Here is a 72089-nt window from a genome sequence, read left to right as displayed (position 1 = left end):
AGTAAGTAATTATGAATTTGAGAAATACATGTGTTAAAGTTTGTGATTCCCGTAGCATGCACGTATGGTGAACCATTATGTGATGAAATCGGAGCATGATTTATTTATTGATTGTCTTCCTTATGAGTGGCGGTCGGGGACAAGTGATGGTCTTTTCCTACCAATCTACCCCCTAGGAGCATGCGCGTAGTACTTTGTTTCAATAACTAATAGATTTTTGCAAAAAGTATGTGAGTTCTTTATGACTAATGTTGACTCCATGGATTATACACACTCTCACCCTTCCACCATTGCTAGCCTCTCTTGTGCCGCGCAACTTTCACCGGTACCATAAACCCACCATATACCTTCCTCAAAACAGCCACCATACCTACCTATTATGGCATTTCCAGAGCCATTCCAAGATATATTGCCATGCAACTTTCCACCATTCCATTTATTATGACACGTTCCATCATTGTCATATTGCTTTGCGTGATCATGTAGTTGACATCGTATTTGTGGCAAAGCCACCGTTCATAACTCTTTCATACATGTCACTCTTGATTCATTGCACATCCTGGTAAACTGTCGGAGGCATTCATATAGAGTCATACTTTGTTCTAAGTATTGAGTTGTAAGTAAATAAAAGTGTGATGATCTTCATTATTAGAGCATTGTCCCATGTGAGGACGGGATGATGGAGACTATGATTCCCCCACAAGTCGGGATGAGACTCCGGACGAAAAACAAAAACAAAAAAAAGAGGCCAAAAAAAGAGAGAGCTCGAAAAAACAAAAAAAATGAGAGAAAAAGAGAGAAGGGGCAATGCTACCATCCTTTTACCACACTTGTGCTTCAAAGTAGCACCATGATCTTCATGATAGAGAGTCTCCTATGTTGTCACTTTCATATACTAGTAGGATTTTTTCATTTTAGAACTTGGCTTGTATATTCCAATGATGGGCTTCCTCAAATTGCCCTAGGTCTTCATGAGCAATCAAGTTGGATGCACACCCACTTAGTTTCTTTTTGAGTTTTCATAAACTTATAGCTCTAGTGTATCCATTGCATGGCAATCCCTACTCACTCACATTGATATCTATTGATGGGCATCTCCATAGCCCGTTGATATGCCTAGTTGATGTGAGACTATCTCCTTCTTCTTCTCTTCTCCGCAACCACCTTCTATTCCACCTATAGTGCTATGTCCATGGCTCACGCTCATGTATTGCGTGAAAGTTGAAAATGTTTGAGAACATCAAAAGTATGAAACAATTTCTTGGCTTGTCATCGGGGTTATGCATGATTTGAATATTTTGTGTGATGAACATGGAGCATAGCCTAACTATATGATTTTGTAGGGATAGCTTTCAATGGCCATGTTATTTTGAGAAGACATGATTGCTTTATTAGTATGCTTGAAGTATTATTGTTTTTATGTCAATATTAAACTTTTGTTTTGAATCTTATGGATCTGAAAATTCATGCCACAATAAAGAAAAATTACATGGATGAATATGTTTCTATCATTTACCTACTCGAGGACGAGCAAGAATTAAGCTTGGGGATGCTTGATACGTCTCCAACGTATCTATAATTTTTGATTGTTCCATGCTATTATATTATCAATCTTGGATGTTTCATATGCATTTATATGATTTTTGGGACTAATCTTTTAACCTAGAGCCCAATGCTAGTTTCTTTTTTTCCTTGTTTTTGAGTTTCGCAGAAAAGGAATATCAAACAGAGTCCAAATGAGCTGAAAATTTACAGTGATTTTTTATGGACCAGAAGAAGCCCCCGAAGCAAAAGAGTTGGGCCAGAAGAGACACGAGGCCTCCACAAGAGTGGAGGGCGTTCCCTACCCCCTAGGGCGCGCCCCCCGTCTTTGTGGTTGACTCATGGACCCCACTGACTTGTTCTTGACGCCAAAAATTCCTATAAATATAGAAACCCCCAGAAATAAACCTAGATCAGGAGTTCCGCCACCGCAAGCCTCTGTAGCCACGAAACACCAATCAGGTGCCCGTTCCGACACCCTTCCGAAGGGGGAAATCATCACCGGTGGCCATCTTCATCATCCCTGCGGTCTCCATGATGAGGAGGGAGTAGTTCACCCTCGGGGATGAGGGTATGTACCAGTAGCTATATCTTTGATCTCTCTCTATCATATTCTTGATTTGGCATGATCTTGATGTACCGCGAGCTTTGCTGTTATAGTTGGATCGTATGATGTTTCTCCCCCTCTACCTTCCTGTAATGGATTGAGTTTTCCCTTTGAAGTTATCTTATCGGGTTGAGTCTTTAAGGATTTGAGAACACTTGATGTATGTCTTGCACGTGTTTATCTATGGTGACAATGGGATATTCACGTGATCTACTTGATGTATGTTTTGGTGATCAACTTGCAGGTTCTGTGACCTTGTGAACTTATGCATAGGGGTTGGCACACATTTTCGTCTTGACTCTCCGGTAGAAACTTTGGGGCACTCTTTGAAGTTCTTTGTGTTGGTTAGAATAGATGAATCCGAGATTGTGTGATGCATATCGTATAATCAAACCTAAGGATACTTGTGGTGACATTGGAGTATCTAGGTGACATTAGGGTTTGGTTGATGTGTGTCTTAAGGTGTTATTTTAGTACGAACTCTAGGGCTATTTGTGACACTTATAGGAATAGCCCAATAGATCGATTAGAAAGAATAACTTTGAGGTGGTTTCGTACCCTACAATAATCTCTTTGTTTATTCTCCGCTATTAGTGACTTTGGAGTGACTTTATGTTGCATGTTGAGGGATTGTTATATGATCTAATTATGTTATCATTGTTGAGAGAACTTGCACTAGTGAAAGTATGAACCCTAGGCCTCGTTTCCAAGCATTGCAATACCATTTTCGCTCACTTTTGTTACTTGCTACCTTGCTGTTTTTATATTTTACGATTACAAAACCTATATCTACCATTCATATTATGCTTGTATCACCATTTCTTCGTCGAACTAGTGCACCTATGCAATTTACCATTGTATTGGGTGTGTTGGGGACAGAAGGTACTCTTTTTTATTTGGTTGCAGGGTTATTTGAGAGAGACCATCTTCATCCTACGCCTCCCACGGATTGATAAACCTTAGGTCATCAACTTGAGGGAAATTTGCTACTTTCCTACAAAACTCTACACTTGGAGGCCCAACAACGTCTACCAGGATAAAGTTGTGTGGTAGACATCAGTCCGCTCCAGTCCACTCCATTCCCTTTGTCCCCTCCTCTTCCAATCTGATATATATCTTCCAACGGCGGTGGCGCGAGCTCCGGCAGCAAGTCCAATGTGGATGCGCTTGCTCTCTACATCGCACTATGCCAATTGATACTTCTTGAGCTTACAACGTAGATATAAGTATTTCCCGTAGTTAAGAACCAAGGTATCAATCCAGTAGGAGATACAAGAAAGTCCCCAGTCTATGCACCTGCAAAAACAATTAATGTAGCGACCAGACCTCAAACAGTCTGATCTCTGTGCTCCAGTGTTATCCCTGGATCAGTAATGCTGACACCACACAGTACTCGGAGGATTTATAACAAAGTAGCAATCACACACTTATTACATCGAGTGTCTCAAAAGAGAACTTATTACAATAAATATGGCTTAAGGCCATCTAATAACGATAACAGCGGAAGGCTTGGAAGATAAGTGAGTCCATCAACTCCAACGGCATCACTGAGTATAGAACCACGACCTAAAAACTCCTTAATCATCGTCTGAAAAGTCTGCAACATTAACGTTGCAGCCCGAAACGGGTCAGCACAGGGAATATGCTGGCAATGTAACACATAGAGAGTAATGGAATGAAACAGCTATACTATATGCATATTTGGCTGGTGGAAAGCTCTATGGTTACAGTTTTTGCGTAAAGCCAATTTTTCCCTACTTCAAAGGAATAAATTTATTTAACTATCATGGTAGTTGTTAAACATTGAGAATGGTTGACAGCATTCTCAATCCCAATTAAGCATCATCATTAAACATAACCCAACAAAATTAATTTAGAGTAACATGTTGAGATTCACATGAAAATCCAGGTACTAGATACTCAAGATGTCCATAACCGGGGACACGGCTAACCATGATTAGTTTATTACACTCTGCAGAGGTTTGCGCACTTTTCCCCACAAGACTCGATCGCCTCCGTTTGGTTTCTCGCACTACATGGTGTTTGAGAAGACGGATGACCGAGACATAGTCTTTCAGAAGCGCTAGCACCTTACGATCGGGTAGACCGTACCACCTACATCCCCTACATCTGCTAGTCTACCACTGTAAGAGTTCGCACAACTTAGTCAACTATGCTAGAGCCCATAATAGCTTGTGGCTGCACATGGAAGTTTCTAGTATGAATAGTCTCATGATCCCTTTGAGCCTGGGTGGCGGTCCAAAAGAAAACAGGCAAGTCCTGGAATACCCAGGTGCCTCAATCCACCCAGATGTGTGTTTAAGTTGCCACCTTAGATAAACCATTAATTAACAATCTCACATCTGTCATGGATTTCACTCACCCAATCCACGTCTACTAGCATAGCATGGCATGATAAGCAAACGTAGAAGTAACTCCCAAAGGTTTGAAAAATAAACTGGTAATAGGTACTACCTCATCTACTTCCCATCCCACAATTTAATTAGATCCTAATCATGAAATGTGAGAGGTTTGATCTAATGCAATAAAACTGGGTAGTAGAAAAGGTATGATCAAAGTGTTACTTTCCTTGCTGATGATCCGGGAAACCTAGCGATTCGAAGTAACAGGCAGCGTCATCCGGATACTCTATCGCAAACAAACAAACGAGCATGCAATAAGTACTCATCCAATGCACAGGTAAAACTCAAATAAGAGATCTAACCAGAAGGTTCAACTTAAGAACTCCGGTTGGCAAAAAGAATCAAATCGAACGAAGCAACGAAAGTCAAACGGCGAAAGAAAACAACTTCGTTCTAGTAATCTGGATCTAGGGAAAATTTTACAGTAGCAAAATCTTGTTTAAGTTGGTTAAACGGATAGAGGGTTTCGAGACGAAACTCTAGGCGCTTGAATCGCCTGATTCCGATAAACGAGCGAAAAGTTATACTAAAACGAAAATCGGATCAGGAATCGTGATCAGAAAAATCTCGGATTTAATCCGAGAAAAAGGAAAACGACGAAATCTGGCAAAAAAAATAAACCAGAAAACCGACCTATTAAAAAAACCGAAACTAATAAACCGGCAAAAACCGACGAAAACCGATCATTTTTTTTAAAAGACGGCATGGAAAACGAGGCGGCGGCGAACCTCGGCGGCGGCGACGGCGTCCGGCGGGCGGCGCGGCGGCGGCGTCGGGTGGCGGCGCAGGGTGCCGGGGCGGCGGCGCGGCGGCGGTGGCGCGTGGCGGCGGTGGCGGCGCGGGGATCGAGGGCGGGCGGGGCTGGCGGCTAGGGTTTCCTCCCGGGGGGGTTGGGCCGGCTTATATTGCCTAGTCGGGCCAGAGTCCTAGTCGGACACGGCCCGCTAGGTCGGTTCGTTTTTTTTAAATTATTCCACTCGGAAGAAAAATATAAAGAAATACTAAACGGACTCCAAAAATTCCGAAATAAATTTTCACGGGCTTCTAAAATCAAGCCTCACAAGGTGAACATTTATTTGGGACCTAAATGCAATTTTGAAAAACGCACTTTTTTCCCAAATTCAAATAAAACACCAAAAACTCCGGAATAAAATCCTATTTGATTTTATTATTAAATCCTCAACATTTCTTTATTTTGGGAAAGTCATTTTATTCCCTCTCTCATATTTTTGTAATAGAAATAATTGATGATAAAATAAATAAAATCAAATGATCCTATTCTCAAAATTTGAGAAGACTCAAATATGAAAATAACGAAATCCCCAACTCTCTCCGTGGGTCATTGAGTTGCGTAGAATTTCTAGGATCAACCAAAATGCAAATAAAATATGATATGCATTGATGATCTAATGTATAACATTCCAAATTGAAAATTTGGGATGTTACAAACCTACCCCCCTTAAGATGAATCTCGCCCTCGAGATTCGGGTTGGCTAGAAAATAGGTGAGGGTGGTCCTTGAACAAATCTTCCTCTCGCTCCCAGGTGGCTTCATCCTCTGAGTGGTGGCTCCACTGAACTTTGCAAAACTTGATAACCTTGCTGCGAGTAACTCGGTTGGCAAACTCGAGAATCTTGACTGGCTTCTCCTCATAGGTCAAATCGTTATCCAACTGAATAGTTTCCAAAGGCACCGTATCTCTCAACGGTATGTCAGCCATCTCCGCATGACACTTCTTCAGCTGAGAAACGTGGAACACATCATGAACTCCTGACAATCCTTCGGGCAATTCCATCTTGTAGGCCACTTCCCCCATACGTTCCAAAACTCGATATGGTCCTACAAATCATGGTGCTAACTTCCCTTTAACTCCAAAACGCTTTGTTCCCCGAAGTGGAGATACTCGAAGATAAGCTCTATCTCCAACTTCGTAAACTGTCTCCTTGCGTTTAGAATCTGCATAACTTTTCTGTCTGGACTGAGCTACCTTGAGCCTATCACGAATCAATTTCACCTTCTGTTCAGACTCCTTAATCAAGTCAGGTCCAAACAACTGGCGGTCTCCAACTTCGTCTCATGACAACGGTGTCCTACACCTCCTTCCGTACAAGGCTTCGCAAGGGGCCATCTTTAAACTGGTTTGGTAACTGTTGTTGTAAGAGAACTCTGCATATGGCAAATTGTCGTCCCAACTAGATCCATAATCTAGCGCACATGCTCTTAGCATATCCTCCAAAATCTGATTTACCCTCTCGGTCTGTCCATCTGTCTGTGGATGAAAAGCTGTACTGAATTCTAGCCTGGTACCCAAAGTTTCGTGCAACTGCTTCCAGAACTTTGAGGTAAACTGGGTTCCTCTATCTGATACGATACTCCTTGGAACTCCATGCAGACATACGATCCTGGTCATGTATATCTGTGCCAACTTAGCACTGGTGTAAGTGGTCTTTACTGGGATGAAATGAGCTACTTTCGTCAATCGATCAACTACAACCCAAATTGAGTCATAGCCTGAACGAGTCCTGGGCAATCCCGTGATAAAATCCATGCCTAGCTTATCCCACTTCCATTCGGGTATCGACAATGGTTGTAACAATCCCGCTGGCTTCTGATGCTCTGCCTTTACTCTCTGACATACATCACAAACGGCTACATACTCCGCTATATCCTTCTTCATTCCAGTCCACCAGAAAATATCCTTCAAATCCAGATACATCTTGGTATTTCCTGGAGGAATTGAATATGGTGAATCGTGTGCCTCTTGCAAAATCAACTTCCTGATCTCCGGGTCATTGGGCACATAAACGCGGTCTTCAAACCATAGGGTGTCGTGCTCATCCTCATGAAATCCTTTAGCTTTTCCTTTGCTTAGTTTCTCCTTTATAGCAGCAATCTCTTTGTCAGCTTTCTAAGCTTCTCTGATTCTATCAATCAAAGTTGACTGAATCTCCAATGCTGCTACGTAGCCTCTCGGAACTATTTCCAAACATAGTTCACGAAGATTTTCTGCTAACTCCTTGGGTATTTCTCCCGTCATTAATGTATTGACATGGCTCTTGCGGCTTAATGCGTCAGCTACTACATTAGCCTTTCTGGGGTGATAATGCAATTTCATATCATAATCTTTGATAAGCTCCAACCATCTCCTTTGTCTGAGATTCAATTCCTTCTGGGTGAAAATGTACTTCAAACTTTTATGATCCGTGTACACCTCACAATGATTACCAATGAGAAAATGTCTCCATGTTTTCAAGGCATGCACTACGGCTGCTAACTCCAAATCATGCGTAGCATAATTCAACTCATGGGGCTTCAGTTGTCTTGAGGCATATGAAACAACTCTCCCTTCCTGCATAAGCACTGCTCCAAGTCCTCGACGTGAAGCGTCGTAGTACACCTCATAATCTTTGGTCTGGTCTGGCAAAATCAACACTGGTGAGGTAACCAAACGTTTCTTCAACTCCTGGAAACTAGCCTCACACTCCTCTATCCATATGAACTTGGTATCCTTCTTTAATAACTCTGTCATAGGCTTCGCAATCTTTGAGAAATTCTCAATAAATCTCTGGTAGTATCCTGCGAGTCCAAGAAAACTCCAGATCTCTGCAACTGTTGTTGGGGCTTCCCACTTGGTCACGGTTTCAACTTTAGCGGGATCTACTGCTATACCTTCACCAGATATAACATGTCCGAGGAATCCTACTTCCTTCAACCAAAACTCACATTTGCTGAACTTGGCATATAATTGATGTTCTCTGAGCTTTCCAAGTACCAAACGCAAATGCTCCTTATGCTCCTCTTCATTCTTCGAATAAACTAGGATATCATCAATGAACACTACGACGAACTTATCCAAAAACTCCATAAACACTTTGTTCATCATGTTCATAAAATAGGTAGGTGCGTTAGTCAGACCAAATGACATAACGGTATACTCATACAGCCCATACCTGCTGGTAAAAGCTGTATTCGGAATATCCTGTTCTCGAATCTTCAACTGGTGGTATCCTAATCGCAGGTCGATCTTGGAAAATACCTTAGCTCCTTGCAATCGATCAAACAGATCGTTGATCATTGGTAATGGGTACTTGTTCTTGATCGTTACTTCATTCAATCCTCGATAATCAACAACCATCCTTAACGATCCATCCTTCTTCTCCACTAGAAGTACTGTCGATCCCCAAGGCGAAGAACATGGGCGGATATATCCCTTATCCAGTAACTCCTTAATCTGCTTCTTAATTTCCACCAAATCCTTTGCTGGCATCCTATATGGTCTCTTTGATATTGGCCCTATGCCTGGCAATAGCTCAATCAAGAACTCACTATCTCTATCCGGTGGCATGCCTGGCAACTCTTCTGGAAATACATCAGGGAAATCCCTTACCACTGGTACTTCCTCCTGCACAACTCCTGTTAGGCAATTTACCTGGGTCCTCTTTGGCACATGTCGGGATACATACTTGATCCTTCTCCCTTCTGGGGTGGTAAGAAAAATTGACTTACTAGCACATTCAATATTCCCTTCATACTTTTATAACCAATCCATGCCTAATATCACATCCAATCCTTGAGATTCCAATACTATTAGGTCTGAGGGAAAAACATAGTTACCAATCCTTAATGGTAACCGATCACACCATAGACTAGCCATATACTCTGCTCCGGGCGAGGTTACTAACATGGGTGACCTAAGGGCTTGGGTTGGTAGGTTATACTTATCCACAAATCCCCTTGAGATGTATGAATGCGATGCACCAGTATCAAAAAGAATGAGTGTAGTAAATGACTTAACCAAAAACTTACCTATTACTGCATCGGGCTGAGCTTCAACCTCCTCCACGCTAACGTTGTTCACCTGTCCCCTATTGAAAGGGTTCGGCTTCTTCCCAGAACTTCCATTGCCATTTTGGCCTTCAGGACATTCATTGGCAAAATGTCCGGTCTTCGAACACTTATAGCAAGTGACTTGGCTCAAGTCCTTCTTGGCTGGGGTTGAGGGGTTGGTGCGGTTCTGGCCGTTGCTTCCTCCATTGCCATTACCATTTTTGGTGCCATTGTGATTGTGCGAGCTACCTCCTCCATGGGTATGCTAAAAATGTCCTCCCGGTCTAGGGGTAAAACATGGCTTCTGCTGAGCTCCTGAATTGTACTTTCCTTGTCCATATTTCCTCTTGCGATTTTCAATTTGCTACTGCTTCCCTTCCAGAAACGTAGAAGTAAACGTAGAAGTAACTCCCAAAGGTTTGAAAAATAAACTGGTAATAGGTACTACCTCATCTACTTCCCATCCCACAATTTAATTAGATCCTAATCATGAAATGTGAGAGGTTTGATCTAATGCAATAAAACTGGGTAGTAGAAAAGGTATGATCAAAGTGTTACTTTCCTTGCTGATGATCCGGGAAACCTAGCGATTCGAAGTAACAGGCAGCGCCATCCGGATACTCTATCGCAAACAAACAAACGAGCATGCAATAAGTACTCATCTAATGCACAGGTAAAACTCAAATAAGAGATCTAACCAGAAGGTTCAACTTAAGAACTCCGGTTGGCAAAAAGAATCAAATCGAACGAAGCAACGAAAGTCAAACGGCGAAAGAAAACAACTTCGTTCTAGTAATCTGGATCTAGGGAAAATTTTACAGTAGCAAAATCTTGTTTAAGTTGGTTAAACGGATAGAGGGTTTCGAGACGAAACTCTAGGCGCTTGAATCGCCTGATTCCGATAAACGAGCGAAAAGTTATACTAAAACGAAAATCGGATCAGGAATCGTGATCAGAAAAATCTCGGATTTAATCCGAGAAAAAGGAAAACAACGAAAGCTGGCAAAAAAAATAAACCAGAAAACCGACCTATTAAAAAAACCGAAACTAATAAACCGGCAAAAACCGACGAAAACCGATCATTTTTTTTTAAAAGACGGCATGGAAAACGAGGCGGCGGCGAACCTCGGCGGCGGCGACGGCGTCCGGCGGGCGGCGCGGCGGCGGCGTCGGGTGGCGGCGCAGGGTGCCGGGGCGGCGGCGCGGCGGCGGTGGCGCGTGGCGGCGGCGGCGGCGCGGGGATCGAGGGCGGGCGGGGCTGGCGGCTAGGGTTTCCTCCCGGGGGGGTTGGGCCGGCTTATATTGCCTAGTCGGGCCAGAGTCCTAGTCGGACACGGCCCGCTAGGTCGGTTCGTTTTTTTTAAATTATTCCACTCGGAAGAAAAATATAAAGAAATACTAAACGGACTCCAAAAATTCCGAAATAAATTTTCACGGGCTTCTAAAATCAAGCCTCACAAGGTGAACATTTATTTGGGACCTAAATGCAATTTTGAAAAACACACTTTTTTCCCAAATTCAAATAAAACACCAAAAACTCCGGAATAAAATCCTATTTGATTTTATTATTAAATCCTCAACATTTCTTTATTTTGGGAAAGTCATTTTATTCCCTCTCTCATATTTTTGTAATAGAAATAATTGATTATAAAATAAATAAAATCAAATGATCCTATTCTCAAAATTTGAGAAGACTCAAATATGAAAATAACGAAATCCCCAACTCTCTCCGTGGGTCATTGAGTTGTGTAGAATTTCTAGGATCAACCAAAATGCAAATAAAATATGATATGCATTGATGATCTAATGTATAACATTCCAAATTGAAAATTTGGGATGTTACAATCAAACACTTGCACCCAACGCGATAAAGGGGTTGTCAATCCCTTCACAATCACTTGGAAAGGTTTGATCTGATAGAGATACATATAAAATATTACTAAAATGTAAAACAAAATAAAAGTAAATAAATTGCAGCAAGGTATTTTTGGTATATAGATATGAAAATATATGATGGAAAATAGACTCGGGAGCCATAGGTTTCACTAGAGGCTTCTCTCTTGAAGGATAATAATACGGTGGGTGAACAAATCACTGTAGAGCAATTGATAGAAAAGCGCCAAGTTATGATGATATCCATGGCAATGATTATGAATATAGGCATCATGTTCGTGCCACGTAGACCGACTCCCGCATGCATCTACTACTATTACTACACACATCGACCGCTATCCAGCATGCATCTAGAGTATTAAGTTCATAAGAACGGAGTAACGCCTTAATTAAGATGACATGATGTAGAGGGATAAACTCAAGAAATATGATGAAAACCCCATGTTTTAACCCTTGATGGCAAAAATACAAATACGTGCCTCGCTACCCCTACTTTGTCACTGGGTGAGGACACCGCAATATTGAACCCAAAACCAAGCACCTCTCCCATTGCAAGAAAAACCAATATAGTCGGCCAAACCAAACCGATAATTCGAAGAGAAATACAAAGATATCAAATCATGCATATAAGAATTCAGAGGAGATTAAAATAATATTCATAGATAAACTTATCATAAATCCACAATTCATCGGATCTCGACAAACACACCACAAAAGAAGGTTACATCGAATAGATCTTCAAGAACATCGAGGAGAACATGCTATTGAGGATCAAAGAGAGAGAATAAGCCATCTAGCTACCAGCTATGGACCCGTAGGTCTGTGGTAAACTACTCATGCTTCATCGGAAGGGCAATAGAGTTGATGTAGAAGCCCTTTGTGATCAAATCCCCCTCCAGCAGGATGCCGGAAAAGGCCCCAAGATGGGATCTCACGGGAATAGAAGGTTACGACAGTGGAAAAGTATTTTGGTGGATGCTTCTGTCAGTTTGGGAATATTTCTGAATTTATAGGCCAAACATTAGGGTTGGAGGACTCCCGTGGGGCCCACAAGCAAGGGGCCGCGCCCCCAGCACTGAGGGCTTGTGGAGCCCTCGGGACTCTTTTGACTTCCTCTCCAAGTCCTAGTGTGTCTTCTGGTCCAAGAAAGATCATCGTAAAGTTTTATTCCATTTGGACTCCATTTGATATTCCTTTTCTGTGAAACTCAAAAACAAGGAAAAACAGAAACTGGCACTGGGCTCTGGGTTAATAAGTTAGTCCCAAGAATAATATAAAATAGCATATTAATGCATATAAAACATCCAAAACAGATAATATAATAGCATGGAACAATCAAAAATTATAGATACGTTGTAGACATATCACCAATTGCGGCTGGAAACGGGGCGGTAGGAGTGGCGGTAGGAGCGTTCCGACGCGTCGTCTCCCTTCGCCCAACCTCGTAGTGTGGGAAATGTTGCCAGCCCCCCGCTCGGTGCGCAACACCAACAACAGTTCTGCTCCACTTCAGGTACGCCGCCCCACTCCTTCGTTCCCACCTCTGGAGGACATCCATGGACACTGTTCGGTGCTCGTGCCCTTGTCGGTGTTAGATTGGTCGAGGATGCCCAGGTCGGAGGTGTGGGCCACACAGTGCGAGTGGTAACACATGAGGGAGAGGGTGGCGACGGGGGAGGCGTGACGCAAGAAAGCTTGTCGGTTGATCTCGAGGACGTCCTCCTCGCATCAGTCTTCCGTCGCTCCCTAGCGACCGCGGAGTCGGATGCGTGATGACTCCAGTGTAAGAATGCCAAATTTCTCTAACTCACCATTAAGCTGTCATAGCGAGGCAACGATGCAGTGACACGCCGAGGAGACGGAGTGCTTGCTTTGAAGGATGGCCGGGCAGATCTCCTCAGACAATGCCTCGTTCTTCAGCAACGGATCTAGCTCCAATGACGACGAACTTCCGAAGGCCGACGCCTACATCGAGTGCCAAAGCAGTACCGCCAACCACAAGGGGAAGGGACCAGCAAGGAAATGGCAATATTCTCCTCCCTTCTCTGTTTAGTCTAGTTTTTCTTATGTTTAAATACTGCTTGGTCAATGCAAGTTGCTTATTTTGGTTGTCCGGTGACCACTTATCTATGAATTATGCCCAATTAAAGTCGTTTGTTTCTAGTTCATTGATCTAGTAGGTTAATTTTATACATTGCATGTGTTGCATGGATATGAGGGACTATATATAAGGTACACGACTGCGGACGCAACAAAATGAAGGCGCGTCGGCGGGCGTTTGAGGAGCTGGATCAGGTGTATGCAGCGGTAGATGCTCTTAGGGGCTACTAGAGCCAATCGCGCGTCTTGTTCTGCCTCTTGTCCTTATGGTGCTATTTTCTCTCTCTTGATCGTTCCTTACTTTTGGGTTTAATCAATGGACTAGAAGGGTCGGGGGCGCTTTACTTCGCCATTAGTGTTGTTGGGTTTTCATATAAATAATACTCCCTCTATTTTAAAATATAGGATGTATTAGTTTTTTGAAAAGTCAAACCTGTTTAGGTTTGACCAAATTTGTAAAGAAATATATCAATATCCATATATCAAATCAGTATGATTAGATTCGGCATGAAATGAATTTTTATATTTTATTTATTTGGTATTGTGGATGTTGATATTTTGGCCTCTAAACTTAGTCAAAGTTAAAGAAATTTGTCTTTTAAAAGAACTAATACACCTTACATTTTGAAACCGAGGGGGTACTTTTATTTGGCGGGTACGGGTAGAGGATACGATGCAGTGCCTTTATATAATGTGGCATTTTGGTGGGCCTTTTCGTGGTGTGATTTCGTGTTTTCCGTTAAACAAACTAATACAGAGCATTCTTCGGTCATCCCCATGGACCAACCTTCTCCTACTCAAGTGCCAAGGGGACTGATGACACAAGCACATGCAAGAGCTCCCGAGACCGAGATGAAATCTCTCCTTAGTGACATTTCGTATGGCGCATGTGAGACATGGCTACTACCTAAAGCCGAAATGCTATGTGTGATTAGGTACTGATTGCTTGTATCTGTGTTGGTATTTCCCTGAAGAGGAGAGGATGATGCATCATAGTAAAGGTGAATATTTCCCTTAGTTATGAAACCAAGGTTATCAATCCAGTAGGAGAACCAAGAAACACTATCTAAATGGCACCTGCAGATAAACAACCACAACTTGCAGCCCAACGCGTAAGAGGGGTTGTCAATCTCTCCTTGGTATTGAGATAGATTAAATTGTATGAGATTTGATAAATAGATCTAACTAAAACACAAAATAAAATAAGTAAAGAAAAGTGCATCATGCTATTTTTGGTTTTAAATGATAGGAAATAGACCCGAGGGCCATATATTTCACTACACACTTCTCTCGAGAAAATAGCATATGGTGGGTAAACAAATTCTATTGGGCAATTGACAGAAAAGCAAATAATTATGATGATATGTCAGGGTACACAAACTTGTGCACGGACAGCAGACCTCTGGTCTAGCAAAACTCGACATGCGAGACAAGACCAAGCAGAAGAGATAGCTCTTAGAGAAATCAAAGGGCGCATCAAGAAGACCAAGTCAAGCCAAATGAACAAGATATCACTAAGGAAAAACCTCCCTTGCCGGGCAGGCGAGTCCGACGAGGTCATTGTTTGCCCCGAAGACAAATCTCAAGACTGCCCCAGGGTAGATTACCCCGCCAAGGCTCCACTGCTCGGTGCAGTGTCGAGCCCCCAAGTGATTAAGTGGCTGTTATTTGGCATGTGGCAGCCAATTTTGAAGGAAATCACCTCCAAATGACACCCGTCTAGGGACGTGTCACGCAGGTAGCCAAGAAGGTGGTCGGATGGCATGGCAAGGCAAGGTATGCTGGGCTACGCCATGATGTGACACTAAGCGGCACATTTAAAGGACCCTGTCTTGTCTGCAGAGTCAGGTATGATAGCACTGTTTTCTATATAATCAGTACATAATGACTGATTTTCCATTATGGTGACCCCTTGACATATAAAAGGAGGGCCGTGGCAACCTTGTACACTCATACGTGCGTACTTGCTCTCGTCCGGAGGCAACCTCACCGGACTAGAGCGTTGCGTCTCCACCACGGTCCTCTCATCAATCCACCAAAGCAGGAGCAGGGTTTTATGCCTCATAGCGGCTCGAACCAGGGTAAAAGTTTCCCATATGATCATTGTCGTGCTGCTCTACACCCTCCGCTCTTTGTGCAATGTGCTCATCCCCCTGCCGAACCACAAGGGGCTGATGGCCCCATAGGTTGCCGTGTTATCCCATGACATCTTCGGCGCGCTAGGTAGGGGGGAGCGCTTGCACGAACCCGGGAGTGTAAGCAGCATATCATCTTCATCATCGTTTTCTTCATCATCGATGACGCCCAAGAAAAGGCGAGGAATGGTAGGACAAGAGGGAAGCGATATCGCTCCCCCACCCACCCTGTCCAATCTCCATTGCCTCTCTCCGTCACGGCTGCAGTGGCGGTGGGAACCAGGAATGATGGCGGCACGATAGCCCCAAACGGTTCAGGCAGCATGGTCACCATGCAGGCGCCATTCGGGAAAAGGGGCAAGGTGTTAAGGTACATGGTTTCTCTCTCGGCTACTTTCACTTATCAACAATCGTGCTACACTGGGTTTAGCATCATCAATGTCAATGAGTCTGCGCGATACTCGGTCCATCATTTACCCTGCTAAGGAAAATCCTGAGAAGAGCGCCGGTGCAAATCCGTTGATTGACGCCCCAACAAGTACGCTCCGGCAAGGCCATCCGCGTAGGGGTGACTTTTATGCCAACTGCCGTCAGATTGTTAAAAAGTGTAAAGAGGAGGAAAGCAAAACTGGCTATGCCTTGCATCACGTCATGTCACTCGCAAGATACATATGATTCCTACCGGCACCTACAGGGAGCCGGAAATAGACACGCGCGGCGCCATCCTTCCAAAGAAAGCAAACGCGACAAGCAGCTGCGGCTGGAGGGGTGGAAGGAAGCAAGGATGACAGCCAAATCTATGTGATCGTTGCTCCATTATAGATCTGGAATTTGCATTTGCTTATCCCTCAGATACCAAGGGGTTTCGTATGGAGAAATATTTTCGTGTGATGGCACCTTGATGGATCGTCTGCGCCCCCGCTCCGTTCCGAGCCTGCTCATGGAGCAGGTGGCTGCATCAAAGAATCCTAAGGGAAAAACTTGCCGGGACATGTCCTCGCTAGCCGATCCTAAGGACCTGCTGTCGGTGTCAAAACTGGCGGATCTCGTGTAGGGGGTCCCGAACTGTGCGTCTAGGATCGATGGTAACATGAGACAGGGGACACAATGTTTTACCCTGGTTCGGTCCCTCTATATGGAGGTAATACCCTACGTCCTGCTTGATTGATCTTGATGAATATGAGTATTACAAGAGTTGATCTACCACGAGATCATAATGACTAAACCCTAAAAGTCTAGTCTGGCTATGATTATTAGGATCCGCCCTCCGGACGAAGTCCTCCAGTTTATATAGACACCGGGGGGATCTAGGGTTACATAAGGTCGGTTACAAAGAAAGAATCTACTTATTTGATCGCCAAGCTTGACTTCCACGCCAAGGAGAGTCCCGTCCGGACATGGGTGCAGTCTTCGGTCTTCGTATCTTCACAGCCCATCAGTCCGGCCCATGACTAACAGGCCGGACACCTGAGGACCCCTTAGTCCAGGACTCCCTCAGTAGCCCTCGAACCAGTCTTCAATGACGAGGTGTTCGGCGCATAGATTGTCTTCGACATTGCAAGGCGGGTTCTTCCACTGGTCACTTCCAAGTAGTGTGTTCGGCCTTCCATTTAATGTTGTACCCCTCGGCTTCTGCGCATCGACAACTTCAGCTTCCATGTGCCGAGCGAATGTGAGAGGTCAAATGTATTTTTGCACATACCACCCCGACCGTACCAGAAAGGGGCCTATTTAAAGAGAATAGATCTCAGATCCCCTCCAAATCTCACAGAAGAGAGCCTCAGAGCTTGTGGAGCAGAACCACCCCAACATGGCTAGCGCTCCCAGCTCTTCCTCTCGTCCCCACAACTTCGGAAAGGGGGATTGGGAGAGATGTTCAGTTTCTCACAGTCAGCTGGTGAAGCTACAAACACAGGGCTTTCTTCCCCCCACGGATTTGGTCCCCGTACGAGCAGGGATGACGTCCTTCAAGGGCGGGGCTCAAGTGGAGAACTTCCCCACTCCGTCCAGGGGAGAACGAGTATGCTTCATCCCCTTCTTGTTAAGAGGTGTCGGATTTCCGATCCATCCCTTCCTCCGAGGTCTGCTGGAGTATTATGGCCTCCAACTGCACAGTCTCACTCCCGCCTCTATCCTTCATATCGCGGGTTATGTCGCTCTATGCGAGCTATTCCTGGGCTGCGAGGCCCATTTCGATTTATGGAGAACATTGTTCTGCCTCGTCCCTCGTAATCAAGGTGGGTCAATTTTTGAAGTGGGAGGAGCTGAAGTGTGGCGCATTGCCGGGACCAGATACCTATCCGGCACGCCGAAGAAAGCTCCCGAAGAGTGGCCTTCCGAATGGTTTTACATCGACAACGTCGCTCTTCCTGACCCCGTCTGTATGGGCCTCCCCGAGTTTTCAAGTGCTCCGTTGAAGAAACGCCATAGCCGGCGTCCTCGGAGCCTCGAGGAAGAGGGTAGTGCAAAGATCAGCCTGCTGCTGGGCAAGATTAAGATGCTTGCCCAGTCTGGATTGTCAATAATCGAGGTAATGGAGATCTCCATAATGCAGGGTGTCCAACCACTCCAATATAGAGGGATGCCCATGTGGCATTACAACAGGGAAGACGACGCCTCACGCTACGGCCGGAAGGGCCCAAAGACCCCCACTACTCTAGCCAAAATATTGGCCGAACTGTATAAAGGGGAGAAGGAGGAGTTCACCCGTCTCCAATATCGAGACGAATTTTCCATTTATAATCATCCTAGCTAGGTAAGCTCTAACTCCATTATTTTACTCCTGTCCCTGAATCATTCTTGACAGGCAGTATCTTATCCGCTTATAACAGGAATGGCGAAAAGCTGTCGAGGGGATCCACGACCCTGCCCCTCAGCCGAAGAATCGCAAGCAGGATCTTTACCCCGGATATGAGGAAGATCTGGGCATATTTGTGGAGCTCGAGGATGGAATATTCTATTAGATGAGCTATGACGGTACGGATGTACCCATCATCGTCGATTACCCCGGTCTCCTTCCTGCTTCGCATGTAAGTAATCCGGAGATACCTTGTCCAAGAGAGTTTTCTCATTCCTCCTCACCCACTTCATTGTCCTGTGCTCAAAAGGGGAGGCGTTCAGCGCGCCATGTTGCCCCGGGGGCATCTCCAAAGAGAGCGGCCCCCACAACGGCGAGCCTTCGAAGAGGAAGGCAATTAAATATACGGCCGAGCCTCCATCAAAGAGGTATGGATTTGCAAATATGCCCCTTGGCAGTCACATCCAACCATGACCTTTCCGTTTACCCTATATCAAGAAAAAGGTGTGTCGGACTATATCCAGCAGTCCGGCCGGTCATACCTCCCGCAACCAGGATCCAGATCCTGCCGTAAAGACGGGGGCTGATGCGGGGGTGACGGCGGACTGTCCTCCTGCCGAGGACTCGGATGATGTATCCGTTACCAACTTGGAAGTGGAGAGTGCCATGAATCATCGACGCCGTAGGGCCGTTTTACAAGGCCCCAGTTTTTCAGAAGAGGCATTTAACGCCTTCAGCTCGGCTGATGCATATATCCAAGCTGCTCGAGATGGGCTTAACAGAGCCACAAAGCAGTATTTAAAAGATGTGTGGGTAAGTTTACTTTGTCCGAATATGATAACCATATGCCAGTAGCCCCCGAGACTTGAAGAAGTTGGTACAAATGATTTAAGGATCGTTGTATAACCAGGTTCTTACGGAGAAGAACGACCTGGTAGCCCAAGAGCTAGAAAAGTGCCGAGCACAGCTAACTGCTGCTACCGTCGAACTGGAAAATCTCCAGAAGGCGTCCTCTGGTAATATTTCCCTCCATCGAGAAACAATGGTTATATGCCAGCTGTGCTAATACTGCTGCTTGTCTTATAGCAGGGTCGCCGGACCAACTGGAAGAGAAACTGAAGGCCCCTCAAACGGATGAGAAAAAGGCGAAAAGACTGCACGCCGCAGGCGAGTGCGTTCTGACCCGAGTCAGAGAGGAGAAAAACAAACTCCAGGATTCCAACATCCAGCTGGGCGAAGAACTGAAAGATGTGCGAGCCCAATAGGTCGACTCCGTGTAGGAGAATGAAAGGCTCTGAGGCGACATATTCAATATGTGGCCGGACTTACCTTATAATAGTTCGAAGATGAAAGGTACTGACAAAGTTATGTTCGTAGGTATGCTGATAGGCCGTCCTGAAGAGGAGGTGTCCGGATCGTCAGATGATCTGCTGCAGGGGCTATCATAAATGCACGAGAAAGCTTGGCAGGCAATGCAGAGTGTTGCTAAGGCCTTATGGCCATCCGCCTCCCCTCCAGGAAGTATGGAGGAGCTTGTAGAGCTACTCAAGGGAGCGCGGTGACGTATCCGATTATGGATGATATCGGCCTGCTGGGAGGGTGCACAAGAGGCCTGGGCCATGGTGAAAACACGGTATACCAAGCTTGATCTGAATCACATGGCCTGGGTTGGACCTTTAGGGTCAGATGGGAAAGAAGTGCCCGTTAATTTGGTATATGACCAAGTAGCAGTAGCTGCCAAATATTCCCAACAGGATTGTAAGTTAGATAGCCTGTTGGATGGTATAGAGGAGGAAATTTATGAGTCTCAGTGACTATGTACTTTCCTTGACATATGTAAATTCTAGCTAAATTGTAAAACGATTTTCATGGCAGACCTTTTCGCTTCAACCTCGGGACCCGAAGGTGCGGAGTGTTTCCGAATACCAGTTCAGACGAATAGACCGGGGAATGCGTGGAAACCAGGAGTAGGGGTCATAGTTGCTTGAACAGACAAGTTGTATTTAGCTAGTTATGTTATATTACATTAAAGTTGTAAGAAACATCTTCCAGAGAGAATAGTTCCGTTAAGGGTTCCTTTCCCTGGGTGTGCATGTGTTATAGTGCATGTCCGAATTGTGATTGAAAAAATCGCAGTGTATATATATCTTCTGGGGGTTTGCAATGGAGCGAATGCAAAAAACATCTTTAATCCACCGACCGAATATTCCCTTAAGAACGCTAGCTTTGGGCTTCACCCAGTCTGAGGTACACATCCGGATGACCTGGCAGTAACAATCGTAGAGCTGCTCCCTTTATGCCATAGCCAAACTAACGGGAACGTAGGGCATAAGAACAGGAGCCAGGCAACCCAGCTTCGCCAAAACTTAAGTCATATCGATGCATATAATGGCGAAGAAAAGGTACATATGGGAAAAGCGCATATGTGATGATCTTGATGCTTGGATAATAATAGAAAGCTTTTGTACAAGAAGCCCCCAGGTATAATGGACGTACATATTTGAAAGCATATGTGTGCGTCAGGGGTGCGCGGTCTAACCGCAAGAAAGCTTTAAGGCTAAAGAGAAAAACGAAAGGAGAGAGAAAGACGAAAAAATGTATTATGGAAACAGTAGGGAGAAGGAGACGAACAAAGAGTTCGGCGCTTAGGCGTAGAATCTTTGGAGTTTGTCCGTGTTCCAGGGGTTCGGCTCGAGGCGATTATCTGACGCGTCACTAGGCGGTACAGTCCTCCGGTGAGAACCTCGTCGATGATGAAGGGACCCTGCCATTTGGGCTTGAGTTTGTCATTTTTCTTCTCCGGCAAGCGTAGAACAAGTTCGCCAACGTTATATGTCTTGGCCCGTACTTCTCTGCTTTGATATCTGCGGGCCTTTTGTTGATAAAATGCGGAACGTGCTTTTGCAATGTCACGCTCCTCGTCCAGGGCATCTACGTTGTCCTGCCGATAAAGCTCGGCCTCTCTCTCTTCGTACATGCGCACCCGAGGTGAGTCATGTATAATGTCGTAGTGTAGCACAACCTCTGTAACGTACACCATGAAAAAGGTGTGTATCTGATAGTGTGATTGGGCGTGGTCCGCAGCCCCCAGAGTACCGAGTCAAGCTCCTCAACCCAGTGTGTGTCTGATTCCTTCAAGGAGCGCACTAGTCCGGGCTTGAAGCCGCTCATAATAAGACCATTGGCTTGTTCGACTTGACCGTTTGTTTGTGGATGATAGACAAAGGCGTAATCGAGTTTAATGCCCAGATTAGCACACCAGGTTTTCAGCTCATAGGCTGTGAAATTTGAGCCGTTATCGGTGATGATGCTGTGTGGAACGCCATAACGGTGTACAATACCGGATATGAATTCTATCACTGGCCCGGAATCGGCCGTTTTAACTGGTTTGGCCTCTATCCACTTAGTGAATTTATCCACCATAACCAGCATATATTTTTTCTTATGGCTTCCTCATTTAAGAGGTCCAACCATATCTAGTCCCTAGACCGCAAAAGGCCAAGTGATGGGGATTGTTTGTAGGGCAGTGGGGGGCATATGGCTTTGGTTGGCGAAGAGTTAGCATCCGACACAACGTTGGACAAGGTCCTGTGCATCTTCTCGGGCCGTCGGCTAATAAAACCCTCTACGGAAAGCCTTGCTAACAAGGGCCCGAGCTGCGGTGTGGTGCCCGTCGAGACTAGTGTGAATCTCAGCCAGGAGCTGCCGCCCCTCCTCCTCGGAGATACATCTTTAAAGGACTCCAGTAGCGCTTTTCTTATAGAGCTCTCCATCATGAACCTTGTAGGCCTTCGAACGCCGGACAATGCGGCGGGCCTCATTCTGATCCTCAGGAAGTTCCTTCCTATTAAGGTAGGCCAGGAAGGGTTTGGTCCATGGGGCAATGACTGCCATAATGAGATGGGCCAACAGTGTTATTTCGGTGGTTGAGCCTCCGATGATGTCGGTGGGTTCGAACCTGGGGTTGTTCGGATCCGGACTGGTGTTATTGCTCTCCCCCTACCACACTACGGATGGCTTAAAAAGCCTTTCTAGAAAGATATTGGGTGGGATGGGGTCGCGCTTGGCGCTGATACGAGCAAGAACGCCCGCCGCTTGATTACTTTCTCGGGCCACGTGATGGAACTCGAGCCCCTCGAACTGAGCTGACATTTTTAGGATGGCATTACAATAAGCTGCCATCTTCGGATCTTTGGCATCGAAGTCCCCATTTATTTGAGATATTGCAAGGTTTGAGTCCCCGCACACTTCCTGGCGTTGTATGCCCATGGAGACAACCATCCAGAGACCATGCAATAAGGCCTCGTATTCGGCTACGTTGTTGGAGTCTGTGTATAGTATTTGGAGTACGTACTGAACGACGTCTCCATTGGAGGACGTTAAAATGATGCTCGCTCCTAGCCCTGCCAGCATTTTGGAGCCACCGAAATACATAACCCAATTGGAATATGTGACGTACTCTTTACGGAGTTCAGCCTCTGTCCATTCGGCGACGAAGTCAGCCAGTACTTGGGATTTAATAGCTTGACATGGTTTGTATGTAATATCAAATGGAAGGAGCTCAATGGCCCATTTGGCAATCTGGCCTGTGGCATCGCAGTTCTTTATTATGTCGTTGAGTGGTACTTCGGAAGCCACCGTGATTGAACACTCCTGGAAGTAGTGTCGTAGCTTCCAGGATGCCATGAAGACTGTGTATGCTATCTTTTGGTAATGGGGGTACCGGGATTTGCATGGTCTAAGGACAGTGGATACGTACTATACTGGCTTCTGAAGCGGGAATTTGTGTCCGTCCTGTTCTCGTTCAACGACGAGCACGGCGCTCACCACTTGATGTGTTGCCGATATGTATAGCAACATGGGTTCGCCGACGTTTGGCGCGGCCAAGATTGGGTTGCTTGCTAGGAGTGTTTTTATTTCTTCCAGTCCGGCTGTTGCCGCACCCGTCCACTTGAAGTGATCGGTTCACCGCAGAAGGCGATAGAGTGGCAGTGCCTTTTCTCCCAATCCTGAGAAAAAGCGGCTTAAAGCTTCCACACAAGCCGCGAGTTTTTGGACTTGTTTAAGGTCTGTTGGCATAGCCAACTGTGATAGAGCTCGGATTTTGGATGGATTTGCTTCAATTCCTCTATTGGAGACGATGAAGCCCAACAACTTTCCTGCGGGGACGCCAAAACACACTTTTCCGGATTGAGCTTAATGTCATATGTGCGGAGGTTGTCGAATGTGAGGCGTAGGTCGTCTATTAGTGTTTTGATGTGCCTTGTCTTGATTATGACGTCGTCCATGTAGGCTTCAACTGTCTTTCTGATCTGTTTCTCCAGGCATGTTTGGATCATGCATTGGTAGGTGGCACCGGCATTGTTGAGCCCGAAGGGCGTGGTGTTGAAGCAGAATGGCCCATATAGGGTTATGAATGCTGTTGCAGCTTGGTTGGACTCCTTCCTTTTGATTTGGTGGTATCCGGAATATGCATCGAGGAAACACAGTGAGTCGTGTCCTGCGGTAGCATCAATGATTTGATCAATGCGGGGGAGGGGGAAGGGATCCTTAGGGTAAGCCTTATTGAGGTCTTTAAAATCGACGCACAGGCGCCAGGATTTATCCTTCTTTGGTACCATCACCAGGTTTGCCAGCCAGTCTGGATGTTTTATTTCTCTAATGAATCCGGCCTCAATTAGCTTGGCTAGCTCCTCTCCCATGGCTTGATGTTTGGGTTCGGAAAAGCGCCGCAGTGTTTGTTAGACCGGTTTGTATCCCTTTAATATGTTGAGGCTGTGTTCGACCAGTTTGCGCGGGATTCCTGGCATGTTAAAAGGGTGCCAGGTGAATATATCCTAGTTTTCGCGAAGAAAATCCCTTAGCGCGGCGTCGACCGTTGGGTCTAGTTGTGCCCCAATAGATGCTGTCTTTTTGGGGTCCGTTGGATGGACCTGGAATTTGACTATTTCTTCCGCTGGCTTAAAGGAGGTGGATTTGGGGCGTTTGTCTAAGATCACATCGTCCCTGTTCACCGTGGAGCGCAGTGCGGTTAATTCTTCGGCCACAAGGGCTTCAGATAATGCCTCAAGGGCCAGGGATGCGGTTTTATTTTCGGTGCGGAGTGCTATGTCCGGATCACTGGCGAGAGTGATTATGCCTTTGGGCCCAGGCATCTTAAGCTTCATGTACCCGTAATGAGGTACAACTTGGAAGCGTGTAAATGCCTCCCGCCCAAGAGGGCGTGATATCCGCTGTTGAAAGGGGCTACTTGGAAGGTTATTTCTTCGGACCGATAATTCTCCGGCGTGCCAAATACCACGTCGAGTGTTATTTTTCCCGCACACTGCGCCTCCCAACTAGGAATGATTCCTAGGAAGGTCGTGCTGCTTTGCTCAATGTGGCTCCTGTCTATTTCCATTTTGTGGAGTGTACCTTCGTAGATGAGGTTTAGTCCGCTGCCGCCGTCCATGAGAACCTTGGTGAGCCGGAAGCCGTCCATGATTGGACTGAGGACCAAGGCGGCTGGTGCTCGGACTGTCCTGTATTTTGGTTCATCGCCGGCATTAAAAGTTATAGCCGTGTCATTCCAACGGTTTATTGCTGCTATTTGACAGACTTCGGCGAGTCCGCGTAGTGCTCTTTTGCGCCTATTGTTTGAGGCGAATGTCTCGAAAACCGTCAGTACTTTGGGGTCGTCGTCTTCTCGGGGTGTTGTTCTGTGGTATTCTTGGTGAGGATGTCCTCATCGCTCTTGGCCACTTCCATAGTATCCAACATGCTCTAAGGCTATGTGTTGGTATGTTATCCGGTGTTGCGTGTATTTTGCATGGCCCATCGAGCCAGCCTTCCAAAACGGTTCCGCGCCTCGTACTGGATTTATATTTCCTTACTATTGGACCGGGCGTATTGCAAGGGTGCGCCCTTTTCACCTGAATGAGGGATTGAGTGGGGACCGGTGGTTCCCAACGGGCTGCCTAAGTTTTCTAGGCGCTTTCCATTGCGCTGTACTTCTGTACGATAGTTTCCAAGTTAGTGAACTGTAGTATGCGACAGTGGTTGATGGCGTTGAGGATTTGTTCGTGCAATTGTTGCGGAACGCTGAGATCGCTTCCTCGTCGCGACAATCTATAATCTTGTCTTTGACAAGAAGGAATCTGGCCCAGAAGTGGTGGACCGTTTCCTGAGACTACTACTGTATGCTCATGAGAGTGCTTATATTTGGGTGGGTGGGCGGATTTAAATCTGAACCCTGACCCAATTTTGGATCCGGAGTTTGAAGGAATTCCGAACTTAGCAGATCGGGCTCCAGGATATCCACTGATTTCTTAGGCCCGTCCTCCGATTCTATGTTCGGAGGGCAGGATGCCTCTTGTCGCAGCTGGGTGTCCGGCTCTTCGAAGCTGGAGATCCGGACATAGTCCGTCTTTAGTATGGAGGAAGAGTTTTCATCTCGCTCCTCGACTATCGCTATCTGGTGGGTGATCGGTGGAGATCTGATTTCTCTCTGATCGGGTTTAAGACCAATTCGATCATAGTCTGTGGCGACCCCCAGGGCGGCGATGTAATCTAGGAGCTCGTTTAAAGACGAAAGCTCCGCTGGATCCATCTGCTTGGAGTGTTCGGAGTCAATACGAAGGGGATTTTCGATGACTCGGGGGGTCATCATCGGCTTAACAACCGAACGGGCGGTCATGGTAAAGCCGCCCAGCTGGAGGGTTTGGCCTGGGGCCAGTGCTCCTCCGGCGGTGATATTGTTCTTGAGAACAAGGCAAGCCATCGATCCTGTTGTCGACGTCATAGTGGAACTCTCAATGAAAGCACCAATGTCTGTGTCAAAACCGGCGGATCTCGGGTAGGGGGTCTTGAACTGTGCGTCTAGGATCGATGGTAACAGGGGAAACAATGTTTTACCTAGGTTCAGGCCCTCTCTATGGAGGTAATACCCTACATCCTGCTTGATTGATCTCGATGAATATGAGTATTACAAGAGTTGATCTACCAGAAGATCGTAATGACTAAACCCTAAAAGTCTAGTCTGGCTATGATTATCAGGATCCGCCCTTCGGACCAAGTCCTCCAGTTTATATAGACACTGGGGGGATCTAGGGTTACATAAGGTCGGTTACAAAGAAAGGAATCTACTTATTTTATCGCCAAGCTTACCTTCCATGCCGAGGAGAGTCCCATCCGGACACAGGTGCGGTCTTCGGTCTTCGTATCTTCACAGCCCATCAGTCCGGCCCATGACTAAGAAGACGGACGCCTGAGGACCCCTTAGTCCAGGACTCCCTCACCCGCTCCTCACAACAATCTCGGGCAACCAAAACACGTAAAAATAAACTAACCATATGAACATTCATGGATAAACTGCAAGGGGGATAGCATGCGTTTGATATTAATTAAACATCAGTTCGGCACAAATAAAAGAAGTACGGTGTCTAAACACATGGCATGCATAATGTTTTGTTACAGGGCAACAAAGCGACGCGAATGGTTCGAGGCCCTGCCTGGCAGACTCATGGAGCCCTAGGATCAACAAGGACTTTGTCGGTGTAGGGGGCAGCCTTCTCCTTGGCGGTAGAAACGTCTGCGTTCTCCGGCAGCCTCCTGGATCCATCGGCAAGGTCGAGGTCTGGGTGGCGCACTACAAAAAAAAGACACATCCTTGACATTTTGGGCTGGACGAATTTTCTCTCTCTCATGCTTATGACACTTCTGTGACGATAATTGTGACAAAACCCGGTATTATCATAGATGTGGGGTCCCACTTCTATGACAAAAAATCATGACAGAGAATGGGCTTCTCGTCCTGGGCGGGCCGGAGACGCAGTTGCATGACATTATTTGGGCCATCCATGATGGAAAAAACCATGGTAGAAGCGAGGGCGAGGAAAATATCGGGGGAGTTCCCGGTTACGGTGGGTGGTTGGGGGCCAAGCGATGCGCGTTTCTCTTGTACGTACGCGCGTGTGTGTGAGGCGTTGGGCTCTAACTAAACCCGAGCGAGGCGTTGGACTCTAACTGAACCCAAACGATTGCACTAGCTATGTTACTAAACGGAGCGATCGATCCCTTATTGTTAACTGAACGCGAGTGATTCCTTTGCTACTGCTGCTAACTGAAGCCGATCGATGCTGCCTCTAGATGAATAGTGAGCGTTGTTGGGGGGTTTGGATGAACAGTTCCTGGTGGGGGGGTTGAATGAATAGGAACCCATGGTAGTAGAGGCCGTTGCCGCTGGATGAACAGGACCCCGATCGATCGAGCCGGTTGGGGGTGGATGAACAGGACCCCGTGGAGGGCTGGATGAACAAGAGTCCATGGAGGGCTGGTTGAACAGTGGTCGGTGGAGGGCTGGATCAACAGTAGCCCGTGGAGGGGTGGTTGAACAGGACCCCGTGGAGAGGGCTTGTTGAACAGTAGCCGATGGAGGAGCGCGCGGTGGAGCCTGGATGAACAGGAGCCTGTGTGGATGAACAGTCGTAGGTGGAGGCTGGAGGAGGTTGACGGCGGATGAACAGAAGCCCGTGGAGGCTGGAGGAGGTCGACGGTGGAGATGAACAGTATCTCGTGGAGTCCCGTTTTGTGGTACGCCACACCCCTCCCGATGAACAGGACCCTCGTTTTGACCATAATGCCCCAACACAAGTCCGATTCCTCCGTTTTGCTGTACGCCACACCCTCCTGATCAACAGGACCCTGTTTCCACCGTAGGAGGTCTGTTTCCTCTGTTTTGCGGTACGCCAGACCCCTCTCGATGAACAGGATCTTTTTTCGACCGTGGCTGGTAAAACACAAGGCCATTTTCTCCATTCTGCGGTACGCCAGGCCTCGTTTCCCTCGGCTATTCTGTCCAAGCCGGTTGGCTCTCGATGAACACGACGATGCATTCCGTTCCGACCTAGCCGGTTGCCTCCCCATGGTCATGATGACGGCACAACTTCTCTGTTCCGACCCAGCCATGTACACGAGCCCTGGCCGAACATATGTGCGAGTAGGCGTTCGAGACCCCGCCCGTATGTACGTACATGGCCGTATTTACTTCGTACACCCTGGCTGTTGTACGTACGTGTACATGCTACGTGCGCGCCTCTACTACGACACGTGCGCGCCTCTACATCGACCAGTATGTACGTACACGTTCGCGACCAGAATGACAATGCTACGTACACTTTGACCAGGTGGGTCCCGACTGTCAGGCACTTCCTTGCGTGCAAAGATGTAGCTGGTGGGTCCCAGTAGTCAGGGGCGAATTATTTTTTTGCCCGTAATATGGACGCACTTCCTTGCGTGCGAAGGTATAGCTGGTGGGTCCCAGCAGTCAGGGGGGAAACATTTTTTTCATGAAATACGGTGGCCCATCCGGTGGGTCCCTGCTGTCAGGTGGAGGAATCATTATTTTCCGCATAATAAGGAGGCACTTCCTTGCTACGGCTGTGGACCCAGCTGTCAGCCTATCCATGTATAGTACTCTTCTGATGGAAGTCATTCCTTGACCACGTTGACCACGCCGCGCCGAGAGCACCAGAGCGGTGGACGACGGTGAGGCCTAGGAAGGGGACGACGTGGAGCCGGGGAAGACGCGGAAGTGGAAGCCCACGTGGACAGGAGTACGAGGGTTCACTGGTTCGGCTGTGGTGTGAGCCTGCCATTGCCGCATAATAACAGGGGGTGTGGGTGAGTAGAGGGATGGTCTAGCCAGCAGCGGGAGTAGTATGGGGCGGTGAGGTCTCCATGGCAGCACAGCCAGCCATGGGAGGCAAGAGGACGCGGTGGTTTGGACGGCTGGAGCAAGAAAATCAGAGGTTGAAGAAGCAGGGCGATCATTGGATGTTAACAATCCAATGGTCACTAGTGATAGAATCGTTTCTTGACTAAGTTGACAAAGCCCTCTGTCCTCCTCAACTTAGTAGGCCCACAAGTCAGGCTGCAACTATGGTGGGTCCCAGCTAGCAGGGGGAGTATTCTTTTTTTTGTGCGTAATAAGAAGGCAAGTCCTTGCATGCGAAGATATAACTGGTGGGTCCGAGCTATCAGCGGGAGTATTCATTCTTTTTGGCGTAATAAGGAGGTACTTGCTTGTGTACGGCCATAGACCATGTGGGTCCCAACTGTCAGCCTCTCCATGTACATCCCTCTTCCGATGTTGTCGTTTGTTGACAACGATGACCACGCCGTGCCAAGAACACTAGCGCGATGGACGACGGCGAGACCGAGGAAGGGAATGACCCGGATGTGGCAAAGCCACATTAGTGGAGGGATGTGGGTAAGTAGAGGGATGGCCTGGCCAGTGGTGGGAGTTGTAGGGGGTGTGAGGCCTGCGCGGCAGCACAGTCGGCCATGTGACGTGGGAGCAAGTGGTCCCGCCGGCGCTGGATTTGGCAGCTGGAGCAAGAAGATCAGATATTGAAGAAACACGATGGCCGTTGGATTGACATCCAACGATTATGTCTGCTAGAATCATTTGTTGACGTATATAATAATTAAAAAAAATCTTGCATACGCGTCAACTTAATAGGCCCAAAAGTCAGACCATTCACTATTTTTTTAATAATTTATATATAGGTCATTGCAACTTCTTATGCAATTTATTGCAGTCTATTTTTTTGTTGGCGAGGGCCAGGGTTAAAAATTTAAACGAGATTTTGCATATTTTTGTGGGTTCCAAACTATTTTTAATACCGAAATGTCGAGCCAGATCTAAAGTACTTTGAAGATATATTTAAATTAGGTTAAAGCCCAGTGAAATAGGAATCTGAAAATGTGAAAAAATTCAGAAATTATAAAATAATTGCCAATTTGTCATCAGTTTTTATATTTACAACCCATTTCATATTACTTTCAATATTTGCAGGCATCTTGAAAGAGTTGCAGCCCATCAGGGCGTAGAAAAATAAGTAGGCCTGGATTGGGTATTCTTCAGAAAAAATAAACTGGGCTCATTTTCACAAAGAATAAAATAGCTGGGCTGGTCATATGGTGAACATAAAATATAAGCATGGGCTAGACGGGCCACAGCCCAGTTCCAACCATGCTCCGTCTCAACAATAACAAAAAATGCTGCTCGAGCAACTACGTCCCAGGTGTCAGCCGATCTTGTGGTGTTGTTCTCTTGTCTATTGACTATATACGTTGACAATGTCGTGGGTCCCAGATGTCAGGAAACCACTAGGAGGAAGCAGTTTCTTTTTCAATATGCTGACAATGGAGTATATATAACAAAATATGAGGAACTTCCTTGGACCGACCATGGAAATGGTGGACCCCTACTGTCATCCTCTCCACATACAGTCTGCCAATTCCCGTTGTTTGTTCACCATGTTGACAACGCAAGAGGGCGGCGCCACAGCGAGTGCACCAAAGCGCGTGGAGGACGATGGCCAGGCCTCGGACGTCGGCCTTAATTATTTAGGAGACGGTGGGGCGGCGATGCATGCGCTGAGGCGCAGCCAGCCGTGGGAGGCGGAAGTAGGCGGCCCCGCCGGTGCTAGTTTGGTTTTGGCGGATGGAGGAAGATAGGACTGAAGAAACACGACAGACTGTAAAAAGCAGCAGGAGTACTTAACAACCTTAACTGAAACCAGCAAGGGCATTTAACAACCATAGCTGAAAGCAGTATGAGTACTTATACAAGTTCAACCATACAAAACACACCTCGAACAGTGCTACTTTGCCTACAGTTAACCAAGGGTGAGGCCGCCAAGTCCCAGGCGCCACCCCGCGCATCCACAACCTTCTGAAAGCGGCTTCATCTCGCAATGTGGTCAATAAACAGTATATTCGCTTTAGAGCCATGGAAAAGCAGGAACATAATCTTCTGTCCTATTCTCCAAGATGGACGGGCCTTCATTATTTGAGATCACCCATGAATAAGTATCTTTTCACCTCCAAGGGGAATGGAGTAGGTCGACATAAACATCATGTTGTGACCAAGCGCAAGTCTGACCCGACCATGGTCAGGCATCTGTATAGGAACAATAGAACTGGGCAGTTTCTATTTGAAGAAGATCACAACTGTAAAACTGTGTGTAAGCAAGAGTTTATGAACAACATACATAACAGAAAAAAGCTCGTACCATTAGTTTCTCGACACAGTTGGACCTATTCAACGAGTGCAGCAGTGGCACACATATCCCACGTGGCCTTCCACCATTGAACGCCCCACAAGGACCTCAAGATGATCAATAAAGTGTAGGAACTTGTGGATGTCGTCCCAGTCAACTTCGGTGCCATCAGTAGCAACCGAGTTCTTATAGAATAACAAACGAGTAGCCTGCTTAACTCTGAAAAAACCCACATGTGCCACCAATTATAAGAAAATATTAGTTAGAAGTAGCATCTTCGTGAGAGATTCGTTGCTACTTCTAAAGTTAAATTGTGATTAGTTAGACATAATAGTTGGATTAAGAAGTAATCGAGGCAACAAGAAAGAACTAGATACAAAACTAACATGAATGAACAATTGGAATGATATTAGGGTGGAAGATCGCAGTGAAGATGAGACTAGGTTCTACTATTTCCATCAACATTCGTGCACCAACTTCCAGTCCGTAACACTTGAGAGAGTTTATCCAAGTTCGGCCATAAAAAAGCAGCGATCTTCTTGGTTCATGAACCCAACTCAGAACTTATATCCATGGCTTGTCTTCACTGTGACCATTAAACTGGTGTATTCAGTTATGGCAAGGCCGAGCATCTTGAGTACATGTGTTCTGGCAGAGCAAGGAATGCACTGCAGGAAAAATAATATGAGAACACAATGTATTCCCTATCCAAATCTATAAATAATTTCCTCCTTCACGTCAGTATTGACCATGGTACTAGTACCTTTTATCCAAATATGGCAATCCAAATATAGTAATCCAAATTTCCAAATTAGTCGACAGCATGTTCAAAAAACCCCACCCTCCTGGATAGAAAAGAGGATTCTAAGAACATACTGTGCGCCTTTTAAAATCCTGTGTTAGGATGAGAAGGAACAAGTGTGGCGTCTCGCCGAGGGTGCAGAAACCTGTAGGGTCCTCACACTTTGGGCACTGCAAATGAAACACACTAGATTCAGTAGGAAGAAAAATGCATCAATGGCGGCGGCTGCCATCCTAGGATTACCCGCGACCAAGGGACTTGGATTTATCGGGGATGGATGAAGAATTCGTACTAGGTTCTCCATTAGAAAACCCTATGCAATCGCCCAGCGGGGGTTTTCTTTGAACAAGAAGACCAGGGAAAAGGGGATTCAGGCCTAGTGAAATATTGTCGCTTCGTCCGTCTAGCTTACTGCTAAAGCTGGAAAGGTGGGTTCTTTTTTCTGATTTGACGGCTCATTGGGCATTATTGCGGCGCTACGACCGGGATGTGTCTACCGTGCAGTTGTGCACTCTAATTTGGCGCATATGGCACTTGGACCCCGTTGCCAGAAGCCCCACACACCAGCGAAAGGAAGTAGAAAGACAGGAGTAACTAGTTACACATAAATATATTTTTTACAAAGAGATACTCCCTTTGTAAAGAAATATAAAAATCTTTTGTATCACAACTTTATACATAAGAAAAATCAAGGGGAATATATATAACATATATAATTGTAAAAAATAGAGTTTTTTTAACAAAGTATAGATGAGTTGGTGATGATGGTGTGCCTGCCATCCTGCAATATAGGCCGTCCGATTTATATCTGATGGATAGGAAGGAAACTATGGTAATTTTGCAAAAAGGTACCCACACACCTCTCCACACTTGCAAATAAGGCCTTACCTCATTCATCCTTTTCTCTCACAAGATAAAATACGCACACAAATGCATCTTGGTGCTACGTGCAACGCACGGGCATTATGGGGGTTCAGCTGAGAATATAATACTGAGACAGGCTCACGGTTCTGGACTTTGGGCCACAGGCTGGTGGGCCTGCATGTTTGGGGGCCCATGTGTTCTACCTCAGCGCTTTTCATATTGCAAGCGATCAGAACATCACTAGTTTTAGATGCGTTCGCAAGGAGAATACACAAAATTGAGTAAAGCAAGACAGCTGTTAGAATGAAATCGATCGACAGTTCCTAACCAGCAATTAGAGTTGCAATTCTATCAACGATATACCATGTGATAAATAATACCGTCGTACTACTTATACACACAGGACGCTTGTTTCACTATGCCAAATTATTACATCAAAATCTCTCAGAGGATAGATCAGTTCGGCAGTTGCGTGCTGCTACTGAAGAATTTCATAGTTGATTTGGACCAGCTCTCCTTGCCAAGAAAGTTCAATTTTGACATCATCCCCTACCGCAAGATATGATTTAGATTTGAACCTTAACCATCCTTTAGCATCAATCATCATGCGACCATCCTTTGTACTTACGGTATATTTGAGCAGGTTAATTCACACCAAGGCTACGCATGGTAAGAGAAATTTGGCCACGGTCGCCTGGATTGTTGAACGACTCCCTCGTTGCTCTAGGAATTCTCTGTTTGCAAACAAGAAGACATACACAAACAGTTAGATCAACACAGCGAATCGTGTGAAACAACATGGAAATAAAAAAGAACGAAGCACTTGGGCGGCGAATGCTTACCAAGAAGGTGTACATGTCGGTTTTTGTAAGGACTTTGGTATATGAAGTGCGAACTGCATCCTAGTCTGTTGCCAATGCAACTGCTGGTTCCGTTACTGCTGCACGGGCTGGAGCAAATGCAAGTGCAAGTGTTGGTGCAGGTGCCAAAGCCATTGTTGGTTCCCATGCCGATGCGACTAGTAGTGCCGCTGCAGCTGCCTGAGATGGTGATACTTGTAGAGCTGGTGCCGGTGTCGGAGCAGGCACCGATGTCGATGCCCGATCCTCCGGTAGATCAGCCTGATCTGCTGACGAGGTCGGTGCCCAATCCTCAGCTGGATCAGACTGAGCCGCTGCCGCTGTCAGTGCTAGATCAACTGTCAGTGCTCGATCCGTTGCTGAAGGTGGTACCGATGTGCGAGACAGTGGCGATCGTGTCTGGTCTGCCATGATCAGCTTTCTAACTTGAGTAGGCTCCGTGACCGTGATCTAGTCTTTTTCTTCATTTCTTTTAAACGCGAGAAGGACTAATTGTGGCGTGTTTGTTAAACCAAACTACAGTTCATCATAGGGATTCAGCTTGTACTCAGACAACAGACTGATCCAATTTTTTCCAGTAATATAAGTGATGGACAGTGCCTTCGTTACTAACACGACATAAGAAGTGAAACCTGTAAAAATATCCATTGTAGAGCAAACCAAACAGTTTATTCTGTGATGAATGTCACATGGCAAAACCTGCATCGTAAAATTGCAACAAAAGAAAGAAAACATGACACTAAATCAATATGTCGGCGTTCTGGGAACGGGGGTCCCCAGACTTGCCTACCTGCGGCCTGCGGCGTGGCTCCAGTAGGTGCCCAGTGCGGCCCACCTTCATCAGCTCAAACTAAAGACCCTCGCGAGGGGCCAAGCCCTACGGGACGGACGGCATGAAGCTTCCTCAGGAGCAGCCTCATCAGGTAGGCTCGCGAGGAGGCGGAGAGATCAAGGCCGGGGCACCTCGCGAGGAGCCCGTGATGCAAGCCATGACGATTGAGATCAGGCGGGCGCCAGGCGGGCACCAGCCTGTGCAGTGTCCTTGTTTCCCCTTTGGTGCAAAGGGAACAAGCACAGTCCAAGGCATTGAGCAAATGTTACCATTCCGATGCAACAAGACCAAGACCAACAGAGCGGCAGGACGAAGGTCATCATGGAGCCCAAGACGACGTCATCACCAGTGCTTTTGGCAGCCGAAGACCACCTTTGGTCAGGATAACTTGTACTAGATGTTCCCCTTCAAAATGGCCAATTGTTGGCGCCCTTCCCGCTCGCATTTTGGGAAGAGGACCAGGGCCTCTATAAGTAGGACTAGCCACCATAGAGGGAGGGGGATCCAGGCCAAGTAGAACATACCACACAAGCTCAAGAATACCTCTCGCGAGGCCGTTCTTCCCCCTGTATTGTTCATCATCAGCCACTGAGGCAATCCACCACACCACACACTGGAGTAGGGTATTACACCACATCGGTGGCCTGAACCAGTATAAACCTCGTGTCCTCTGTGTGTTCTTCTTTCCAGCCTTGATTTCTTGCGAGCCATAGAAGCGCGAGTCGGTAGGGGAAAGATCTCCGTGCGCACCCCAGAGTTCGAACCTTAAGGGTCTGCCGGAACCCGAAATCCGACATTTGGCGCGCCAGGTAGGGGTGCGCCGGAGTTCTCCCTCTTGACGACCCGCTCTCCACCAACATCGCGTTTCTCCCTCATGGCAGACAACGCGCCGCCCGCTCCGGCAACCGATGCCGGCACTGGGGCCGGGGGGCTCCGAGCCTTGGCCCCCACCTTGCGACAGGTGCAGCGGCCGCACAAGTTCAATCCTGAGATGCCGCCACGCTACAACGGCGCGACGGATCCATGAGGAGGCCGTCCTCAAAGCCGGGGGCGACGACCGGGTGATGGCCAACTGGTTTCCCATGGCCCTCACTGGTGACTCGCGCGCGTGGCTCCTCCACCTGCCGACGGCTTCTAGGACCTCCTGCGAGGAGCTGCGTGACCTCTTCCTCGCCCGTTATGCCGCACCAGTGCCGCCCATCGTCGCAGCTCTCTTGGGTGGCTCACAGGCACCACCCTCGAACCACCACGTCAAGCCGTTCACCCGCCGGATCAGCACCGCCTCCAAGCGTCGAGAAGCCCCCCCGGGCTGGGTGGCGCCCGAGGCCGATATAACCTTTGACTCGGATGATCACCCCTTCAACCCCATCGGTTCGGGCGCGCTCCCGATGCTGTGCACCCCCACCATCTGCCAGGTGGCCGTCACCAGGACCCTCATAGACGGCGGTGCCAGCCTCAACGTGCTCTCGGTGGAGGCCTTCAGCCTCCTCCACGTGCCGCTAGACCGGCTTCTGCCTAGCAGGCCTTTCTCGGGTGTCGGAGTCGGTTCGACCGCCTCCTTGGGACAGATCCGCCTCCAAGTGACCTTCGGCACCCACGACAACTTCCGCACAGAGCTGATCGACTTCGACATCGCCCCCATCGGCCTCCCCTACAACGCCATCCTTGGCTATCCGGCCTTGGCCCGGTTCATGGCAGCAACTCACCCGGCGTACAACCTCATGAAGATGCCCGGGAGCAGCGGCATCCTTACCGTGTTAGGAGACACAAGGGATGCGCTGTAGGCGCTCAAGCTTGTTTTCAGGGCGGCCGCGGTGGTGCAGCCCACCAGCACCGACGCCCTTGAGCCCAAGGGGGCTGTGCCGGCTAAAAAGAAGCAGTTGTTCACCCAAGACAAGGCGGAAACCAAGGAGGTACCGGTCGACGAGGACGGGTCCACTACCGCTACCTTCACCATAGGAGCCAACCTTGAGCCCAAGTAGGAGGAGGCCCTAGTGAGGTTCCTGCGTGCGAACAAGAAGGTATTCGCATGGGAACCTGATCAGTTAGCAGGGGTCCCAAGGGGTGTGATTGAGCATCACCTTAACGTGTGCCCCAACGTGCGCCCCGTGAAGCAGAAGGCGAGGCGACAGTCCACTGAGAAACAAGCTTTCATCGTTCAGGAGACCCGGAAGCTAGAAGCGGCAGGAGTTATCCGCGAGGTCCGTTACCCTGATTGGCTGGCTAATCCGGTCGTTGTGCCAAAAAAGGGAGGAAAGGAGCACATGTGTGTCGACTTCACCAACCTCAACAAAGCCTGCCCACAGGATCCATTTCCGCTCCCCCCGGATTGACTAGATAGTCGACTCTACCACAGAGTGTGACCTATTGTGCTTCCTAGATGCCTTCTCAGGCTATCACCAGATCAAGATGGCGGTAGAAGACATGGAAAAAACGGCTTTCCTGACCCCATGTGGAGTGCACTGCTACACGTGCATGCCATTTGGGTTGCGCAACACAGGCGCAACCTTTCAGCGGCTGATGCACATCGCCTTAGGCCGGCAGCTCGGGAGGAACGCTGAAGCTTACGTCGACGACATTGTGGTGAAGTCCCGGGAGGCAAAAACCCTGATACAAGACCCGGAAGAAACCTTTGCGAGCCTCAACGAAGTGGACCTACGGCTCAACCCGGAGAAGTGCGTGTTTGGGGTCCCCTCGGGCAAGCTCCTAGGTTTTCTCGTGTCCCACAGGGTCCTTGGCGGGCTAGGGCGCTAGGGCTCATCTCTCGAAGCTCACCGGGTGTGTAACCGCGCTAGGGCGCTTCATCTCCAAGCTGGGGGAATGAGCACTGCCCTTCTTCAAGTTGATGAAGAAGAAGGGCCCCTTCGAATGGACTGAAGAGGCTGACATGGCATTCCAAGATCTCAAGAGGTACCTTACCAGCCCACCAGTGATGGTAGCTCCGCGTCCACGGGAGCCCCTGGCGCTCTACCTTGTGGCCACCCCCTACTCTGCTAGCGCAGCTCTGGTGGCGGTCAGGGAGGAGCGCCGGACCAAGGCCGCAGCCACCGTCCAGGCTGAAGCAAAGCAAAGCCAAGAGGGCCTGGCGAGGACCACGACCGCATCCGGAGGGGAACAACCGCAGCAGGAGAACACACCCACGGCAGTAGAGGCCTCTTCAAGCGACCAAGCACTGGGGGCTCCACCATCTCAGGAGACGCCTCGACCTCTGGAGGATGCAAGCTGCGCCAGCACCCTCAACCTCGTCGAGCATCCCGTGTACTTCGTCAGCACGGTGCTACGGGACGCAAGGGCGCGGTACCCCCATGCCTCAAAAACTCCTCCTCGCACTATCAGTGGCCTCACGCAAGCTGCGGCATTATTTCCAAGGCCATCCCATCAAAGTCGTCTCAGCACACGCCTTGGAAAGGGTACTCAGGAGCCCCAACTCAGCTGGAAGAGTCACTGAATGGAACATCGAACTACATGCATTTCAGCTAGAATTCAGTACGACCAGAGTCATCAAGGGAGCCGCACTTGCGGATTTCGTGGCAGAATGGGCAGAAGCACCGGGTCTCGAGGTAGGCGAGGACCGATCACTTTCCTTGGGAAGTGAGGCACCAGATGGCTGGGTCATGTACTTCGATGGGGCATTCTCCCGACGCGGCGCAGGAGCTGGCGCAGTGCTCGTATCCCCCACCCAGGACAAACTCTACTACGCCGTGCAACTCTGTTTCCAGCACGGAGAAAAGGTCTTCAACAACATAGAAGAGTATGAAGGCCTGATAGCAGGCTTGAAAGCCGCAATCGCCTTAGGGGTAAAGCGCCTCATCATCAAGGGCGATTTGCAGCTCCTCGTCAACTTCTCCAACAAGATATACGAACCAAAGGATGAGCACATGGAAGCCTACCTTGCTGAGGTTCGCAAGATGGAGAAGCAGTTCTGGGGGCTGGAGTTGCAGCATGTGCCTCGCGGCACCAATCAAGAGGCTGATGACATTGCCAAGAGGGCATCCAGGCGGCTGCCTCAGGAGCCTGGCGTCTTCGAGGAGCGGCTCTTCAAACCCTCGGCGGCACCGTCACTATTGAGCACGGCGCAACCAAGGGAGGAGCTCCCTCAGCCGCCTACCTCGGGAGCTCCGACCTGCGGCCCGGCTTCAGGGGCATGCCTGCTCCTGGCGTTAGAGCCTCAGGAAGGGTGTTGGATTGCAGAGCTCAAGAACTACTTGATGCAAGGGACCCTGCCGGAGAGCGAGGAGGAGGCAGAGCGTGTAGCACGGCAGGCCATGACTTACTGCATCAAGGATGGGGAGCTCTACCGGAAGTGACCAAATGACGTGTCCCTACGTTGCATCTCCAGAGAGCAAGGGAAGGAGCTGCTAGCGGACATACACGATGGAGACTGTGGGCACCACTCATCATTGCGAACCCTCGTCGGCAAGGCGTTCTGGTGGATTCTACTGGCCCACAGCACTCAGCGACGTCGTTGAGCTGGTAAAGGCTTGCGAGGCCTGCCAGTTCCACGCTAGGCAGATCCATCAGCCGGCTGGGGGTCTACAGACTATACCCCTCTCGTGGCTGTTCACAGTTTGGGGGCTACACATTCTGGGCCCGTTCCCTTGGGCGCCAGGGGGCTATCGCTACCTCTACGTCGCTGTGGACAAGTTCACCAAGTGGGCTAAGGTTGAAGTTGTCTACACCATCCCGGCAGGCTCCGCAGTCAAGTTCATCAAGGGTATCGTGAGCCGGTTTGGGGTGCCTAACCGCATCATCACCGATAACGGTTCGCAATTCACCAATAATCTCTTCAAAACATACTGTGCTAACCTTGGAACGCAGATATGCTACGCCTCGGTGGCGCACCCCCGGAGCAATGGCCAGGCCGAGCGAGCCAACGCGGAGGTCCTAAGGGGCCTCAAAGCAAGGACCTTCAAGAAGAAGCTGGAGGCTTGCGGCAGGGGCTGGTACGATGAGCTCCAGTCTATGCTGTGGTCTATCCGCACAACCGCAGCCAAGCCGACTGGCGAGACCCCGTTCTTCCTCGTTTATGGAGCAGAGGCTGTCCTCCCTCATGAGGTCAGGCGTCGCTCCGTGCGGGTCCTGGTGTTTGTCAAGACGCAACAGGACACCATGCGGGGGACGGATCTCGTGTTGGGGGAGGAACGCCGTCGAGAAGCCACGCTACGAGCGGCAAGGTATCAACATGCGCTGTGGCGATACCACTGCCGCAACATCCGCCCCAGAACTCTTGAGGTAGGGGACCTCGTGCTCAGACGGGTTCTCTCCAGGGAGGGGCTGCACAAGCTCTCTCCCATGTGGGAGGGCCCATTCAATGTTGTTCATGTTTCCAGGTCTGGCTCCATGCGCTTGGAGACCCCGGAGGGGGTACCCGTCCAGAATGCGTGGAACTTTCAACATCTCCGGAGGTTCTATCCCTGAGCGAGGCCTAGCGCCTATGGAAAGGCCCGGTGCCTGTGAAGAAGGCCAATGCCTGTGAAGCTGCCGCATTTTGGGAAAGGCCCGGTGCCTATGAAGAAGGCCAATGCCTATGAAGCCGACGCATTTCGGGAAAGGCCCGGTGCCTGTGAAGAAGGCCAATGCCTGTGAAGCTGCCGCATTTCGGGAAAGGCCCGGTGCCTGTGAAGAAGGCCAATGCCTGTGAAGCTGCCGCGTTTTGGGAAAGGCCAGGTGCCTGTGAAGAAGGCCAATGCGTGTGAAGCTCGCCGCCCGTGACACTCTCACGTAATAATGAGTGGGGATGTACATGCCCCGGAGTCTCCGGAGTGCCGCCTCGGGGGCTCCTGCCCATGCCCAGGAAGCACTTAGCTCTGCGCTGGTGAGAAGACGTCGAAGACTAGAATAGGTGCCGGACGCGGATTTTTCATTTGCTTTCTGTAGTTGGCTTGTTCGTTCCTGTTTGAAGTTTTACTGGAGCTGTTGCCGTCCCAGGCTTGTGACTCTTTGTCTTTTTCACTCGCTTGCCTTGTTTTCTCTCGCGAATCTCGCGAGGGAGGTTCGCGGGCGCCCTCGCAAGTGTTTTCTGCCCCGATCGTTTGAAGCTTTCCTGTCTAGGTCCGCTGCGGGAGCACCCCTCCCAGTCTGTGCCCCACAGGCATCGCGACACGAGCGCAGGACCTGGGACGATTGCCGTCGCAACCAGACCGAAGGTTACTCCTCCTGCTAATCCTTGCAGGACATGAAGCGTGCGGCGAGGCCTCAGCCTCAGGAGGCGAGGATCACGTCAAGCCCCACTGAGCTAAATAATTCCCGCACATGGGCACGTGGCGCGGAAACATAACGCAGAAATAGCAGAAGCAGCACAATGATTAACAGCAACAGTTCTAACACGCCCCCATAGGGCCCTATACTACCTTCTTTTTCTACGCAAGGAAATAAAAACAAAATGGGCATGACTTGCTCGGCACCAACTTGCGGCGAAAGCTCGAGCTGCCTCTGGGGCCTCAGGCGGATCCCTCCTCTCGCTTCATCGGGGCGCGACGGCGGGCTGACCCGCTTCCTTCACCCAGGCGGGCGCGACGGTGCGGGGGCTGGTCACGGCCACCGCTGGAGGAGCTGCTGCCTGAGAAAGAGTCGCCGAAGCTTGGCAAGCCCTGAGCGCCGCCGCCTACACGCCTGCCGCCGTCTTCATCCTGGTCAGCACCGGGGCTGGGCAAGCGGCCGCGGTCATCGTCTTCGGGGCAGCACCCAGCGCGGCGACCGTCTTCCCCAAACACCCTCACGTAGAAGGTGGTGTCGCCATCGAATTTGAAGTGCAGGGTGCACCGCCGGCTCAGGCCACGTGCACGGGCAAACGTTTGCCAGCCGCGGGTCAGGACCGCATCCCCAGAAGCGGAGACCTCCAGCGAAGCCCAGGAGGCCCTGCTGCAGCAACCATGTGCCTGAAGCTAGAGGCCACCCCGAGCTCCGGCCGGTAGTTCACCTACGAAGAAATGGGGGAGCTGGAGCCAGGTGCTGGTCGGGTCCGCCGACCAAACGACGAACTCCGGCAGCACCTCCGCCGAGCGAAAGCGCGGCCTGGGGGGCCTCGCGGCCATGGCGTGCCTCCCATCAGCTACCGGGTGCTCACCACCACGTAGGGAACCGCCTCTTTGGCCACAGGAAGCCACTACGGGGACCGCGGGGTGCTTGCGAGGGCGGCCCCGACCACGCTTGGTCGGTGGGGAGTTTGGCCCTGCCGGACGAGCTTTTCCTTTCTCCGCGGCCAAGAATCTGTTCGGTGGAGCCATGGGAATGGCGAGTAGCCAAGAAGAAGAAAAGGAGTAGCAGGAAGGGATACGCTAACGAGGCTCGCATAGTCCCGTACTTATAGATGGAGAAGGCCAACCGCCCACCACCACGATCGCAAGTAATCATGACCCATTTCTCTGCATGCAGGGACTTGTCAAGTCATGCGGTTACCGATGCGTCGTGGGGAAGCACATACGCCCACGACCAATCTGTGGCCACCCGGCGCCCAAGGCCGTAGGCTATTGGGGCCTGCGACACTTCGCGCTTGCCCCTTCGCTTCTCTGCTAGGCCCAGCCCGGGCGCGCCTCAGGCCCGGGGGCTACTGTCGGTGTTTTGGGAACCGGGGTCCCCAGACTTGCCTACCTGCGGCCTGCGGTGTGGCTCAAGTGGGGGTCCAGTGCGGCCCAGCTTCATTAGCTCAAACTCAAGACCCTCACGAGGGGCCAAGCCCTACGGGGCGAACGACAAGAAGCTTCCTCAGGAGCAGCCTCATCAGGCAGGCTCGCGAGGAGGTGGAGAGATCAAGGCTGGGGCACCTCACGAGGATCCCGTGACGCAAGCCATGACGATCGAGATCAGGTGGGCGCCAGGAGGGCACTGGCTTGTGCAGTGTCCTTGTTTCCCCTTCGGTGCAAAGGGAACAAGCACAGTCCAAGGCATCGGGTAAAGGTTACCATTCCGGTGGAACGAGACCTAGACCAGAAGAGCGGTAGGATGGAGGTCATCGTGGAGCCCAAGACAGCGTCATCACCAGTGCTTTTGGCAGCCGAAGACCACCTTTGGTCAGGATAACTTGTACTAGATGTTCCCCTTCAAAATGGCCAATTGTTGGCGCCCTTCCCGCTCGCATTTTGGGAAGAGGACCAGGGCCTCTATAAGTAGGACTAGCCACCATAGAGGGAGGGGGATCCAGGCCAAGTAGAACATACCACACCAGCTCAAGAACACCTCTCGCGAGGCCGTTCTTCCCCCTGTATTGTTCATCATCGGCCCCTGAGGCAATCCACCACACCACACACTAGAGTAGGATATTACACCACATCGGTGGCCTGAACGAGTATAAACCTCGTGTCCTCTGTGTGTTCTTCTTTCCAGCCTAGATTTCTTGCGAGCCATAGAAGCACGAGTCGGTAGGGGAAAGATCTCCGTGCGCACCCCAGAGTTCGAACCTTAAGGGTCTGCCAGAACCCGAAATCTGACACAATAAGATTTAGGCAGTAAATCAATAAGATTTACTTGATGTTACACGAGTGAATCCTTACCAGGAAATCACTATGTTGAAGTACTAAACATTATATTGATCGTCCAATTACGCGTGGCATGCAGGCCCCCCGCCTACTCCCACAAGCAGGACAGTCCAAAGGCCGTGACAAATCGTTTGGACCGAACATCCATGGGACTAGAAATCCTGGTGGGTGCGATAAACCTTGCAATGCATGCAAATATTGGAGTGTAACCATAATTGATAAACCATCCTCACAAAAAAGATGATCCAGATACTTCAAAATATACAGACTAAATTGAGTGGACAAACATTAGCATAGACTATTCTTAGGACTCACCAAACACCAAAAGCGGTAGTACTAAACAATACAGAGTTCACAAACACAAATCATGTACTGAACACTAGTACTGACTATAGACAAGCAAAGTTGCACTAATTAAACTCTACAGACTATTTCTTGCCACCGACCTACAGGATGAACCCCGCATAACTGACTAGGCCATGGACCTCGTGAGAGATGTCTATCGGCACCATCACTATCTCGTCAACCCTGGAGAACCTTATAGAGTGGTCTTTCCACTCATAAACATGACGATGAAGACAGGCCGCATCAGATTTTTCGGGAAGCTTTACAAGAACCACAACCTTCATAATCGAAGGCATAGCCAGGAAATTGTTGTGGTCAAGTATAGCCTCGAGAACACCCCTGACAACAATGCTACAGGAAAACACTAGTTCAGGACAAGTGGCGACAAGGACACATCAGCTGGATAGTTTAGTAGTAGAACTCATCCTCAGGTCTTCCAGTTCACATGACATGACTTTGAGAACTTCATCTCCACCACGGACCTGGTTCATATTCAAACAGAAACTAGATATTTTATTACTACCTCCGTTCAGAAATATAAGATGATTTTTGATATTTTACTCCATATATGACCTACATATACGCACAGAAATGAGTGAACAAAGACACTAGAACATGTCTTCAAAGGCATGAGGGAAGAGGGATTACTTGCAATATCCAAACACAAGTTGCTGAGGCAAATATATCCTCTTCAAAGGTAGCATTGATGTTCATAAAGTAGTTGAAAGTAATCCATAAGAAATCAGTGTCAACCTCTCGCATGTTTTGGTCAAAAGAGGAATTTAGAACCGTCATTTGGCACACAAAAATCACATGCAAGATCACCCAGAAAGTCATACTACTGGTACTAGTCTTGCGTGTTTGATTAAAAACATGATCAAGATCGAGAAAAACATTGTCAAGAAGATATATTACCTGGACTTTCTTAATGAGGGATCCCGGAGAGGGGGGCTTGGAAAGGGCGATGGCTTTGAGCTTGTCTGCGGCAGTCTCGGCGGGGTGCTTGTGCTTCTTCGTACCATGAGCCTCGATGGTTTTGGCCAGAGCCATAGACATCACTTCGGCCGGTGCTCCAGCGTCCATCAAGAAACTGTCAAATAGAAATAAAAGAAATGAAACCATAATCACAAACCCAAAAGAAGAACAGAGAGGGGGTTATAGGATCAATCTCAGGGTTGCAAGACTGGGCCTTAGCCAGAATCAACACCATTGATGCGCTCACCTTTCCTTCTTTGGGAGAGAAGAACAATGGTAGAAGCAGGTCGAGATTTTCTTGAAGAAATGAGGAACAAGATGAGGGAGAAGCGAGTGGGGGTTTTCTTCAAGAGAGGAAGCTGAGAGAGAAGAGTGAAATGATGGTTGCTTCGTCCGTCCAACTTACTGCTAGAAAGGAGGGGTTTTTGTGATTTGACGGCTCATTGGGCATTACTGTGGCGCTTCAATCGGGGTAGTCTACCATGCAGTTGGGCACTCTACTACGGAGTAATTTAGTGCATGGCTGGTGGACCCCGATGCTGGCTATCCCACACATCGGCGAAAGTGAGTAGCAAGGTTCCCGATGACCGTCGAGGAGGATCCACACGGTAGACCGTGTCCATTGTTTTTTTGAAGAAAAAAATGATTACAATGAGCGTTTCCACTCTTACGATGGAGGAGTGCGAAACACGACAACCACTTGAACATACACAGTGCTCCTACTACTAGGCATGTGTAGTGGTTCACACATCAGTACTACATAATCTTGTTGCTAGCGTAGTTAGATATGACGACAACAAATGATGTTGTGCGTATGTCAACTATATAAACAGTAATGTAACATAGTACCGCTTTTTCGACTGTCCGGTCGAGAATGAACGGTGAGATCAATGTTAACAAAACTAGGTCTACAGTGCATGGAGAGTACGGTGCTACAATACTCCACGAAACATGAACCATAGTAAGCACAAATCGGTGTTAGGCAGGGTGTATGAAGGTTGCACGGGATGGGAGCAAAAGTTACCTTCTCGAACCACTTTTGGGTGTTTGGCAGAGTGCATGAGGGGTGCATGAGTCCACACTAGTAGGTTAACACAAATACACAAAGAGGGAACAAATATATTGAGATGGGAATTCAACCAAACACACCCACATGCTTTGTGCTACAGTGATCGATCTGGACTGTCTGAGTTTGATCCAACGGTCATGTTGCGCCGAGACATGGACATGCCCATGCAGAGGATGCCTAAACACCACCGAAGTCCCTCTGCTTCTCGAGGCACATGACGTTGGTGATGCAGGGTGCAACCTCCTGCAGAGCCCGCTCCCGGTCGACAGGAGCCAGCTCGTCAAAGACGACGTCCAATGGCATGAATGGATTCCGTGACGGAGCCCTGAGAAGATTCGCCCGACAACGGCGACGACATCCAGCAACCCATCCTTGTCCAGCTCCGCCCCCACCATCGCGTGGAGACGGCTCAGCTCCTCGGAGATATAGGTGAAGAAGGAGACTAGGTCAGGAAGCCGCAGCTAGTTGAAGTTGACGGGGTGGTCGAATGGGTTTAGCCCGACGGCCGGCACGGTCGTGCTGGCATGACGGTAGGTATCGCATAGCCGCAACACATGCATGGCAACTTGGTCCACCTAGTGGCTGAGGCTATCCTGGACCTCGTCATGATCGGCCCGCTCACGCTCCAGCCGGCTCCCCTAACGGCCTATTGTATCTGCCACTTTCTGCAGCAACGTCACCGACGCCTCGAGCATCTTTGTGGTGGACGCCTACCGCTTTTGAAGCTCCGTGATCTCCCGCACATAACGGAGGAGCATGACACTCCTCTCCTCCTTGAGATCACAGAGCTCCACGTCCTTGGCCCTGAGCTCCGCATCCTTCTCCTAGAGCTTCTGTGTCAGGCGCCCCACCTCAGACTCCATGATCTGTTGCACCACCATGGCACCAGGTAGAAGCAATGGGCAGAGGAAGCAAAGGGGGCGAAACGGCTGAAAGGCAATGCAATCTACGGGAAGGCGGTGGGAGCCAGTCGAGGAACAAGGTGAATCTTTTGGTTTTCACCATGGGAAAACACCAGTCGACGACTTTTCACATAAGCGAGCAGTGGGTTTTACAGGCGGAGTCATCGTGACTAATTGCTGCCGTGTTTGCTCCCGTTAATCAAAAAAATTAAAATGCTGCCGCGCCTGCTCCCATCAATCAAAAAAATAAAAATCCTGCCGCGCCTGCCACACCCAAAGACCAGAGAAAAGCCGCGGTGGATATTTAAATTTACCTACCGGCAAGGAGATAAAAAGGGGTGAAAAAACAAATGTGGCGGCGGCCTAGCAAATCGGTCGCACTAGCCCAACTAGCTAGCTACCATGCTTCACTGATGTACTCAGCGAGAAAGGTGGTCTTTTGTGATTTGACGACTCATTTAGTTGCTTCAGCGCTACGACCTAAGAGACCCAGAAAACACGCGGTAGGGCATCCCACGTCTCGGCAAGGAAGAATATATGCGTGCACCCCCCGTGAGGACCCCGAAACCGCGCGGTAGGGTGTGCCACGTCTTGGGACGGAGGTTCGACCTCGGGACCCATCCAGTCAGTCGAAAACACCCCAAAAGCCACATAGCTTCATCATGCTAACATGGCATGGAGGACATGTGTGGTTAGCTCCGTCTCAACCAGCCACAACGTCTCTTCTTCTAGGCGATTCTTCTACTTTCCAAGCTTTTTTTAGTTATAATAACACCACGGCAAGCTAGCGCCGCTCTACATGTGTGCCCGTGCGTCTAAAGGTTAGACAATGGAGAGGAGAGAGAGATCGCAGACCTGGGACCCACTAGTAAGTGAGTCAATGGTCATGCACATGTTGACGAGCCACTCCCTCTACTCTACTCAACGTAATACTGTATAAAATCAAGTTATGGGACAAAGCCAACAACCGTTGTTGTTTCAGGCTATCAGCTTACGCTTTGTAGTCCAGGTTGCCAGTACGGATCTCGTCTTTCGGATTTGTTAGTTTTAGGTCCAAATTTGATCAATGACAAGTGGGACCCCCGTGTGTTGTTCCGATATTTTAGTGCAGGATGGTTTTTTGAACTAATATTTTGCGCGGTTAGACAAGTAACGACACGAGTTACATGTATTTTGCAAGTTTACAAACAAAAATGACAGCGGCATAGAATATCACATCCACCCTGTAGCTTAGATGCTATGGTGATACGAGTTTTTACATCGTTGGAACTGAGATTCAATGGCTTGGGAGTAGTCTTTTTAATTATGCGCAATTTCCAAACTCTCCAAGATTTTTTTGCAAATAAAACATTCAGGCCTCGTGTGTGCCGCTGCATCTTGGATCCAATGGCTCCCTGTTGCTCGTATTAGGTGCTCCCCATAGCCTAATTAGCCGATACGGTGACACGTGCATTTAGGTTGTATTATCGGTGATCTGATGCCACATGCGTAGTACATGTACTTTCTGCGCAATTCCCAAACTCTCTCACGCGTATATTGCAAAAACATTCAAACCTCCTACTATGAGCCGTTCGATCTATGTGAACTCGTATCACCATAGAATCTATGATGCGGGGGAACCTCATATTCTCCCGTGCGAGAAAACATCAGGTGCTCTCGCAGCTTGGGCGCTACGGTGATACGAGCTTTGAGGTCGTTTGATCTGAGATCCAATGGCATCTGAGCAGTCTTTGTGCTTGTAAGCAGTGGCCGAACTCTTTGGGGGCTTTTCTGCAAAAAAACATTCGAACCACCGAGGAGTTGTTGGGTCACAAATCCAATGGCTCCGAAGATCTTGTATCACCAAAGCATCTAAGGTGTGGTAGCAAATGATATTCTTACATACAGGAGAATATGATGTCCTCCTTCATCTTAGATGTTATGGTGATACGAGCTTCGAGGTCGTTGGATATGGGATCCAAGGGCATCTGAGTAGTTTTTGTACAAATTGTGTGCAATTCTCAAACTCATCAAGGTTTCCTGTTAAAATATTAAGACATCCTATGAGCTGCTATATCTCAGATCTACAACCTCCAAGGAACTCGTATCAGTATATAGCATCGAAGGTGTGGGGGCACATGATATTCTCCTGGGGAGGAGGGGGGTGCAAAACCAATCAGTGTTTGGGAGGGTTTGGACAAATATAATCTAAACAATCCTAAACACAACTTCACAATTTTATCTGAGGTCGAGGGGTTAACCCCCGACAATCTACATAGCTCCGCCTAAACACAACATTTGCATGTACTGTAGCACTAGACTTAATATTCATGTTTCAGTTTCCTATTCATTTTAAATATTGAATTGAGGACCATGCATGTCTTACATTTTACTCCCTTCGTTCCTAAATATTAGTCTTTTTAGAGATTTCAAATGGAGTGCCACATACGGATGTATATTGATATATTTTAGAGTGTAGATTCACTCATTTTGCTCTGTATGTAGTCACTTGTTGAAATCTCTAAAAGACTAATATTTAGGAACAGAAGGAGTACTTTTGAATTCGTGTCATACATGGATGGTTTGGAAAAATAGATTCACTATACTAATTGGATTGTTGTTGTGTTTGTGTGTGTGTGTGGTCATATGCTTGATACATACAAAGTTTTCTCACCACCATACCGTTCATCTTTTAAATTTTAATTTGCAATGAAAAACTTACTAGGGAAACCATGAAATGTAAAATCCATGTTGAGATCACTATATCACAAACTCACTCTAATTCAAGAATTCCTCATAAATCAATTACCACATTGAGATTACTATTTGCAAGGAAAATACGGGCATTGTAATACACATATATTCATTCGGAAATTTAAAAGTTCATTTCGTATACTCGAATGGTAGGACCCAATGGCGTACCAGCCAGACCTTGGCTCGTGTTGATCCTTAAAAAACGGGCTCGTGTCCTTCTGGTGGCGTGCCTTGTACGCACATTAGCCAACTCCAACCAGTCGAGCCTCCGCGGTTTAAGTCAAAATATCTGGCGGCTAGAATTCCACCCCTAGGAAATTCCCCTCATGTCCCCGGTCCATAGTGACTACCGACGAACAATGGAGGGATGCTTTAGTAACGAGACAACGTTACCTACCGTGCAGAGGATCGTTCAATTCCCTCGGTCGCCGTTACCCAAGGTCACCCATCAATTGCATTGCCTAGTACTAATAGGAGTACTACACCAGGATGAGCACCGAATTGAGCCTCTTTGTTTGTGCCTAGTACTTGACTTAATACTCCTATATCAGGCAATGCACTAGTACGGATGAATTATCCTTTTACTCTGCATATATAACTTTTCGGAAGTCTAACTAAGCAAAATGTTTGACCAAATCCTTTCTTAAGAAATACAATAGGAAAGACGTATCGCTTGAAAATTTATTGCATGATGCAGGTTATGATATTGTTTCGAATCCTAGATTTTAAATTTCAGAAAATCCAAAAGTGACCAGAAATTTATGAAACTGAGCATGGTCACGTGATATGGCACAAATATTCCTACATAATTTTTTTCTTCAATTTGAGACAGGCTCCTTATGTGAAGTTGCACAAATGAAGAGCCAATGTATTTTGGAACAAAGACCTGTCACGTTAAGGCGAACGCTTTCACTTTTGAAACCGTGGGTGTTTACGTGCCGCCACGAGTCCCGCTTCTCATCGCCAGGTGCTGTCCGAGCAATCCTGTGAGTCGATGGGAGGCGTGCGAGCAGACCGCTACGCCGACCGACAGGAGGCGTGCGAGCAGACCGCTGCTCAGGCTCTCCGAGAGGCATGCCCTTTGACCAGGCTCCACCGCCCACATTCGTCCCAACTGCTCCCATTCTTAATGTCGTTGGCGCCACAGTTTCAAATCAACCCCGCACTACTCGGTTGTGACGCCCCTGATTCAATCGTACACTAATCATACATGCAAACGTGTACGATCAAGATCAGGGACTCACGGGAAGATATCACAACACAACTCTACAAATAAAATAAGTCATACAAGCATCATATTACAAGCCAGGGGCCTCGAGGGCTCGAATACAAGAGCTCGATCATAGACGAGTCGGCGGAAGCAACAATATCTGAGTACAGACATAAGTTAACAAGTTTGCCTTAAGAAGGCTAGCACAAACTGGGATACAGATCGAAAGAGGTGCATGCCTCCTACCTGGGATCCTCGTAAACTACTCCTGGTCTTCATCAGTGGGCTGCACGTAGTAGTAGGCACCTCCCAAGTAGTAGTAGTCTTCATCGACAGTGGCGTCTGGCTCCTGGGCTCCATCGTCTAGTCGTAGCAATTGAGTAAAGAAAGGGGGAAAAGGGGAGCAAAGCAACCGTGAGTACTAATCCAAAGTACTCGCAAGCAAGGAGCTACACTACATATGTATGCATTGGTATCAAATGGAAAAGGGGGTATCATATGTGGACTGAACTGCAGAATGCTGGAATAAGAGGGGGATATATAGTCCTTTCGAAGACTACGCTTCTGGTAACCTCCATCTTGCAGCAGAAGAAGAGAGTAGATGGTGAGTTCACCAAGTACATCGCATAACATAAACCTACCCGGCGATCCTCTCCTCGTCGCCCTGTTAGAGAGTGACCACCGGGTTGTATCTGGCACTTGGAAGGGTGTGTTTCATTAAGTATCCGGTTCTAGTTGTCATAAGGTCAAGGTACAACTCCAAGTCGTCCTATTACCAAAGACCACGGCTATTCGAATATATTAACTTCCCTGCAGGGGTGCTCCACATTTCCCAACACGCTCGATCCCCTTTGTCCTGACACACTTTCCTTGGTCATGCCCGGCCTCGGAAGGTCAACACGTCACAGCCCTACCTAGGCACAACAAAGAGGTTAGCACGCCGGTCTAAATCCTATGGCACAGGGGTCTGGGCCCATCGCCCATTGCACACCTGCATGTTGCGAACGCGGCCGGTGAGCAGACCTAGAATCCTCCATTACAAAGGAAGTTGCATTACGCGGTCCAACCCAGTGCGCGCCGCTTAGTCGCTGACGTCACGAAGGCTTCGGCTGATACCATGATATCGAGTTCCCATAATTATTCCCGTGTAGTTGGTTAGTGCGTATAGGCCAGTGGCCAGACTCAGATCAAATACCAAGATCTCGTTAAGAATGTTAATTAAAGTATCTGCGAACGCTGACCAGGGCCAGGCCCACCTCTCTCCTAGGTGGTCTCAACCTGCCCTGTCGCTCCGCCTCAAAGTAACAGTCGGGGGCCGTCGGGAACTCAAGCCCACCACTACCTGGATGGAGCCACCTGCCCCTTCAGCCACCACATCAGAATCACCTGCAGGTACTCAACGAGCCGACCCAACTTTAGTCACCACCTGTATAGTATGTATATATGTATGTATTTACCCGTGATCAACACCCGACATGATCACAGCCCGATAGTATAGCATGGCAGCCTGACAAGAATGTAGGGCCACTGATGATAATCTAGCATCCTATACTAAGCACTTAGGATTGCAGGTAAGGTATCAACAGTTGCAGCAACAATGACAGGCTATGCATCAGAATAGGTTTAACGAAAAGCAGAAACATGCTACACTACTCTAATGCAAGCAGTAGAGAGAAGAGTAGGCGATATCTGGTGATCAAGGGGGGGGGCTTGCCTGGTTGCTCTGGCAAGAAAGAGGGGTCGTCGTCGATGTAGTCGATCACAAGGGTACCGACAGCGGCCTCGGGGTTTATCGGAAAGAAGTAGCGGAGGGGAACATAATAAATAACAGAGCAATCAAGCATCACAAAGCATAACATGGAAATACGTTGTGCTAGAGGTGACCTAACACAGTAGGAGGTGATACCGGCGAAGGGGGAAAACATCCGGGAAAGTATCCCATGTGTTTCGCGTTTTTGGACAGATGAATTAGAGGTGAAATGTTGCACGTTCGCTATGCTAGGGACATGTGGCGGGCGAACGGGCTGCGTATTCAGATTCGTCTCGTCGTTCTGAGCAACTTTCATGTACAATGTTTTTCCATCCGAGCTATGGTTTATTTTATATTAATTTTAAAAGATTTAAATCATTTTTAGGATTTATTTAATTAATTAAATTCAACATTATCCAGAACAGTGCACGGTGACGTCAGCATGGCGTCAGCATGACGTCATCAGTCAACAGGGGAGTTGGCTGGTCAACCTGACCAGTGGGTCCCACTGGTCAGTGACACATTTTAATTAACCATATTAATTAACCTAATCAGGATTAATTAGGGGTGGGCCCCAGTGTCATTGACTACTTAATTAGCTAATTAAGTAATTAGGTTAACTAGGTAACTATGTTTAATTAGTTTAATTAGTTGTTTAGTTTATATAATCAAAATTAATTAACTTAATTAAATTCTTTAATTAATTAACTAATTATTTTAACTATTATTTATTTAATTATTTTAATTAATTTTTTCATTTAATTAATTAATTTTAACTTATTTAATTAATTTTGTTAAAACGTTCTATGGGCGCGGCCCCCCTGTCATAGGCCCATAGGGGCTTTTAGCGGGTCGGGGGTTGCGGGCGAACGGGCACAGGGCGCCCCATGGGCACGAGGGCCAGGCGCGGCGTCGCCCGAGCGGGAGCGCCGACGAGCATGGCGGCTGCGAGGCCGAGCCGAGTGCGGCGAAGGAGGAAGCGGGGGCGAGGCGCGGGACGACCGAAACGGGCTGCCGGCGGCAGCAGGCGCAGCAGCAGCCCGGGCGGCGTGGCGAGGTGCAGAGGGCAGCAGCAGGGGAACCGAGGCACGACGGCGGCAGCGGGGCGGCCACACGCGTGCGCAGGGCTGCGCGGGGCGAGCAGGGCGCGGTCAGCGCGAGCGCGCGCGTGGAGGCGCGGGACGCGGCCGGCGGGTGTGGTGGAGGGCAGCAGCACCATGCCGAGGCGGGCGCATCACGGGTGCAGAGGCCATGAGGCGCGAGCGTTGAACAGGGAGCGCGCTGCCGCGGGGTGGAGGCCGCGGCTTCAGGGCGGTGGCAGGCGGGGCTTGGCAGCAACGAACAAGGCGAGCGCGAGGCGGCCACGGTGCCGCAGCGAGTGCGGCTACGGGGGCGGTCGGAGACGGGCATGTGGGCGTGAGTACGGCGACAGGGGAAGAGAGAGGCTGGGGGCTCACCGTGGAGCTGTAGGGGACATGGCAGTGGGTCTCGGGGAGGAAGACGGAGACGACGACGGCGGCAAGCGACGGGGCCGACCGGTGAGTAGGAGGCCGTGGATGGGGCGACGTCGGCGTGGTCCATGACGGCACGGGCGGTCCGGGTGGTGAGGTGGTGTAGAGCACGCCGACGAGGAGTCAAGGACGAATCGGTCCGGCGTGGACGGGTCTAAGCGGCGCCGCAGGGAGAAGGCGACGGCGTCAAGCGCCCCCGATCCCGATTTTGGATCAAGGAGGGGGGGAGGGGGAGTGGGACGAGTAGGGTGGGCGTAGTGGGGTAGTATGGTTAGGGTTTCGGGTGGAGTGGGGGATAAGGAGGAGTGGGGTGGCCCTCGTGGTTGGCCTAGAGGCCAACTGGGCCGGGGTCCAGCGGGGGAGGGGGTTATCTCTTTTATTTTTGTTTGCTTTCCTTTTATAGTTTGTTTATTCTCTGTTCTTTTCTGTTTTAATTTTATATTTTAAATACATTAGTTTTATAGAATACATTAGTTGTACCTAAATTAGTATGAGCAAATATGCCACCACCACAATTAACTTGGCACCTAAAATAAGTTAGTTTGTAATTGTTTATTATTTTAAAAGCATTTAAATAATTGTACTCGCTACGTCTTATTCATTTTAGAGTATTTAAACAATTTATAAAAGTGTGGTCTCTCCACCATAATTACCTATGCATTATTTGGCACAAACCGAACATTTTAGTTTTAATTTTTGAAAACTTTAATTGTTTGACTTGATTTAGAAATTGAATTTTGAATCGGTTTTTGAACTAACCCGAGATTAACTACAGTGACAGAGGTGATGTGGCATCATTAACGAGGGATTGCTGTAGCCTAATTATCCGGGTGTCACAATTCTCCTCCACTACAAGAAATCTCGTCCCGAGATTTAAGAGGTAGTGAAAGGGGGAAAGGTTTTGGTTACGAATCTAGCGGGTCTTCTCATCCTAGCTTGCTCTTCGCGAAGAAGTTGATCCCTGTCGTTGATGTCTTCATTTCTCTACTTCAGGTCATCTTGACAAAGTCGCATCCTTTCTTCGGGGTCTGTCCCGTACTTACGAATAGGTAAGGGGCAGTTCGACAATGATAGAATGCTATAAGGGTTAACCATCGAGGGTTATCCCATGAATGAACACACGGGTATCTCTCGAGTTGGTCAAATGAAACACATCGAGAGCCAAGCAAGAAGGTATAGTAAGAAGTATCAATCGGATAGGCAATCGTTTGATGCCCAATTAGAAGGTGAAAGGGTTTCAGGGCACGAGAATAAGTATTGCGTCTGATATCAGAGTTGATCACTAGGAAGGTGGCTCGCGAATTACATATCAAGTCAAGCGCGAGGAATATCTTTGGCAACAGGGTGTACATGAGAGTCAGGTTTCGATCCTGTGGAACTTGTGGGTTATGGGCCCACCATGTGGGTTAAAGACAGAAAGAGTGGTGTCAACTTGCACGGTTACGATAACCATGCAGGTCAGACCATAACCTATCGGTTATGTCGGCAACAGCGTCGGTACCAAGGGCGGGGGACGAAGAGAACCATTTTCCTTCTCGTTGACCGAGGTGGACCAATAGGCAAGGTTCTTGTCCATCGGTGGTTACCGGAATGTCATCAACAAAAGTAACATGGTCTTACTGACAGAATTGTACACTGAGGTGTTAACATAAGCAGGGAATTAATAGTGCTTAGATCGTAATGATCACTAGAAAGGTTAGACAAAACAATGGAAAGGAAAAGGTGTTTATTAGATTGACAAAACAATGGAAAGGAAAATGTGTTTAAACACATATTTTAGGGGTATATCCTTCCCAAGGGCAAGCAAATCATGATATCCAAGACAGGATATAAAGTAGAAAACCCTTTAGGTAAGGGGAGAGAAATTTCATGACATTACCCATACAACGGTGTTTGGGTAATTTGAAAAAGAAACATTTAGCATGGTGCTTCAAATGTTCTTAATGAAAATCGGAGTACCATAGACGTGCTTGGAGAAAGCATTGACATGGTCTTCAAGTAAAGATCAGACCATGGATGCACAAAGGATCCATAGGGATCAACTTATAGAATAAGTCTTACAATTCCCTCATGGAAGAATGAGTAACCTTGCTAAAAAGGAAACTTCTACAATAGGTCCTCCGGCCAGGTGTGCTAGGCATGACATCACCTTACTGAGTCATATAGAGAGCAATGTTATAACTCTTGGAAATATGTTCCAACCATCATATCTGGCCGAGATTCAGATCCGATTGCTGTCTGGATACCTCCGACTTAGGATGCTAGAGAATAAAAGGTGCAACACAAATTGACGAGATGACAATGTAAGATTCTCGGGAAATGAACTATGGGAGCAAGTTCAAAAACAAGAGTTCATCATTAAACCAATGAGAGGATGAGGAGGTGGCTGATGGTCTCAGCAACAATTCATCGAGATTTCCAACAAGATGGATTTCCACAATTATGTGAACAAGGAGATAACATTTGTTAGATCAAATGGTATAATGATGTATGCTCGAGGAAAACATACACCATTAACCATTGGTAGGAAGGTGCACCCATAATATGGGCTTAGGTAGCATGATCGATGTTTAGAATTGTGATTCAATAACCAATCCACAAGGAATGAAACTATCGTTCATTACCTTACAAGCAATAAGGTTGCTAGAAGTTTTGAATTTTACACATCACAGTCCATTTGTGGGTACTTCGGTTAAAAACAACACGGGGATCAAGAACTGAATGTAGACGGCAAGATGCATTACTTGTATCAAGAATTCTTAAGAGGTGGTGAAATTCTCACAAAATTCTTGATATATAAGATGGTAATACTGCAAGGTAGGACATAAGACAAGTTGGATTTCTAGGAACTCAAGGTACAACCACAACACGAACAAGTTTGTGTTGGAAAGAAGGCAAGGAAGTAGTCGGTGAAAACACAAATCATCGAGGGGCAAGGATGGTAGTTCTCATCATGAATTTGATTGATATTCTAGAAGAGCTCAGAATGTTGATGATTATCACGACACATTTGTCGAGAGATTACCTGAAGATGTAATCATTCGGCAATGAAATCAAGTCAAAGGAATGATGAAGCCAAAGGTTACTGGAACCATGGGGATGACACAAACTCGAAACCAAGCTTGCGGTTCAAGGTGAAATGATATGATGGGGAAGATCGACGTAAGCTTAGCTCATCATCAAAAAGTGTGCTCCGGGAAGAAGGACCAGGTAGCACAGTTAAAATTTAGCACGATAAGGATATAGCTAATCAGGCTAGGAATGACTTGAAGGATTATTAAATTCATAAGCAACGAAAGTTACTTAGATTTATTTAATCGGAGTGCGGATCGATTCGCTTATCGGTGTTCTCGGGTGACTATTAACTTAGAACCCGAGGGGGATTGGAATCGGCAAGAATAATAGTTGATGAAGAACTCATAAGAAGTTATGTAGTTCTGTGATATTCTCGAGGTACCAGAGGGTATACTCGAGGGTAGAGCAGAATAGAGGTTGGATAGGTGTATTTTCCTACAAAAGACAAGTACTTCAACTTGTCCGAGAATGGAATCAAAGAAGAACAATATGGTCGGAACCACGATCACAAAGGACCAAACATAGATACAGGACGAACCTATAACAAGGGGATTATTATCATTACAAGAAGCTTCGATGATAAGTTCCACATCGGGTCAATGGGCACGAACGCAAAGGCTCAAGGTCGACTCCCACTTCTCCAATGCATAACCTTTCATTTTACTTCTCGCTTTTGATGAAGCTGTAGTGTAGAAATTCTATCTGGCGAAACAACAGAAGAGTATGACTCGCGGAAATTTTCGGGTTCATACAGTTCGAGGAAGGCATAGATTCAACCCATCGGGGAATCTTAGGAGCATATACCATAAATTTCAAGAATAAATAACACAAGCTCGATAAGGAAAGGCTCACAAGCATATTGAATATGAAGGACGTTGTCAGATAAAATCCGACAAAAGGTCTAGTGGTCCACAAGGGATCTAATGTGAGCATCAGTATTCAACCAGAGGACGGAAGAATGCACGGAGATCACATTATAGAAACAACTGACTAAAACAAAGCTCAAATGCAAAGGAAACAAGGGATCAGAAGCAATGCTCTGATTAGGGATGGATAAGTTGAGTAGTCTTAGGGGTACTATTGATGGCAATTTGCTTGGTCGAGATCCAGCTCATGTTTAAAATGGCGTCTGAGCAGGAAGAAAGAATTCTAAGATTCTTCTAAGGATTGCAAGAAATCGCAACATATTGAATCAATGGACTCAAAATGATAATGACAATGGATGTCAACAAGATTACTAGACTTATTGGATTAATTGTAATGCATGCAAGCAAGAATTTCAAAAGCAATAGGTTGTTGAGGATCTTCGGAAGATCAAATGGCAATTCGAAGACTTCTGTGAAATACATTCATCAACTGGGGATGAGCGGATACTCGATAAGTGCGAGAAATTATCCGTAGGGGTATTCAGGTGGTAAAGAAATGCAAGGCGGTAGGCACAAAGGATTCTCAGACTATCGGAGAATTTTTCAGGGTATCAAGTAATATCAAGGGCAACTGGGAATGAAGATATGAACGACAAGTGTAAGTAGTTATCCACAAGGATTTATCGATGAAAGGGAATTGCAAAAGCGATGACACAAGTCTCGAGAGAACATCATAGAGTATCTTCAGAATCTTCTGGTGCAGCAGGCAATCATCTGTGATAAGGCGCTCTCCGGGTGAAAGTGATTACGAGATCCTAATGTTAGATTTAGAAAAATTCATTTAACCCGAATAGAAGAGAGATCAGTGTCCCAGAGTATAGACGAGGAATAAAAGATACTAATACCACCCAATGGCGACGTGGGCCCGTAAGATACACAGCCATGTTAGTAAAGGTTTTTTAATGTCTAGACTCGACTTCGGCCAAGGAGTGTGGAAGGGGGATTCCTACAGGCAGTCGGCTCTGATACCAACTTGTGACGCCCCCGATTCAATCGTACACTAATCATACACGCAAACGTGTACGATCAAGATCAGGGACTCACGGGAAGATATCACAACACAACTCTACAAATAAAATAAGTCATACATGCATCATATTACAAGCCAGGGGCCTCGAGGGCTCGAATACAAGAGATCGATCATAGACGAGTCAGCGGAAGCAACAATATCTGAGTACAGACATAACTTAAACAAGATTGCCTTAAGAAGGCTAGCACAATCTGGGACACAGATCGAAAGAGGCGCAGGCCTCCTGCCTGGGATCCTCCTAAACTACTCCAGGTCATCGTCAGCGGGCTGCTTGTAGTAGTAGGCACCTCCCGAGTAGTAGTAGTAGTAGTCTTCATCGATAGTGGCGTCTGGCTCCTGGGCTCCATCGTCTGGTCGCAGCAATCAAGTAAAGAAAGGGGGAAAAGGGGAGCAAAGCAACCGTGAGTATTCATCCAAAGTACTCGCAAGCAAGGAGCTACACTACATATGTATGCATTGGTATAAAATGGAAAAAAGGGGGTATCATATGTGGACTGAACTGTAGAATGCCGGAATAAGAGGGGGATATCTAGTCCTTTCGAAGACTACGCTTCTGGTAACCTCCATCTTGCAGCAGAAGAAGAGAGTAGATGGTAAGTTCACCAAGTACATCGCATAGTATAAACCTACCTGGCGATCCTCTCCTCGTCGCCCTGTTAGAGAGCGACCACCGGGTTGTATCTGGCACTTGGAAGGGTGTGTTTTATTAAGTATCCGGTTCTAGTTGTCATTAGGTCAAGGTACAACTCCAAGTTGTCCTGTTACCGAAGATCACGGCTATTCAAATAGATTAACTTCCCTGCAGGGGTGCACCACATTTCCCGACATGCTTGATCCCCTTTGTCCGGACACACTTTCCTGGGTCATGCCCGGCCTCGGAAGATCAACACGTCACAGCCCTACCTAGGCACAACAGAGAGGTCAGCACGTCGGTCTAAATCCTATGGTGCAGGGGTCTGGGCCCATCGCCCATTGCACACCTGCACGTTGCGAACGCGGCCGGTGAGCAGACCTAGCAACCTCCATTACAAAGGAAGTTGCGTTACGTGGTCCAACCCGGCGCGCGCCGCTCAGTGGCTGATGTCACGAAGGCTTCGGCTGATACCACGACATCGAGTGCCCATAACTGTTCCCGCGTAGTTGGTTAGTGCCTATAGGCCAGTGGCCAGACTCAGATCAAATACCAAGATCTCGTTAAGCGTGTTAATTGAAGTATCCGCGAACACCGACCAGGGCTAGGCCCACCTCTCTCCTAGGTGGTCTCAACCTGCCCTGTCGCTCCGCCTCAAAGAAACAGTCGGGGGCCGTCGGGAACTCAGGCCCACCACTACCTGGATGGAGCCACCTGCCCCTTCAGCCCCCACATCAGAATCACTTGTGGGTACTCAACGAGCCGACCCAACTTTAGTCACCACCTGTATAGTATGTATATATGTATGTATTTACCCGTGATCAACACCCGATGTGATCATGACCCAATAGTATAGCATGGCAGACTGACAAGAATGTAGGCCACTAATGATAATCTAGCATCCTATACTAAGCATTTAGGATTGCAGGTAAGGTATCGATAGTTGTAGCAACAACGACAGGCTATGCATCAGAATAGGTTTAACGGAAAGCAGTAACATGCTACACTGCTCTAATGCAAGTAGTAGAGAGAAGAGTAGGCGATATCTGGTGATCAAGGGGGGGGGGGGCTTGCCTTGTTGCTCTGGCAAGAAAGAGGGGTCATCGTCGATGTAGTCGATCACAATGGTACCGACAGCGGCCTCGGGGTTTACCGGAAAGAAGCAGCGGAGGGGAACACAATAAATAACAGAGCAATCAAGCATCACAAAGCATAACATGGAAATACGTTGTGCTAGAGGTGACCTAACACAGTAGGAGGTGATACCGGCGAAGGGGGAAAACATCCGGGAAAGTATCCCATGTGTTTTGCGTTTTTGGACAGATGAATTAGAGGTGAAATGTTGCACGTTCGCTATGCTAGGGACATGTGGCGGGCGAACGGGCTGCGTATTCGGACTCGTCTCGTCGTTCTGAGCAACTTTCATGTACAATGTTTTTCCATCCGAGCTATGATTTATTTTATATTAATTTTAAAAGATTTAAATCATTTTTAGGATTTATTTAATTAATTAAATTCAACATTGTCCAGAACAGTGCACGGTGACGTCAGCATGGCGTCAGCATGACGTCATCAGTCAACAGGGGAGTTGACTGGTCCCACTGGTCAGTGACACATTTTAATTAACCATATTAATTAACCTAATCATGATTAATTAGAGGTGGGCCCCACTGTCATTGACTACTTAATTAGCTAATTAAGTAATTAGGTTAACTAGGTAACTATGTTTAATTAGTTGTTTAGTTTAATTAATTAAAATTAATTAAGTTAATTAAATTTGTTAATTAATTAATTATTTTAACTATTATTTATTTAATTCTTTTAATTAATTTTTTCATTTAATTAATTAATTAATTAATTTTTTTAAAACGTTCTATGGGCGGGGGCCCTCCGTCATACGCCCATAGGGGCTTTTAGCGGGTCGGGCGTTGCGGGCGAACAGGCACAGGGCGCCCGATGGGTGCGAGGGCCAGGCACGGTGTCGCCCGAGCGGGAGCGCCAGCGAGCATGGCGGCTGCGGGGCCGGGCGGAGTGCGGCGAAGGAGGAAGCGGGGGCGAGGCATGGGACGGACGGAACGGGCTGCCGGCGGCAGCAGGCGCAGCGCAGCAGCAGCCCGGGCGGCGTGGCGAGGTGCAGAGGGCAGCAGCAGGGGAACCGGGGCGCAGCGGCAGCATCGGGATGGCCACCCGCGTGCGCAGGGCTGCGGGGGGCGAGCCGGCGCGTGTGGTGGACGGCAGCAGCGGCATGGCGAGGCGGGCACATCACGGGTGCATAGGCCGTGAGGCGTGGGCGTTGCGCAGGGAGCGCGCTGCCGCGGGGTGGAGGCCGCGGCTTCAGGGCGGCGGCAGGCGGGGCTTGGTGGCAAAGAACGAGGCGAGCGCGGGGCGGCCACGGTGCCGCAGCGAGCGCGGCTCCGGGGGCGGTCGGAGACGGGCATGTGGGCGTGAGTACGGCGACAGGGGAAGAGAGAGGTCGGGGGGCCTCACCGTGGAGCTGTAGGGGACATGGCAGTGGGTCTCGGGGAGGAAGACGGAGACGACGGCGGCGGCAAGCGACGTGGCCGACCGGTGAGCAGGAGGCCGGGGACGGGGCGGCGTCGGCGCGGTCCATGACGGCAGGGGCGGTCCGGGCGGCGAGGTGGTGCAGAGCACGGCGAGGAGGAGTCGTGGACGAATCGGTCCGGTGTGGACAGGTCTGAGCGGCACCGCGGGGTGACGGCGACGGCGTCAAGCGCCCCGATCCCGATTTTGGATCGAGGAGGGGGCGGAGGGGGAGTGGGACGAGTGGGGTGGGCGTAGTGGGGTAGTGCGGTTAGGGTTTCGGGTGGAGTGGGGGATAAGGAGGAGTGGGGTGGGCCTCCTGGTTGGTCAAGAGGCCAACTGGGCCGGGGTCCAGCGGGGGAGGGGGTTTTCTCTTTTATTTTTGTTTTCTTTCCTTTTATATTTTTTTATTCTCTGTTCTTTTCTGTTTTAAATTTATATTTTAAATACATTAGTTGTACGTAAATTAGTATGTGCAAATTGCCACCACCACAATTAACTTGGCACCTAAAATAAGTTAGTTTGTAATTGTTTATTATTTTAAAAGCATTTAAATAATTGTTCTCGGTGTGTCTTATTCATTTCAGATTATTTAAACAATTTATAAAAGTGTGGTCTCTCCACCATAATTACCTATGCATTATTTGGCACAAACCGAACATTTTAGTTTTAATATTTGAAAACTTCAATTGTTTGACTTGATTTAGAATTTGAATTTTGAATCGGTTTTTTAACTAACCCAAGATAAACTACAGTGACAGAGGTGACGTGGCATCATTAACAAGGGATTACTGTAACCTAATTATCCGGGCGTCACATCGGTATCGCTGCAATTTTCTCTCTTCCTCTCCGATTCTCCTATCGTCTACCTCCAACCAGCCTGACCTAACCGTACGCCATGCCGCATCATGATGGTCTGCCCTTAGACTTCCAATTTCTCGAGGAAGACACCCCGCCGAAGTCTCAAGAACATAAGCTGCTTTGTGACAAGCTTGAACCGGCCTTGCAGGAAGACACCGCACTTGTCCCCGCTCCCGTTCCGGCTCCCGTCGCCCCGACTGCGCCAGCATCCATCCCCATGGCATTGATGGGCTGGGAGCCGCACATTGTCGCCGAGCTTGAAGCCACGGGGTTCCACGAGGTCCCCGCCGACTTTCACGTGCCCGTGCACCTGCCAGCGCATGCGCCTGTGCGTGCACTAATGTGCGCGCCCGTGCCGTTGCCCATGCACACGAATGTCTCCACCGCTCTGGCTTTGCCAGCGCCTGTCCCCGCGCGGGTGCCAGTGCCCCCTCAGCGGCATGGATGGCCGCCATCGACTACTTCCTTGCACCAACGCCAGTCGCCTCCTCCCGCCAGTTGACTCGCTCCTGGAGACCGAAGTCGAGAACATTGTGGCCTTTCATGAAGCTAGGGCCAACTTCCAGGAGTATGCCAACAACGACGCAAGACGCCGCCGTCACCGTCGGTCAGTGGCCCGACGACACACAAAGCACGACAGAGGAGCCGCTTCCCACCGCAAGACGCCCCCGCCGCCGCCACGTAATCTAAATTTTCCATGAAAAACGTTCGGATTGCCATGCTTAAAATCCAAACATTTATCATTTTTGTTTATTTTAGATCGATCGTCATATGAATGTAAACTCGGAGTCAGACTGAATGAAATCTATGGTTTGATCGATTGAATGTTCTGCTAGAGCCATATCAAATTAAATATAAAACATCATCAAGCCACATGTATTCCTTCTCATCCAATGACCTAGATTGCTTCAATGTCGAGCACTCAACACGTTTAGCGTGCAGTTAATTTCATGCCAGAAATAGTGCTAATTACATAATAACACGCAAATAATATCCTACTTAATATCCGCATGCACTTAGTATACTTCCAAATTAACGTGCATTGCACGTACACATTAACTAGTACTACTAGTACGTGAAACTGGTGCCGTAACTTGTGAACGCATCCAGATATTGTCAACGGCAACATCGCCTGCAAGTTCTTTGTGTTTGCCCGTGCGTCTAAACACAGAAGGGGAGGAGAGAGAGAGCACACATGGAACCCACCAGTAAGTGAAGGCAAATAGTACTATGTGCTAATGAGCCGGTCTCATTAATGTACTAAAAATAATATTACATGTTATCCATTAAATAGGCTGTGGTAATATAAAAACACTATATGAACAAAAGGGGGTACAACAAACATTACCATTATACGTATGTTGTCTATTGACATGCGGCTTCAAGGCCCTGGTCGCATGTTCGATCCTCGTCCTCTATTTTTTTTAATTTGTATATGGGTCCAATTTTTTTTCATGATAGGTGGGCCCCTCGGTGTGTAGTTTGTAGCACTTTAATTTGTGGGTCGAAATTAGTTCCATTCCAGGTGGACTATCGGTGTGTAGTTTTGTAGCTTATTTGTAGTAATTAAAGAGAACAACATAATTTTTTGCAATGATACCATGGTGCGACGTTGAAGGAGAGAAAGGATGTGCGCGAGAGCGATGACCGAGCAAGAGGGAAATCGGTTGGGGGAGGTGCGGGGGTTGCAACAGTGTTCAGAGTAGTTGTGGGACGAATGCTACGAAAATATAATCAAAACCCACCGTAATAAATGCCTACACAAATTAATCCAAGGTTGGAGTCCCCCTCGCAACGTAAATAGCTCCGGCTTTGCGAGGGATGGAGAGGTAGCTTCAATGTGTGGAAGATACGGTGTGAGAAAGCGAGGTCAACCGAGAGACATATAGATAGAGAGACAAAGTGAGTGTGGTCCAACATTCGTTAAAAAGATATATATGCTCTAGAGAGATATTGTCGAATTGAGCTTTTGGGAAGGGTGAGGGTTGTAAGATAGAGCTTGAGAGATGATCCAGCCATAGACATGTAGATATATTTTGTGCGTTGGAGGAAGCAAGGTCAATCGATTACATATATAAAGGGAGAGAGATTGAGCGAGTGTGGGTCGTCGTGCGATCTAAACAGTGAGACGGGTTGGAGAGAGTGACCTAGACAGACAATGTGCATGAGAGAGTATATACAATATGAATATGTCGAGTTGGGCTCAAACGTGGAGATATATCGTTTGTGTCCGAGAAAGAGCGAGGTCAATCGAGACATACAAACACACACACACAGAGAGAGAGAGAGTGCGAGAGAGAGAGTGTGTGTAGCTCGCCATGAGGTCAAATGAGTGGGCGGCTTGGATGGACTAACCTAGATAGACAATCTGCGTGAGAGAGTATAGAGTGTGTCGATCGAGGCCCGAACAGGGAGATATATCATTTGTGTGTGAAACAAAACGAGGTTAATTGAGACTCAGATAAAGAGAGCGAGATTGAACGAGTGTGGCCCGCCGTGCGGAAGTAAGAGTGAGACAGTCTCGAGGTAGTGACCTAGATAGAAAACATGCGTGCGTGGACACGAGAGGTTGGGGGCCTAGATGGGCAATGCATGTATCTAGCAAGAGAGGGTGGGAGGGAGGGAGAGAGAGAGAGGGAGAGCTCGATATGGAGTGCAATGGCAGGTGTGTGAGGTGAATACATTTGGTAATAGAGTGGAAAAAGGGGGTTGTGTAGTTGAGAGAGTTAGAGATCAAAACATGAAAAGAAAGAATGAACGTGTGTCAGAAACCGATAGCCTCCTAAGGTGATTAGGATAGGAAGATTGACTGATACAGGAAGTATGTAGCGTGTGTGCCGAGGGGGGGGGGGTGGGGCTAAAAACAACATTTGAATGTAGATAGTACGAGACTTAATATTGATGATTCAATTCCGTGTGCATTGTAAGATTTGAACTAAGGACCATGCATATGGGTAATTATTTCGAATTCGTGCCATATTAGGTTTTGAAAAGTTGACATTGACTCGATTGTTGTGCTATTTTGTAGGTCATATGTTTGAATCCATCCAAAGTTTTCTCACTTCCATGGTGTTCATCTTATACATATGAATTTGTATTAAAAAGTAGCATGGATACCGTGAAATGCGAAATCCACGTTAGAAATGGGGATTGCTATGTGACACACGCTCTAATTCAAATAACTAATTATGTGACACAGACTCTAATCCATGTTAGCGTGGATACTATTTCGATATTTTTTTCAAATAACTCCTCATTAATTAATTTATAGTATCTCGTTTCAAATGACTAATTATTTGCAAGGAAAACATGGGCATGGTAATACATACAGATTCGTTTCCAAATGCAAGAAGATTCATTTGCATTCTCAAATGTAGGCGCACCAGGCAGACCAGGGTCGTGTCGTGGTGGTAGCCTGTGCGTACGGATGCTTAGCACCCATCCACCCGCCCCCTCCCTCCCTCCCCCGTTCCTCCAAAAAAAAGAATGATGACAAAATAAGTTCGCGCTTCCACATTTCGAATTGAAATATCTGGCGGCCCCAATTCCAGCCCTGCAAAATCTCCCTTCTCCACCATCCCCTTCCGCGCCTAGATTGCTCAAATCCCTAATTCGCCGCCAACCCAAGAAAAGTTTGAATCACCCCTTGTCTCATCTCTTTCCCCACCTCCGTGCTGGACAACGACGAAGACGACGGTCGCGCTTCACTACTGCACCGGAGCTACCTCATCTATGCCCTCGTCCACCGCACCGGGTGGTCCACCGACAACATCGGCCGCCGCAATCGACATGCCTCACAGACACTGACTTCTACCGCATCAGGTGTGCTTCGCCGACGTAGTCTCCCACCTCACTGGGGCTACTTCACCAAGCACATCGTTGCACCTCCCCCCCCGAGGCTGTTGGGCCTTGACCAACTGTCTCCTCCACCGCATCATAGCGCTCCGCTGCCACTCAAGATCTGCATTCGTGCGCGGACAACCAACATCCGTGCATCACCCTCAACGGCTCTGAAGTGGCCCACACTCTAGCTAGGTGAGTATGCCCAAACGCTGGCCCAAACTAGGTATCCACACATCACTCCCTTGTGCACTGTTCCAACGATGTTTGGATATCCTTTCACTGCTCTCTTAGCTTACACGCCTATGCAACTCTGACTTTAACTCTTGTTTATTCTGGAGATATCATCTGAAACAAGCAAAACCATTTTTAGCGAAGCATGATGGCGCTACGGGATCTGGTACACATCCTGCACAGCCATATAACCTTGTAAGTATCTGTCCTTCGGTACAACAGCAAGGTCGATTCCTCTTATTGGATCAACCATTTGCCGTGTAGAAAATCCAGAGGAGGATGCAAGGAGCACAAGGCCGGCACATCCAAGCAAGTGGTAACATGGACTTGTACATGTAACATACCAAGCGCAAGTAGAGCTGCAGTGAGCTCGTACAATGAGCTAGCATAAGTCCCTGTATTTCATTTAATTCGTACTGGCCTGCGTGTATGATTTGTGTGCAGTGGTGGATCCACGTGTAACATCCCAAATTTTCAATTTGGAATGTTATACACTAGATCATCTTTGCATATCATATTTTATTGCATTTTGATTGATCCTACAAATTTCACGCAACTCAAGGACCCTCGGAGAGAGTTGGGGATTTTGTTATTTTCATATTTGAGTTTTCTCAAAATTTGAAAATAGGATCATTTGATTTGATTTATTTTATCTTCAATTATTTCTAGTACAAAAATATGAGAGAGGGAATAAAATGACTTTCCCAAAATAATGAAATATTGAGGATTTAATAAAAAAAATCAAATAAGATTTTATTTTCTATTTTATTTGAATTTAGGAAAAATGTGCGTTTTTCAAAATTACATTCAGGCCACAACTAAATGTTCATCCTATGTGGCTAGATTTTAGAAGCCGGGGAAAATTTATTTCGGGATTTTTGGAGTCCGTTTAGTATTCCTTTTGTTTTTTCTGAGCGTAATTATTTAAAAAAAAGTCCGAACCGAATTTAGGCCGTAATAGGCCAAGACTCCGCCTGGCCGGGCCTTCAAATAGCACCGCCGAGGCCCGAGGCCAGCCCAGCCGCGCCCCGCCCCCGAAACCCTAACCCTAGGCCGCCGCCGCCCCGCGCCGCCCGCCGCCTCGCCGCGCCGCCGCTCGCGTCGCCCGCCGCCTCGCTGCCACCGCCGGACCGCCGCCGCGCCGCCTCGCCGGACCGCCGGATCCGCCGCCGCCGAAGGTAGTTTTTTTTTCGCCGTCGGTTTTTTTATAAAATCGTTCGGTTTTCTGTTGGTTTTGTTCAGTTTTTTAGTTTCGTTTTTTTAAATAGATCAGTTTTTCCGGTTTATTTATATAGCGAGCATTCGTCTGTTCGTTCATTTTTCTTTTTCTCAGTTTAAATCCGCGATTTTTCTGATCGCGATTCCTGATCCGGTTTTCCTTTTAGTCTAACTTTTCGCTCGTTTATCGGAATCAGGCGATTCAAGCGCCTGGAGTTTCATCTCGAAACCCTCTTTCCGTTTAACCAACTCAAACAAGTTTTTGCCACTGTAAAAATTGCCCTAGATCCAGAATAGTAAACGAAGCTTGCTTCTTTTGTCGTTTGTCTTTCGTTGCTTCGTTCGATTTGATTCTTTTTGCCAACCGGAGTTCTTAAGTTGAACTTTCTGGTTAGATCTTTTATTCGAGTTTTACATGTGCATTAGTTGAGTACTTATTGTATGCTTGTTTGTTTGTGATAGAGTACCCGGAGTGTGCCGCTTGTTACTTCGAATCGCTAGGTTTTGCGGATCATCAGCAAGGCAAGTAACACTTTGATCATACTTCCAATTACCCAGTTTTTGTTGCATTAGATCAATCCTCACACATTGCATGATTAGGATCTAATTAAATTGTGGGTTTGCGAAGTAGTTGAGGTAGTACCTATTACCTATTATTATCAAACCTTTGGGAGTTACTTCTATGTTTGCTTATTGTGCCATGCTATGCTAGTAGACGTTGATTTGGTGAGTGTATCCATGACAGATGTGAGATTGTTAAATTAATGGTTTATCTAAGGTGGCAACTTAAATACACATCTGGGTGGATTGAGGCACCTGGATATTCCAGCGGTTGCCAGTTTTTTATGGACCGCCACCCAGGCTCAAAGGGATCATGAGATTTATTCATGCTAGAAACTTCCGTGTGCAGCCACAAGCTACTATGGGCTCTAGCATAGTTGATTAAGTTGTGTGAACTCTTACAGTGGTAGACTAGCAGATGTAGGGGAAAGTAGGTGTAACGGTCTACCCGATCGTAAGGTGCTAGCGCTTCTGAAAGACTATGTCTCGGTCATCCGTTTCTCAAACACCATGTAGTGCAAGAAATAAAACGGAGGCGATCGAGTCTTGTGGGGAAAAGTGCGCAAACCTCTGCAGAGTTTGTAAACTAATCATGGTTAGCCGTGTCCCCGGTTATGGAGATCTTGAGTATCTAGTACTTGGATTATCATGTGAATCTCATCATGTTACTCTAAAATTAATTTTTTTGGGTTTTGTTTAATGATGATGCTTAATTGGGATTGAGAATGCTGTCAACCATTCTGAATGTTTAAAAACTACCATGATAGTTAAAAAATTTATTCCTTTGTAGTAGGGAAAAATTGGCTTTACGCAAAACTATAACCATAGAGCTTTCCACCAGCCAAATATGCATATAGAATAGCCTATTTCATCCCATTACTCTCTATGTGTTATTTTCCCAGCATATTCCATGTGCTGACCCGTTTCGGGCTGCAACGTTAATGTTGCAAACTTTTCAGACGATGATTAAGGTGCTTTTAGGTTGTGGTTCTATACTCAGTGATGCCGTTGGAGTTGATGGACTCACTTATCTTCCAAGCCTTCCGCTGTTATCGTTATTAGATGGCCTTAAGCCATATTTATTGTAATAAGTTCTTTTTTCAGAAACTCAATGTAATAAGTGTGTGATTGCTACTCTGTTATAAATCCTTCAATTACTGTGTGGTGTCAGCATTACTGATCCAGGGATGACACCTGAGCACAGAGATTGGACCGTTTGAGGTCTGGTCGCTACAAGATGGTATCAGAGCACACGCTGACTGTAGGACACGACCACTAAGCTAAAAGACCTAGATCACTACTCACTCTCTTCTCTTTCTGACTTCTCATCTTTTCTACTCTTTTAGTATGGCGGATGCAAGGAACAAGTTCACGCAACCAGATGAAAATACACCCTTTGGACGTCACTTGAAGGAAGTCACTAGATACCTGAACATAGGAGTACCAAGCTTCACCGGAACCTACAACGCCACTTTACTGGAAGAAGAGCGCTGGATGATTCAAGTTAAAGTTCCAGGAAGGACGTTCATGCCAGTCACTGAGCCTACAGAGTTTTCTTTTGATGCACCAACTTGGGATCTAGGAAAGAGCATGGCAGCTCACATCGCCATGGGACGCATTGGAGAAGTCTACCGCAATGGTCTCAAGGATACTATCTACCAGATTTGCGGGCACCGAGATGAGCACTGGGAGATGATCAGCACTAGGAAGGATAGATCAATTGCAGCTTTTATCCAGGAGTTAAACCAGCATATTCGACGTCAGGAGAACCAGATGTGCGCCGACATGATAGATCTGAAGAAGGCGACGACAAGAATCAAGGAACTGGAGGAAGAACTCAAGGCTACACGTGAACATTTTGAAAAGGAAATCGAAGTACTAGTGGACAAGAATGCCGATGAGGGAGTCCTGGATTAGGGGGTGTTCGGGTAGCCGGACTCCAGGACTATGAAGATACAAGATTGAAGACTTCGTCCCGTGTCCGGATGGGACTTTCCTTGGTGTGGAAGGCAAGCTTGGCGATGCGGATATTCAAGATCTCCTACCATTGTAACCGACTCTGTGTAACCCTAACCCTATCCGGTGTCTATATAAACCGGAGGGTTGTAGTCCATAGGACATCAACTCCATATACAACAATCATACCATAGGCTAGCTTCTAGGGTTTAGCCTCCTTGATCTCGTGGTAGATCTACTCTTGTACTACCCATATCATCAATATTAATCAAGCAGGAGTAGGGTATTACCTCCATCGAGAGGGCCCGAACCTGGGTAAAAACATCGTGTCCCTTGTCTCCTGTTACCATCCGGCCTTGACGCACAGTTCGGGACCCCCTACCCGAGATCCGCCGGTTTTGACACCGACATTGGTGCTTTCGTTGAGAGTTCCTCTGTGCCATCGCAATCAGGAAGGATGCCTCCTCCCATCTTTAAAGACGGTGCCGTTGCTAAGGGAGCCTTGGCTGTCGGCCAAACTCTCCGGCTAGGTGGCTTCCTCATGACCGCCTGTTCGGCTGTTGCACCGACGATGACCTCTCGGGTCATCAAAAGCAACCTACACGTCAGCTCGGAGCTCGTCGAGCAGCTAGATCCAATGGAGCTCTCTTCCGTAAACGAGCTCTTGGATCGCATCGCTGCCCTGGGGGTCGCTACGGATTACGACCAGGTTGGGCTTAAACCCGATCTAAGAGAATTAACTCTCCCCAAGTCACCCACCACGTTGCCGTGGTAGAGGCGCAGTACGGCGACCCTTCATCTATTTTAAGGACTAGCTACGTCCGAATCCCCGACCCCTCCAAGACGGATACCCGCGGAGGGGAGGATGTAACTCAAGACCTGAGCTTAGGATCAGGCAACGGGCTAGATTCATTGGACAACATCCAAGAATTCGAAGTTCAGAGTTCGGAAACTCTTCGGCCTCCGAATCTTGGATTGGGTGAGGTTTCAGATTCAACGACACCCACCCACCCGAACATAAGCGATCTCTCCCAAATCAGGCAGAGGCCCGAGGAAACAGTACATCATTACTGGGCCAGATTCCTCCTGGTTATGAACAGGATAAAGGATTGCCACAAGGGAGACGCAATCTCAATTTTCTGCAGTAATTGCACGGACGAGGGAATCCTTAACGCCGTAAGTCGCCGTGATATTACACGCTTCGCTGACTTGGCGTCCATAGTTCAAAAATACTGTGCGATGGAAAGCGCCTGGAAAACCGAAATAAAATTTTGGGATAATCCGGCCTTGAATAGTAATCCCGTCCGAACTAAGAGGGTGCATCATCATAGGACACCCGGGATAAACACCAAAAAGCCAAAACCCTCTACAGGGCATGGGACCGTACTGGAAAGGTGGCTTGATGGACCCTGTAGAATTCATAGTACAGAGGACGCCCCACCAACTCACAGCCTTAGAGCATGTTGGATACTCCGGCAGGTGACCAAAATTGGCGAGGACCTCTTAATTGTGGAGGCCG

The sequence above is a fragment of the Triticum urartu genome, chromosome 5A, assembly GCF_056163025.1.
Source record: "Triticum urartu cultivar PI428250 chromosome 5A, HENAU_Tu73, whole genome shotgun sequence".
NCBI lineage: Eukaryota > Viridiplantae > Streptophyta > Magnoliopsida > Poales > Poaceae > Triticum > Triticum urartu.
Note: the sequence above shows the minus strand (reverse complement) of the source record.